Source organism: Coptis chinensis, chromosome 9 (assembly GCF_015680905.1).
Source record: "Coptis chinensis isolate HL-2020 chromosome 9, ASM1568090v1, whole genome shotgun sequence".
NCBI classification, from domain to species: Eukaryota; Viridiplantae; Streptophyta; class Magnoliopsida; order Ranunculales; family Ranunculaceae; genus Coptis; species Coptis chinensis.
Genome location: NC_141464.1, coordinates 70,487,473 through 70,559,561, shown reverse-complemented (window position 1 = coordinate 70,559,561; position 72,089 = coordinate 70,487,473). Strand labels below are relative to the sequence as shown.

Sequence of the window (72,089 nt, the reverse complement as noted above, 5' to 3'; positions counted from 1 at the left end):
CTTTGTCTCTGTCCCCTCTCTTCTGTCTCTTTCTTTGTCAACCACCGCCTCTGGTGTCGGTTCTTGCACCGCTACTCTCTTCGGTCTGCCTACTCGTTTCTTAGGTGCCATCTGTACTTTGCTTTTCTTCGTCGCTTCCCACAGATGGCGCCAAATGTATGAACCTAAATGTGCCAATCGAGAATGAGCAAGGGAAACAATAAGATTGGCTATCTCTCACTATTACACTCTCTTTTTTCTCTACTCACTTTTCTTCCTCTCCTCTGTTTTCTCTCTTTTCTCACTGTGCGGCCCTCCCTTTTTCTTTCCCTATTCTTCTCTTTATACCCCTTGCCTCTCGCTTCCTGGTCGTACACTGGTCGTCCAGCTGTCCTCCCATCCGACTGTTCTTCTTCCTGCCGTACACTTGCCACGCCCGCGATCTAGGGTTTCCCGGCTAGAATCGCCTACTTCCCAGTTTATCTTACTAAGCTGCATTCTATTCGGTGCCCCGCTGACCTGGTCCTTTTCCTGGCTCGGTTCCTATGCACCGGCTCTACTATATTACGCTGCCTCCCATATGATGTCTGCTGACCTGGCATCCTTTTCCTAATTGGGTCCATACAATGGGCGACAAGAAGAGAAGCTGATGGGGTTTGTCTACATGGATTTATTGTTATTTGTCATTGCTTTGACTAATGTAATTTCTTCTAGCTTGTTAGCTGTTTGCTGTAATCTTTGGTACAGATTATGAATACGAATGTGGTTTTTATGAAAAAAATTTTGCTAAATAGAATCAATACAATACAAATAGTATTTCTTATTTTCTTATGACCATAAGATTTGCGCACCCACTCTGCCAAATTCATAGGCCCAACATTCCCTATTGCAGAAGTGGTTCACAAATAAAATTCCTCTAATTTAATTCATTGTAGGCACACGGCTGAAATGGAATGGTCTTTTTCGCCAGTGTATGTTTTGCCAAACTCTAAACTAAAAAGATAAGCAAGCCAAAGAGCCAATAATTTCTCTAGAGGACTTTGGGCTTTTAAATCATTAGCTATCAATGTAGTAGGGCCGGCTGTAGGGGAGCGATATCCTCATAGGGCATCGCTTTTTCGCGAAGCATAAAGCGGCCGAAGATATCGACCTCAGACAAACTGAAAGCGGCCCTAGCGGAGACCTGCGTGTCTTGCGGCATAGATGAATCAAGGCTGACCTCAAGGCCGACTGCGAAGCAGCTCGAGTAGGTGGTGCGATCGAAGATATCTCGGTCTGAACACTTTGCGGATCTGAGCGGCGAATAGAAACACACTCCACTGGGTGTAATGATTGCCAAGATCTTAGTGGTAATCTCAACACCGGAAATAGGGACTACGCATCTACCCCAATCATAGCGGATCGATTCAACACTCATCCAGCGATCTCCACCTACATTTGTACAAAAGAATACCGCGTGTCGGAAGGATCTCCTCTCTCAAAACTCTATAAATACCACCCCTTTGGAACTTCGTCGGACGATTCTTCTCTCCCGGAAAAAGGAAAAAGCGAGAGAAGATCGTGGCGGTTAAAGCTCCGCGGCGACCTCGGTCACATCAAAATCCTAACCCTTCCGTTCTTCCTAGTTGTAATTAGGAGAAGACCAAAGCAGCTCCTTTACATTGGTAGCCCGTCGTGGTTTCGATTCTTGGAGAACCACTTGAGATCATCTCTAATTCTCCGGCCCACGAAGCATGGTTAGCATAGAAGCACAAGTTGAACCTTGCTCACGCGGTTTAGGATGCAGATGAGAGCATTTCCTTTTCGGGGAGGAAAATGCTACCTTCGTGCTGGGTGGATAGTTACCGGCAACGACAAATTCGACGCGGGCGAACCACGGCATCGATGGCGTTAATCGTGACTTAGCGAGTTGTCCCCAAAGGATTGGCGGACCCTGCGAAGAAGGACTTCGACCGCAGTTGTACACAAGATGCTTAAGGCGTATCGGCGCATCTCCGTTCACCGCGAAGGTCCTCGGCAAATCCTCTCCGCGACTTTATCGCCACGCTTTCCCGTATGCGGCGGCAGCACACCGCCACAGTCGGCATGTGGCTCGCTATATTCAAAGTCGGCACTTCTGACTCGCTCACCGAGTTGATTATCTCCCTTTGCAGATTATTTCCGGCCCGACCTCAAGGATGAAGCTCGATTAGTTCTTTTCTTTGGAGTCGATTCTATCAACACCTTGAGCGACTTCTTGATTTGTTCGCCCGGCCGGTGCGTCCGCAACGGTGAGGCGGAAAGGCGGATCTTGATTTCTGTTTCAATTATCTTTCAAAGGAAGGCGAAACCATTCGTGAATTCCTAGGGGCGGTTCAAAGCGGCTGGCATTGCATGGAAAGTGGCTTGAAAGAATCTTTTCGCCACTGCGGCTTTTCTAATGCTTGCCGAGTCATGCGGCGACCTCGCTAGGTCATTGATGAAGGACGCCCGGAGACATTGTCGAGCTCTACGCTCATTAATGTCGACAAATACATCAAGTTGCGAGGAAACCTTAAAACTCCATGGTTTAGCGAGAGAGCCGCGAGGTCGCGAAGTCTCGGATCGTTCCCCGCGGGGCAAGAAGCGCGAATTCGCTTGCACCGGCGGCTTCGTGCCGATCGGATAACGGTGAGAGTTCTTGTCCTCTTTCGCTCCCCGATCACATCTTGGATAAGATCAAAGCGGCGCCTCATTTTTCGCCTGACCGTGAGTGAGCCCTTGGTCGACTGGCAAGCCTTTTTGTGCATTTCATAAAGCGAAGTGCCATGAAAGCCCGATGCATCTTTGGGGGGCTCAAGCATTATCTCAAGACACGGTGGAAATTTGGTTATATCAAACACTACATTAGCATTCGATGGCGACTGCGTCACAAGTTCTTTATTTCGTCGTTAATCAGCGATCGATCTCCACCCCACCGTCACGCCAAAGGGATACGGGCTCGTCCCACGGTCGAGGGCGGCTCCGTGGCGTTCGCCCCTGGCGAAGCAGCACTTTCGTCGATCATTGACAATGCTTTCGCACTATTCATGTGATTACCTTTCGGACGATTAAAGTGACTTCTTCGAGAAAAGGCGTCGGTCGGAAGCTCTTCGGGAAGTCTATCATTTTACTTCCCAGGCGACTCTGCGCCCAGCGTATTCGGATAAATGGCCAGCGGCGATATCACTTTCCGCGGAGGCCGACTTAAGCAAAGTTTGCCTTCCTCATAATAAGCGCGTTAATTCGTTCATGTCAAAATCGGCCCCGGCCGGTCAAAGCGTCTGATCGACCTGGCGGTTCTGTGACATCTTATTTTACCACACCATGCAAGAGATGAACCTCCCAAGTCCGTTTCGTCGACCCGATCGCTCCCCTTTATGGGTTCAATGGCTCGAGGCGACCCCGTTGGTGACATTATCTTACCGATATCGGTGGGATCTCGAGAGGATAAGATTACTGTAATACTTCGGTTCTGCGTTCTCAATGACAAATTCGCCATACAATGCCATCCTCGGACGGCTGGATTCATCGGATGCGGCCATTACCATCTACTTTACATCAAGTTCTCCGTTTCCCGGGACCTCGAGGGCATGATGGAACTTGAAGCAATCAACAGGCGTACCATTGCACCCGAGGTCAATCAGCGGATGCTGCTTTGCGTGAATTGCTTCCCACCATCACAGGGAGCCCTCGGAATTACACACAATAGCCGCGGGACTTAGTCATGAGAAGTCAACCCGAACTGCCAAAGCGGCGGGGGGCTCTTCGGGCAAGAAGTTTCGCCAGCGCCAATACACACTTCAACCCGGAGTCCTCGATGCGCCCGGTATGGACCTCTAGCATCGAACCAGCGTCGGTACCTTTGTCGATTACCTTTGTCGGTTAAAGTTTGAGGAGATCGTCGGCTCATATCAAGCGCCACAATTGTCGCCTCAACGGCTCCATCAATGTGCTTGCAGCCGGGGCCCCAGTCGTGGATACCCCTGGCGGCGTTCTTAGAAGGTGGCTCCACGTTCGGCTGACCGGTCAAGTCGTCCCACCGGTGTTCAGGATCTCCTCCGATGGCGAATTAAGCTAAAGCGATTGCCAGCCATCAATTTGTAAAGCCTCGGTGAGAAAAAGAAAAGTGAATCTACGCGAAGGCGACCCCGAGTTTGTGTATGTAGGGGCTAACCTCGACCCCACACTTTCGGATCCACAACTTGTAAATTTCTTATCTATGAATAAAGATGTTTTGCTTGGTGGTATATCGATGTGCCGAATCGATCCTAACCGCATGCCACAAATTAAATGTGAACCCAATGCTAGACCCGGTCCGACAAGCGACCTCGTCGACTATCCTGCGTTTTCAAAAGCCATCAGCGGCGAGGTCGAAAAACTTCAAGCAAGTCGGTTTCATGAAAGGTCGACTACCCGAAGTGGATTGCCAATATTGTTGCCGTCCCCAAAAAGAATGGCCGCGGTTAAACATGTGTCGATTTCACAAATGTCAATCGGGGGCCACGCCTAAAGAGATAGCTTTCCGCGCCTCGCATTGACCCCAACCGGTCGACCAAACCGTGGTCACGAACTCCTCTCCTTTATGGATCGTCACGGTGGGTACAACCAAATCCCACTCGCCGAAGAAGATCAAAGAAGACTTACCGTTCATTCTGGAACAAAGGGATATATTGTTACAGCGTCCTCGGATTCGGTCGAGCTGGAGCGCTGGAGCCACGCAGCAACGCTTAGTCACGGACATGTTCAAAGACATGTTAGGCGACACCATGGAGGTCTACATTGGCGACATGGTGGTCAAAAACAAAAATTGCCGATCACCTCACCCGGCTTAGAACAAAGCGTTCTCGGACTTCTAAAATGCGGGCATGAAGTTGAACCGAAAAATGCCTCTTTGGGGAAGCGTCCTCTCGCAAGTTTTTAGGGTTATCGGTGTCGCGGCGTGGGATCGAAAGCCAATCGACCGGATCCAGAGCATTCTTGGATATGCGATCCCGCACAAAGAAAGCAGATCTGAAGTTGTCGGGGAATGGTGCGGCGGTAACAACGGGTTCATATCAAGGGCCTCGGATAAGTGTAGACCCGTTCCTCTGACTCTGAAAAAGGCGAGCCGTTCTCATGGAAGCGATCAATGTCATCATGCATTCGCTACTCTCAAAAGTATATCTCCTGCGCCTCCCGTCTTAGCCAAGCCCGATTACATGGAGAACTTTGGGGCTTTATCGGCGATATCCGATTTCGCCCATATTTCGGTTCTCTTTAAAGAGGAGAACAATTCAGAGAAGCCGATCTACTTCCGAGTAAGACACTCCGCCCGCCGAAAGAACTACTCCTTCTGGAGCGAAGGTACTTTCGCTTTGTTGTATTCCGCGGAAATTCAGACCGTACTTCAAAGCACATCAATCAAAGTTCTCACCGACCTTCCATTGAAGAAAGTCCTTCATAAAGAAAACAAAGACTTTCGAATGGCGGTTTTGGGCGAAGAACTTCGGAGAACACCACATAGAGTTCGTCCCCGCGCTTCACCGAAAGGTCGTCGTCGCTGATTTCCTCCCAGATTTCGGTCGAGACCCTATTTAGGAACAACAAAGCGGAGCTCCCAAACATGCAAAGCGAGAGTCAAATGCATACGGTCTCTCTTTGTGGATGGTTCGAGTAATCTCGGTGGAGGCGGCATCGAGTCGTATTAGTTTCCCCGGCGGAAATATGATTGAAAAGTCGGTTCGCATTGACTTTGCCACTTCAACAATGAAGCCGGAGTCTGAAGCACTAATTAGGGGACTAAGGATGGTATTTGCGGCTTCCGATTTGTCGAAGAGCTCAAGTCTTTAGTGATTTCATGAACCGGTGGTTGGTTGCCCGGGTTGCAAAAATACTACCGAAGGTAACCTTTCAAAATATCTTGGTCGTTCATCGGGTTATTGCCTTCTTTTAAGCGGTACACATACATCATTTCTTGCGTGAGGAGAACATGCCTTGAACGGTTTAACTTATTTGGCTACCCGGACCCGATTTGCGCGTTCCCGACAAGTTCTCATTGAGGTAGTCGATCGACACGCATACCAAGTCGACCATACCTTGATGATAAGCGACCTATTTCCTCTCTCCGCCCGGTCGGTTGAGCCAAACATGGATGCAACCCATCATCGATTATATCTGACCGCGGCCGCTCCCGAGGGCGTACCAAAGGCCGGCAGTCTCTTATCAAGCTTCGGCGTTATTGTTTAGTCAAAACAAGCTATTCAGGAAATCGGTGGTCGCGCTACGATGCATTACCCGGAAGCGGGGTCAATTGATTTTGCGAAATTCCACGGCGGAGAATGTGGAAATCACGGCCGTGACGCTTCGTTTAGCCCACAAGGCCATCTCACCGAGGATATTTACGGCCCGGATGCGGTCGATGCTAAAGCATCGTCCTCAAATGTCTCAAATGCCAAGCGTTGGCCCTGATATCATCCGACCTGCTTTCATGGCCCGATTAGCATAAGCGAGCGGTGGCCATTTCATGTGGGGCATGGACATTATGGGACCATTCATCCCGCGAGGAAAGTGCGGCTTCGCTTTGTCTAGCTGCTGCCCGACTACTTCACCAAGTTGGGTCGAGGCCATTCCTGCACCGCGTCAAAAGAGTCCCATGTCCGCAACTTCATACGGACTCACATTATCACCGATTTGGGTTACCACATACAGCGGTAATGGACAATGGGCCTCAATTCAAAGGCGAACGAGTCAAAAGAGTTCCTAGCCAAGTGGAAGATCATTCATGCGTTCTCTACTCCATGATGCGCTCCGAGTAATGGTCAGCGAGGAAGCCGATTAACAAAGCTATCTTGGAAAATTTGAAGAAAAGATTGAGAAGAATAAGAGCCCGATGGCCAAATCGGTTGGAAAACATTCTATGGGCTCGCGCCTGACGGCTTCGCTCGATGCCGTGAATCGCCATTCTCCTTATGTTATGGCGCGAAGCCGTAATTCCTGGCCCGGCCCGTCCACTACAACTTCGCTTCAGAACTGTCAGTCGGGGCATAACGACTCCGTGTTATCGCGGGCGTCGACCTCTTTGGAAGAAAAGCGGGACTTAGCTGCGTCGAGTAAGCCTCTTATCGACAAACTCACGAAGAACTCCTACAACAAGCGCGAGTTCATCCTAGGTCTTTTCAAACTGGCGACCTAGTGCTCAAAAGGCGGGGGCGACTCAAGTTAGCACCCATGGGAAGGCCCTACATCGTGGGGCAGCGTCGTTGGCAATGGAGCATCTTGGATAAGAACCCAAGGGGAAGATGTTGCCTCGACCTTGGAATACTTATCTCGAAAAAATTTATCGATGGCGCCATTCATGTTGTAAATCTTTTGTTTTCATTAATGTAAGACAAGTTTTTTGTCTTTGTTGCTACTATCTACTCCGGTTAGTTGTATTATGTACATACCGGGGAGCTCACGAGGGGCTACTTAGCCTCTCGATTCTTCTAGCGTCGAGGACCTATATTTCTAGGATCGACTACCGCGAGCGGCTACCGTGAAAGGAGACACTCGGGGAGCTCCGCGGGCTATAGCCTCTCAATTCTTATAGCGTCGAGGACTTATATTTCTAGGATCGACTAAAGCGAGAGCTCTCGGCGAGACGAGGCGACTCCGGGGAGCTCACGGGCTATAGCCTCTCCAATTCTTATAGCGTCGAGGACCTATATTTCTAGGATCGACTAAAGCGTGAAGCGCTCTCGGCGGAACTCTCGGGGAGCTCACGGGCTACTTAGCCTCTCCAATTCTTGTAGCGTCGAGGACCTATATTTCTAGGATCGACTAAAGCGAAAACGCCTCGGCGAAAGGCGACTCGGGGAGCTCGCGGGGCTATAGCCTCTCCGATTCTTAGCGTCGAGGGACTATATTTCTAGGATCGACTAAAGCGAGAACGCTAGCGGAGGGATTTCGAGGAGCTCACGGCTACTTAGCCTCTCCGATTCTTGTAGCGTCGAGAACCTATATTTCTAGGATCGACTACCGCGAGGAAAGCTCTCAGCGAAAGCAAAGCGACTCTCGGGGAGCTCGGCTACATAGCCTCTCCAATTCTTGTTACGTCAAGGCTACATTTTTAGGATCGACCACACGAGAGCGGCTCTCATCGGTATGGCGCTCTCCTCCTCGGGCACCGTAACCCCGTCGGTCCATCAATCCGCATGACGACTATATTTCTAGGGTTGGCTACTTAGCGGGGGGCTTATAGTTATAAGATCAAGATGCTAGTTACACACAAATACGCGGTAGCATGCATACATCCAAAACAACGTCACATGGCGATGCGTCATCCAACTTCGATCCACCGTCTGGCTGGGATTACCGGAAATCGGATCGATGCTCATTACACAAAAATTCACCAAGTCTTGAGCGCCACTTGCGTGGAAACCGATCCTCGAACAAAAGGCTGACTGCTTTCGGGGCAAGCCGAAAACCACTGACTATTGTTTGCTCCGGTATAAAGAGGAATGTAGACTATATTCCAACTTACGGCCCGACAGAGTCGGATGATGATCACCTTATCAATTTTCGGTAATGACATGCTTGTCTTCGGCGCTGCGTCTAGTCGGCGGTATGTCGGTGACCTCGGTGTCATACTTTTTCGTCGAGGCGGCATAAGCGTCTGAGGCTTCGATTATCGCCTTCTTAAGCCTTCAGCGCCACCGCCCGACATTTTTAGCTTAAGCCGCCGTCACAACCGCCAGTTCCCTTTCGGCTCGGTCACATCCGACGCGATCTGGCGTTCTCGGTGATTCGTTACGGTACTTGGTGGACATATCATCGATTTCTTCTTGTCCACCCCGCGCATTTCGCATCAACCCCGACTCCCGCGTCGCGGGTTACCACTAATCTCGAGCGGCGCCTGGCATCTTCGACTTATCATACCCTGCGAAGAAACTGCATGAACATAGTTAGAACACGGACTCCACGGAAGTGATTTACAGCAACTTAAGCTATCAAGAACTCACCAAACAAAGCGGCCATATCCGCCGTCCCCGGTGGTGTCCCCATGTCCTCGTCCTCAACTTACGCTTTATCTCCATCTAGCACAATCCCGCCTTGAGGAATTGTATGGGGGCGAGTGAAAGCTTCTGATCCGGCGTTTCACCATCCAGCTTCTTCCCGTCTTTCCGGTGGTAGAATTGGCTCCCCACATCCTTACATGGTGGGGCGAACTCTCACTATGAATCTGGCGACCTCGCCTGACTCGTTAATGCTTTCGACCAAAGCGACCGATGGTTTCACCACTTACATTTGTGGCGACAGAATACAATGCCCGCCGGGCGACTATCTCTCCTCGATCGTTTATGACCCTTCGCTTCTCCACCGGCAACCTTTCTCTTCCCGATAATCGCCATGAACATGAGGCTCAAACTCCATTTCCTCCATTGTTAGAGGGGCGTTTCTCTCACAAGCATACGACATCTAGCCATACTAGCCTACCCGGCAAAGTTACGATAACAAAGTTAACACTTACTCTAGGTATTTCTCAAACTGAATAACACGCGTAGAAGGCGACATACGATGAACAAGCGGCGCAGAAAAGCGGGGGCAAGAAGCGAGCAAAGATGAGGGAAGGAAAGCTTAGGCAAAACAATGACGAGAACCTCTTGATGATATGAGAAGCGGTTTATATTCCTAGGGAAGCGTCTTTTCCTAAATGCCTCATTATCACCTTGAGGGCGTAAGCGCCCATGCCGCCATCATTATGTCCCATGAACCCTCGTCTCTCCCCGTGTCGTGTCATGCAAAGGGAACACTGCAGTTAGCGACGCGAAATCTGAGCAATTCGGCACGCATCTCGAGGCGGACTCGGTGATCGATGCTCGCGTCGGCGTCGCGCCCCATAATCTAAAGCACTCAACGACGGGGCGGCTCCCTTCATTTTACCAATCGTAAGTAAGGAGGTCGCCATCACAATGGGCTACCCGCGTTCCATTCTAAGCCGTGTCATCCTACATAACTATGAGTGAGCAACCGACTTCGGACATACACACCGCAACACAACTATCTATCATCGCATGTAAACAAAGGAAGATGCGGTGTAATAAGCGTTATCATCATTTCGATGTTGGCCGGAGTTCTTTGAGATTACTTTCGGAAATCCAACCCGCCCCCACACGGAGTTAGTCACATTGGCTACCCGAATCGGTGGGACACCACACCAGGGGATTACGATTACACAACATAAAAGCGAACTGCCCGGGTTACCCCAGAAACCGGGTTATTGTATCCGCGGCATATAAGGCGATAAAAGGCAAAGAACAAATTTTACAACTTTCGTCATCTCCGACCACATTAACTTCTCCTCCACGCTCAAACGGCTTCATCGACCTCGGCATCTCTCCGTCCCACAATGATCGATATGCCATCCAACTCTAAGCTCATCGCGCGTCGGGGTGCAGCGGGAACTTATTTCGAGCAGCGCGAACTACGGCTGCATTCCGCGGAAATGATAAGCCCGGCACCCCCGACGAACCTCCTCCGAGGGGCGGGGCCCGCGGCCGGCGTGTTCCTCCTTCAAACCATTGTAGTCGGCCTCGGTTCAGCGAAGTCTGCGTCCGGGTGTCATAGGCACGATTAAGCGTCTGGCAACCTTCTTGCGGTCGCGAGGCATAATCGTTCGACCTCGATTTCCACGGTAGGCGCTTTCGCACATTATCTTGACTCCTTCTAGCTTTTTGCCCGACTCTTCGGCTTCAGGTATCTTTTCGGCATCTTGGCGGATTCAACGCCTTCGAGGCTCTCTTCAAATCTTCGGTTCCTCGCGCTCCATCTGCGGCGTCTGACATTTTTCAGCTCCTCACCCAAACTTCAAACACCATTTCCCTATCGATTCTTGGGTAGGCGATCTCTTTCAACCGGAATCCACTCACCGGTTGGCGAACATACACATGGTTAGCACACCAACAATTTGCATAAGCAAGCAAATTACCTCGGATGAAGCTATAGACATACCAAGCATTCGCGATTTCCATTCGTCTCAAGTTGTCGACTAGCCCGCTTCTCATCTAGCTCTGCGGTTGCCATCGAGCTATTTGTTCTAGCAAACAACCCGCTATCTTATCGGATCACGAAGCGGCCGATCGCCGTTTCCGCGATCCATTTGCGCTCTCTCGTCGGATAGACAAAATGTCCTTCGGATCGTCGCGAGCGCATACCGCTTTTCGGTCGCCTTACGTGGAGCCTTGGCCTTCTTCACGGATGGGATCGCGTCGATCGAGGCGCATGGCTGGATTATCCTCAAAAGTGGCCAAGTCCATGACACGCTTTCAGTCGGCCTTTATTCTGGCCGAGATCGTGGCCCGGCCCGCACCACCATCGAGATCCGCCCCGTGCTAGCACCATCTTCCACGAGCATGTCGAGCTACTTTCGCCCGGCTTCGTCCGGCGATCTGCTTTCGAGACATCAGCGTGGCCTCCTCCGGCACGCCCTATACGCGGCGGTCAAAAACCAGCGGCTCAACTCTACGGGGAGCCTCGATCGAACCCCCCATTCGGCCGATTGCCCGATCCTCCGGCTCCTGCGGTTCCCCCTAACAGCCGCCTTGCGCTCCCCGCACCCATTGCCTCCTCCTCTACCGTGTTATCGGATCACTTATGCGCTTCTCCATCACCCCGCTCGGCCGTTCGACTTAGAGGCAGCTCCTTTTGCACCTTCCTCTTCTCCGGATCGTGACCCTCCCCTTTTCCTCAAAGAAATGAGCAACCTCGGGCAACCGGCTTGTTTTTCAGCCGCAAAGTCGGCCCGGCGAATCTTTCTATCTCCCCACGATCGGTTAAGCGGCTTCACGAAAAACTTCTGCAGCCAAAGCAAAACAAAGACTGTTAGGCGACTATCAAGCGTTCAAAAATACAACGAGAAAAGTGTTCCTACCCCGGATATGTTACAAATCCTAGTTCGCGGTATACACCCGCTCACCACGGTAATTGCCAACTAGCAACAACGGTCTCTTAGTCGGGCCTCATTGCTTACTCCATCGATCCCGGCGAGCGGCGTCGTCATGGTTTGCAAGCTAAAGTTCATGTTCCCCGATCGGCGTATCACATAGTGCTCCACTATATCCGATACCCTATGTCATATTCCCACTCGCGTTATTGGTCGAACACCTTAAATAATCGCCGGGTGTTACCCGCGAATTAACCGGCGGGGAGACTTCAACAAAGCGCAAGAAGTCGCGATACCGGTTTGAAGCGGTATGTGCATCTGGCGCTCTCGGTAACCCTCAGAGTTATAACTCCACCGTTCGGCGGGTTATACTCCTCACTCTGAACATTTTCACTTTCGATCGTGGCTCATTATATCTCCGTCGGGGACATTAATCCCATCGCTGCCATTTCGGGGAAAGAGTTAGCGACCACGACCGGTTCACACTTCTAGGGGCATTATCGGCGATGCCGACCTCTCCCCTCGACTGGCGTCATCGCCCGTCATCTCTCCGAGATCGGGCATTACCCCTCTATCCTATCTTCTTCTTCTAACTCAACCCCCACGCCCGACACTTCGCGATTCTTCATCCTCATTACTCTCCTGACTTCAAAGATATCTCTCCGGACCTCCTCCGGCGAGGCCATCATCGAGAATCGGACATTCTAACAACCCCTTTTCTATCAAATATTGGTTCTAAACCCTATAGCCTTACAATAACCTACTTACTTAAAATAACGAGGCGGCGAGAGAGGAAAGCAAATGGAAATGGGAAAGATAGCGAAGCGGGAGCACTCACGGGGAACCCTAGTTTGGCGTTTTTGCGGAAGAAAAAAACACGAAGTAACTTTTTTTTTATTCCAAATCTGATTTTGTATAAACCGCCCGTTCGGTTACCAAGGAGTAATCATTACGACCCTCTGCTTATAGCCCGCGTTCGTGTTCCAAGGCGCGTCCTTTCGTGATTCAGCATAGCGCGGCGACACGTTCGCTTTGGCTGCTCACGATTAAATCGCGTGCTGCACGTAAGTTAAAACTACCTTTTCCGCCAATTCGAGGCCACAACATTCAAAAGTGGCTCTACCCGATCGGTTCATCCCCTTCTTGTTAAGCTCACGCTCCACCCGCTTCGTCCGACTCTTTCTCGGCCGGCGTTTTTCCACTTACACCAGCGCCCTGCGAGGGGGTGTAGGGAGCGATATCCTCATAGGGCATCGCTTTCGCGAGAGCATAAAGCGAATGAAGATATCGACCTCAAGACAAACGAGAACGGCCCTTCAGCGGACCTGCGTGTCGCGCGGCATAGATGAATCAAAGGCGACCTCAAGACCGACTGCGGCGACTCGAGTAGGTGGTCGCGATCGAAGATATCTCGATCTGAACACTTTGCGGATCTGAGCGGCGAATAGAAAACACACTCCACCAGGTGTAATGATTGCCAAGATCTTAGTGGTAATCTCAACACAGGAAATAGGGACTACCGCATCTACCCCCAATCATAGCGGATCAATTCAACACTCATCGCGATCTCCACCCTACATTTGTACAAAAAAGAATACACGTGTCGGAAGGATCTCCTCTCAAAACTCTATAAATACCACCCTCTTTGGAACTACGTCGGACTGATTCTTCTCTCCCCGAGGAAAAGGAAAAGCGAGAGAAGATCGTGAGGCGGTTAAGCTCCACGGCGACCTCGGTCACATCCAAAATCCTAACCCTTCCCGTTCTTCCTAGTTGTAATTAGGAGAAGACCAAAACGCTCCTTTACACCGGCCATGGTTCAGACTTAAAAGCTAGTATTAAATTGTAGTGGTGCAACTTTTTTTTTGATAATGCAAACTCTAGACGTGCAATGGGATTTCCATATATTTTGATGTTCTTTATGTCCTTTCCACGAAGTTGTTTCTCGAATGTGATTATCCATTTTCGCACTAGAGGAATTCTTGGGAGATTCTACAAACAGTACAAAGTGGAGAGGGACTGGTGTTTAATTTAGGAAAACTGTAAAAAAAAATTAATTTGCAAACCCAGATTCGTCTTAGCCTAGCTAGCTAATTGCCCAAAATTCACTTTAGTAAACCATTGCCTTTACTTGCCATTTATAGTTGACAATTGGACATAGGGGTGTGCATAAAACCGCTTGACCTGACAGAACCGACCGACCCGTACTACACAGTTCAGTTATCCATTTTAAACAGTTCGGATCGATTTGAAATATTGCAAAACCGACAAAGTCGGTTTGGTGCTCGGTTTAAATCTGTAATAACCGAAGTTAACCTACCCAACCCGCTGTAAGATTGGTAAATGTAAAAGCACATCAAATATGATATGAAGTTATTTTGTCTCTCCATATCTATGTTTCTCTCCTTCTCTGTTTCAATTTCTTTCTTCAAATTCGAGTAGTTCCCTTAATCGTCTCTGTATAGATATCAATCTCTTCTCCAACTGATAATAACTTGGTCTTCTCCAACTAAATCTCTATTCCATTCTTTAGATCTATTTCAATCTTGACTTCTTATTCAAAATATCGTCTCAGATTCATATGCATATATTGGTAAGCTTTGTTTTGATACTTGTTTCTTTTTGGTTACCAGATTTCAAATGGAGTTTGTAGATTTAATTCGTTGTTTTTTCAATTGTCAAGAAGGAGGCTTGATCATTTTACTGAATCACTTTCAATTCATTGATTTTACTTCAACTATATTTTCAGATTTAGTTTCTTAATTGGTTAGATTTGCCAATTGTTTTTTTCTTGTTGAGCTCAATCTCTAGTTTTGGTTTTGGTAATTGAAGGAGTGATGATTTTATGGAGACATTATTGGTTTGATTATTCTGGTTATATCTTCAAGTTCAAACAGATCTCCAAATCACTTTCAGTTCGAAAATTTATCGGAAGTGTTTTGATTATTGAAATCAAGTGGGTTCTTTTCTCGTTGACAAATTAACCCAATTAGTATTTTATTTCTTTATGAAATCATGTGGTAGCCCTTTCCCAACTAAATACAAATGAATGCACGTGGGGTGTAAAGTAAACACACTTTGTATTCTGGAAAAAAAAAAGAAGCACACTTTGTCGGGTCAGTTAAACCGTGTTATAGGCGGTTTTGATCGGGTAACGGTTGGGTTGTAAATTGCTTGGGTCAATTTCGGGTCAGTTTAGTTAAGAGTATCAGTTCGGTTCGGTTACTGCAGAATATAAACCAACAAGATCGGTTCGGTAGTCGGTTTTTATCCAAACCCAATCCGAACTGACCCGTGCACACCCCTAATTGGACATTTGGACATTACATACTTTAGACACAGGTAGTCAATCAAGTGATCCTATGTTATGCAATTAATGGAGGTGAAAAAAGTGGTACCGCGGTCGACTTTTGTGGTACCAGTGTAGCTCATAGAAAATGCTGAAGTGAAAAAGAAAGAAAGGTACAGGGTTCTTTGATTCAAATGTTAATAAATAATTCCCATGGAAACCCTCTTTGTAGCTAAAATGTTCTTGAACTACGAGTAAGATTGAGATTCCAATATCCTTTACTCTACTAGAATAATACTAAGCGTACTAACAAGTCCACCAACAAGTTACACCGTGGAACCTATCTCACTCTTATTTACAAATTCTACTTCTGTATTGCCACTTGCTTTTTGCCTTAAATTGTTTATGTAGAAAGAAACTGGTCCTAAGAGATATGAGTACTCAAGATTATTATATTCTCTCCTCACAAGTTTTCTTCTTATTTACTCTTCAATGCATCTACAATATATTCAATTTTTATTCGACACCAACAAAGTTTTATAAAAACTCACAACTATAGCAAGACAAAGGCCGGATTACATAAGGAAGTAATCATACATCAAGAGACGACTTTTTTTAATTGGTTCACGATTCGTATTAGATATGTCACGACATATGCAAATGATCAATTCATAGAACCAATTAATCCATGCATGACAGGATAAAACTATATATTGATAAGCACCCAAAACTGTAATATAAAACCTCGTAGAGACACATCATATTGGATAATTATGTGTTTAACTAGCTAATTAGCCAGGCCATTGCTGGGCATACTACATTAATAGTTGATGACAAATGTTTTAAAAGAAAAATATTGGTTTAAGTGCATTATCAAGTGTGTATTATCAAGTGTATTAGGCTTTAGAATTAGTTTGTTGCCTACTTGCAGAAAGAATAGTATGTCTGAATTCACAGTTATTTTTGTCAAACATACTGTTAATTGTTTTGAATGTGTCGTTACACTTGGTGTTTTAGGGCGGGTTACTTTCAAAACCTTTTTTTATAGCATAACAAATGTTGATGGAAGGCTTCATATAAGAATTTTCAATGTCAAAGTATGCTTTGCAAGCAAAATGCCATGGCACAGAAATTGCGGCAAACCTGATTCAGAGGCTACAGTTAGAACCGTCAGAAGTCATTATGATTGGGAATGATACGGGTTCAACTCAAATCCGACCCATATCCGAATTCATTTTATCCGAATCGACCATATCCAAATCCAATTTATCCTACCCGAATATCCGGAAACCCAAACCATTTTAACAAAATTCATATTTTGAAGCTTAAAAATTAATTTATATATTACATTTATATATGAAAATCATTAAAATAATATATTTTTTGGTGCTTTCTAATTGATATGGATATCCGAATCCGGATATGGTAAAGAGTTTTGAGTGAGAATTCGACCCAAACCCACTCCCTTTCTTTGAGGTTAGTTCAATGCCCAGTTGCACTAAGTTTCCAATTTCTAATTAATTATTCGCATTTGCATCCAGTTGTCGATTTTCCGTTAATTATTCATTGAGGTTAGTTTAATGCATTTGCTTCCAGCTGTCGATTTCCCCTTAATTATTCTTTGAGGTTAGTTCGATGTTGTTGCATCCAGTTTTTGATTTCCCGTTAATTATTCTTATAGATTAGTTTGTTGCATTTGCATCCTGTTTCCAAATCTCGTTAATTATTATTTTATATTAGTTCGATACATTTGCATTCATTTTCCTATTTCTTGTTAATTATTTTTTGAGGTTTGTTCTATGTAGTTGCATTAAGAATTTCTCGTTAATTATTATTTGAGGTTAATTCAATGCATTTGCATCAACTTTCTAATTTCCAGTTAATTATTATTTGAATTTAGTTCAATGTAGTTACATCTAGTTTTTGATTTCCCGTTAATTATTTTTTGAGATTAGTTCATTTGTTGCATTTGCATTTATTTTCTGATTTCCTGTTAATTATTCTTTGAGGTTTGTTCTATGCAGTTGCATTCATAATTTCCCGTTAATTATTATTTGAGGTTAGTTCATTGTAATTACATCCAGTTTTCAATTTCCTGTTAATTATTCTTTGAAGTTAGTGTGATGCATTTTCATCGAGTTTCTAACTTCCCATTAATTCTTCTTTGAGGTTAGTTTGATGTATTTGCATCGAGTATCCAATTTTTCGTTAATTATTCTTTGAGATTAGTTCAATGCAGTTGCATCGAGTTTCTCATTTTCTGTTGATTATTCTTTAAGGTTAGAGTTACCAACCAAACTGGAGAATTGAAGAACCGTCCATGTCAAAAATTTAGTGTAGCTGTATTGCACTAAAACAAAATCTTATTGTTCTCATTTGTATGTATTCAAGAATATAATTTCAAAAAGTTTATTGAAAAAAAAGAATATAATTTCAATGGATAATATCAATACACCATTGACATAATTGAGCCTAGTCTACTTTTCATAATTTTTAATTTAATTAATTAATTTATTTATTTATTTTCCTTTCTGATAAAGACCACTCCAACAACAATAGCAATGCACCTTTGACATAATTGAGCCTAGTCTACTTCACGGTCTGGGTTCATCATTCAATTTCTTGCCTTAAGATTCTTTTGAGTTACCTAGTTCTATGCATGGCTCCATTGAAGGTTCCTTCCCCAGAATGATTTTAAGCTTCATATGATATTTAAGAAAATTCACCATTATTTTCATAACCGGATTGATGAAATTCCGCAAAGAGCCAAATAAGCTTAACTTCTTGGAATGCTTCCTAATTTTGATGTGCATGAGTTGCCACCTCAAGTCCTCGACACCTGTCTAAGATCCCATGGGATTCCATGACTTGTAATAGTACTGCCGAAAATCAAGTTCCATCCATAATCATCTATTATTCCTGCCAACGACAATTTTCATTGCTAACAACAATAGGCTAACAACAATAGACTACCATGAGCCTTATAATTAGTGACAATACCAAAATCATTGTATGTATAGTCCCACCATTTTGGCATTGGTTTCCTTTAGTATGTACAGTCCCACTATATTGGCATTGGGTGCTTTTGTCCTCATACGCTATTTACACATTCCCGTCAATACATTGCGTATTTGACTAATACTCCAGCGCACCTATATTGAGTGAAATACGCACCTATAGTGAGTGAATTACGCAAGTAGTATTGAAAGAAATGTTAATTGGTTAACTCTTCCACATAACATTTGATAGATTAAAAAACATTATAGACCCCAGAGTAGTAGGGCAATAGTAACATTCCTGAATCCTGATCCTTAAAATCTCATATGGTTTGTAGCTTTACAATATCATTTCTACATTTTCTACCAGAACTTGTGCACCTTCCACAAAATAAATAAACCTTCCAAAAGATCAGCAACAGAATAAAATGAGAGGCTGTTGATACCGTAAATGTAGAGCGGGGAAAATACATAAAATGAAAAATACTTTGTTACACTTCTTACAGACCAAATAATTATGCACAACTAACCATCAATCAATTTCAACCTTGAACACCACCAGAATACTAATCATTGTCTAAGACAACTCTTTTTATAAAGTAAATGAATTCATACATATAAACTACGTTGGAATTGAAGAGACCTAAGGAAAAAAAAAGGTTTGACAAGAACACCAAAAGCCACATAACTGGTTTCTTCTCGCAAATGGCAATTCAAATAGATTTTCGGGGGTTGTTCATAGTTGCACATTGACACGCGCTCCTTTTGTGTGTGTGGATGGTATATGAATGATGTAGATAGATGATGGTCGTTGAACAAATAGAAGCGTATCAAAACCTAATTATCCCTCAATGAGTAAAGGATTAGTAGGGTATCGTTCCACTTTTAAGTGTATGTTTATATGAAGGACAGGACTGGAAAGGGGGTTTGAGGGATTAAAAACTATTATTACAAATATTGTAGATTTTAATGCTAAACTAAACTAAACTAACTAACTAAACTTATATTAAAACTAAGAATTGGAAATAGGGAGAGAATATGAGAGAGATAGATTCAAGAGATTCAAATCCACCAATGCTTTTGATTCAATGACCTTTTGCTTCATGTTGTTCTCCAAGTAAACTACAATCGGGCAATCAAGCAAGTGTTGATGCCTTTTTGGGTGAAACATCGTTAAACAATTAACTCTACTTAAGGTTATTGTTCCTATGTTCATGTTACTAGTATCTTCTTTTCTTTTATATGAGCTTGGGCAGCTATGCAATGAATCACCATCTAAGGCAAACACAAGGAATAATTCCCTTACTCTAACACACTACACAACTAGAAGAAAAGTAGAGAATAATAGTATAATATTCAATTACACCCTATTCTAGCATTATATTCAATTGCAATAAATAAAAGCATGTATCTAGCATAATATTCAATTGCAATAAATAAAACCCTAAACTAGCATGATATTTGATTGCAATAAATAAAAACCTTAATCTATACTTCCATCTCCTGGTCTGGGCAATAGAACTAATAACTAAAAACATAAAGAACTAACCTGATTGAAGAACACCATAAACCAGAAGAATCATTAAACCTTAAGCATCGGCTTCATCTCCTCCCTTGAAGGAGAAGATTAGCCTTCCATATAGAAGGAAGAACACAAAGAACGAGAAGAAGAAGAGTCGAAGAACATAAGACTAGAAAGACTAATTTATTAAGACCCAGCTAGTTAAAACCGATCTTTTATTATTAATCTCTCTCTGCCTCAAGTTCTGGAGACAAGATTATAAGTGAATTGGCCAATTACATGAGGCACTTAGGTCCTCTATTTATAGAGGTTACAATGAGCTCTAGAAGCATTCCAAACCGCCATTTGTTTTCTAATACAAATAGACTTCTTTTAGAGTCCAAATTCGTCTCCAAAACTGAGAAGGAATTAGCTACAGTGTCGTTTCATACGTCTGGACTCATGATCCATGCGTCTTACACTCAAGAAATTCGTCTGGACTCACGATCCATGCGTCCCAGACGCGAGCATTGAGTCTAGACTCACGATCCATGAGTCTCAGACTCAAAAGTCTATTTTCTTTCTTTTGCTCCATCCTTCTATCCTCTTTTGCGGGCTTTGGTCCAAGCAACGAATCCTTTGGCCTTGGGTTCCAAATAGGCTTTAAAATAGGTCAAAGTCTCATTTTTAATAGCTTTAATTCCTTGGCCTTCTCCATGATTGTCCACGAGCTTCCCATGTGATCCTTAATGCTCCGAATTGCTCCGTTTTACCCCTTTTTCTCTAATATTCCACAAAACTCACTTTTTCACCTGTAGAATCATAAAACATAACTTACAAATACTATTAGTCCACTAAGATGGCTAAACAAGAGGCATAATCGAGGGCTGAATTGCACTTTTTGAGCACTTCACAACTCCCAACTAGCCTTTTGCTAGTCTCTTAGTAAATAAGATAAAAAATAGATAAGTGATCAAAATCACATCCTAATAACAAAAATAAAATCCTAACTTCACTTTCGGGCAGGCATGATTGCATTTACCATATGCAATAAGGCTTTAAACCTTTAAGTTCCCCAAAGGGCCGAGTTATAGTCTCGTGAGGGTTTTCAGGTGATATACCCACAAAATCAATCAATAGCATGTTCAAGAATGATGGTATTTTTCAGAGAGGGAAATTCCTTACCCACTTAGTGCTTACTCCAATAGATGGTATTTATTGCTAACTACATTGCTGCAAAGACTCATAAATTATGATGGAAGATAGTAAAAATTGACAAAATTCTCAATCAAGGCTTATGTTTGTACTTAGTCAATCTCCTATACTCTCATATCCAAGAAATGGAATCCCTAGTTTACCTTTAGACAGATAATCTCGACTTTCAATCTTCACCGGTTATACTCTCAGCAAAGAATCTCTCAGAAGATGGTCTACTATTTTACCTCATGTATGCGGGGAAAAGAATAATGCATACGAACATCCCACATACTACTTTGAAAAACAGACTTCTGAATGAAAGTAGTCTCATGGAAAGAATGTCAATCACATATGAAGTGTCGGGTCCTTCACTTTAGCAACCTCTCACCTATTCTAGACTTCGTACTATACTGTAGTGATAAGTCATGGGTTGTAACTTGGCTTGGGTATTGGTTTATGAAGGAAAGGTAAAAAGGATTCTAAGGTTGTTTCTGAAAACACTAAGGGTTTTGCTTATTTCTTTGGAAGATTTCTTCAAATTCTGTATTGCAGAGAAAATTCTTCCTTTGTCTTAACTTTTCCATCCATTTTGTTAAACTTTTTTTTTCTTATTTTATTATTATTATTATTATTTTTTTAAAAGCTCAGTGGTATATCCTTGATTAGTACTGGATATGCTTGTTTTCCACTAGCTTCTTTCACTTTGAACAGAATTATGGTCTTCATTGTATCTCTCTGATATTTCTTTGTAATCTTCCTTTTGTGGTCTTTCTTCCTCCTTGTCCCCTCATTATTTCGAAACATATGGGTATGGCTGATAAAGATTTTTGGCTATACTCCTTATGCGGAGTTAGGTCGAGGATAAATGGTTTTGGAAGAAAATGGCTTATTGTAAAGGCTCAAAGGGTTTAACATGATGGTCCTACTAGGTGGGAAAAATTTGAATGGGTTCACTACTTGACTTATCAGTATGATACTCTGTTTCGAATAGACTACAAGACCTAATGGCTATCTCCCCAGTTGATGTCACTTTGTGATTAACCAAATTAACAAATAATGAGACTATATTACAACAACATAAAGAACTGAAAGATGTTGAGTCACTAAGACTCGGATTTTTCGTAAGAACTCTCCAAAGAATGGGTATAAAGCTCAAGTCTTACGGGCTAAGTCTAAAAATTCTACTTCCAGTTTACTAGGGTTTAAATCTCCCTTCTAGCAAAAGTACACAAAACTGACCAAGTACTATGGTGGTGCCTTGATAAAGAATTCTATCAACAAGAACTATGTCCGAGCATAATAAATAGTCTAAGCGGTAATGAAATCAATAATATCAACTATCTATCAAACTGAACACTAAGCAATATATAATATATATATCCCAGACTCATCATTAAAATTTATTTTTCTCATGCTACTGATATAGAAACAAAAATATTTTTGTTTTTGAAAACTAATTTTCGAAATTCATTTCTCAAGTACACCCTCCCCCTACTTATGCATGCATTGACCTCAATGTATAAAGAAGTAAATGAAATGGATGAGAAAAAGGTAGGATATTACCATTGATGTCGAATACCAATATTTTGATCTTTCTCTGTCATATAAAGGTTAAGCTCACAAAATAGAGAAAATCAAATACTATTAGTTTAAATCAATTTTTTTTTGTTAGGTCTTTTTAAGTCAGATCCCTAAGACTATATATCATGCATTATCAATTTGGAGTGAGGAGATCAGATTTTCTTACCCAAATCTGACGAATGTTTGGAAGACGAGGAGGTCTCACCTTGTGGGTTGTCAAAAATACTCCTTGATATGCTAGAAAGATTGCTGGTAAAGTTGCTTCTCTACCTTGAACTATTTCAGGTCTGATGATTGTGTGATAGGCCGTGTGGTTCCTCTGTGTAGAAGATTGATGAAAATCTTTCTTTCTAACAGACAATAGTATCGATGTGCCTTTACCACCACAATAATGATAATGGATGTCCGGCTGATCGATTTCAAGGTGGAAGTAGGTATGCTGGTTCACATACTTCTCTCATTCAGACAATAATGGTGTAGAAGAAGCTTCAGCAGTGCAATTCTTCTTATCAATATGGTTCACTTTCTGCTTCAGAAGACTCATTTCAGTTTCTAGATTCTGTTATTTTTCCAAAACTTCTTTAAGCTGATTCTCTAGCAACTGATTTTTCTTGGTAGAATTCTGTTGTTCATCCATAAATGTAGAGTTCATCTTATCAAGATATGATACTCTCTTTGTCAATTTTCCATTCTGCTCACTTAAATCCTGAATTTTCTGCAGAGATTTCAAGAACATGGCTAGCAATGCCTCTGTGGTTTTGTTATCAGGTTCATCACAGTTTTCTGTAGATTGAGCACTCTCAATTGTATCTTCGAATGGGAAGGATTCTTGTATCATGCTATCAAGGAAGTACACCTCTCCACCTTCGGTGTCATCACAATCCTTATGCCTTGGTGAAAGATATTTATGTCCATGGACATCTTACCAAAGTTGATCTTCATTTCACCGTTGTAACAATTTATCAAAGCTTTTTTGGTGGCGAGGAAAGGTCGGCCTAGAATGATTGGAATTTTATCAAAGGCCTCCTGGGTGTCTATCACAATGAAGTCCAGCTGGATAGTAGAAATCGGCTACTTGAATAAGAACATCCTCAACTATGCCTTTGGGAATCTTGTTAGAGCGGTCACCAACTTCAATTTGACTTTTGTAGGCTTTAGGTTCTCAGCCCAGCTTGATACACATGATATGGCAAAGAGATTAACACTAGCACCAAGGTCTAAAAGAGCATTACTTGTGAATTTTTCTCCTATCTTGCATGATATTGTAGGACTTCACGGATCTTTGAGCTTATTTGGAGCTTGTTGATGGATAATAGATGTTGTTTGTCGTCCAAAGAAAAACATTTCGGCTTTGGAACATGAGTACTTCTCTTTATGTTGCATGCATCCTTCAAGAATTTGGCATATGATGGCAATTGCTTGATCGCTTTGAGAAAGGGGATATTGATGTTATCTTTCTCAAATGCCTCCTTCATCTCTAAAATTGCTTGCCCTTTTTGCTTTGAGCAAAAATATAGGAAAAAGGTGTCTTTGGTACAAACACATCGACGTAATGCGCTCTTCTTTCTCTTTGACATTCTTGCATATCTTGTCTTGGTTAACTTGACAAATGGGAGTTGAAAGGATTTCTCCCACTTCCTTTCGAACTTCATTTGAAATCTTGATCGATTGCTCTGTAGCAATGTCATCATGAGAAGGTAAGTCAACCTTGTTGTCTATCTTCAATCCTGATCTGAGAGTAGTAACTGAGCTGACATAATCATGGAGGTGATTAGTACTAGAAGTTGTCCCAATGTGGCATACATCTTCACTCTTCGATATTGGTTCCAATAAGCTAGGTTGAATAGCTTGGGTCTTTACAGACAAAGCAGTAGTGAGTTGGTCAACCTTAGCCTCTAGAGACTCCATTCTAGAACATTGACTTGCCTGAGATTGCTGGAGATTGAGCTGAGACTGTGCAATAAGCTCTAGAATACTTTCAAACTTCTAATTTTTCTGTGATAGCAAAGTAATAGAATTCTCCAGGTTGGCAGGTGCAGCATAATTTCTCATAAGATCAGGCATTAACTCTCCACTTGTATTGGAATTCTGCTGAGAGTATAATTGTTGTTGAGGAACCAACTGTGAAGCTTGACTTGTCTGTGGAATATAACTTTGATCTTGAGAACTTGGGGTCTAGCGTTCTGTCTCCAATAATTTCCTTGAAAGTTATTACCACCTTGGTTGGGCCTCTGAAATGAGTTTATATTGTACTCTCCAACTGATGCATGTTGATAGTAACCAGGACATTCTAGAGTTGCATGAGAAGTGTCCGAACAGACTTCACAGTATCGGCTAGTTTGTATGACTGGGAGAAATTTATCTTGAGACTTGTTGATCTTGGAGGGATTCATGGAGAACTGATTGAATTTCTTACTCAAAGTTTCAATCTTTGCCAAGCAAGGCCAATGTGACTTTCAGTTCTTGATCGATTGTTCATGTGCTTGGTAACCAAATTGCTTTGGCTCCCCCTCCATGCTAGCGACATCCTCATTGCTAGTAGTCCATTGTTGTGTTTCTTCAGCTAAATTCTCAAGAAAGTTGTAAGCTTCCTCTCTATCCATGGATGTAAACTTGCCTTTGTGCATTGACTGTATCATCTGCTTGTTCATCATCGAGAGTCCTCGATAGAAAAAATGAGCTAGTGTGCTCTTGTCGTATCCATGATGTGGACACATGAGACTAGCAGATTATTGAATTTCTCCCAGCTTTGATGATATTCTTCAGTCACCTTCCCTTTGAAATTGTTGATGGCTTGCTGCATGGCATCTGTCTTCTGGGGTGGGTAGAACTTGTTCATAAACTTTGTTCTCAACTTCTCCCAGTTGTCTATTGAATTGATCGGCTATGCAGTTAACCATTCAGATGCTCTACCTTCGAGTGAGAGTGAAAAAAATTAACTTGATACTCTCATCCCGATATTACGGTTCTTGAAAGTTAGGGTGATAGAAATTTGTTCATGTGAACATAAAGGTGAACATTGTTTGAACCATTGAACTTTGGAAGCATAGAATTCACGATGCTCTAAGTTCGGACTAGTTAGCTTCGTTTACGGAAAAACAAATCTTGTTGGGTGGGTCTCCAATGATTGGCCGAATAGAAATTGCTCAGCTTCTTCCTCTGTTGTGCTTGCATGGGTGGGATAGCTTCAGGATTATTTGGGTTCATGACACCTCCATCATTGCGTGCGGCCATTGTATCAATCTCGTCTAGTATTCTTGTGAGTCGGTTGTTGAACCTTGTCCACTGTTATGTTCTTACCGGACGGTGATATGGACGACGGGGCATACACTAGAAAATGCTATGCGAAGATGATGAAAAACTATCCTACTATGCTTGAATGCAATTAAACTAATATGCAACTATTTTAAATTATACTAATATTGAAACTACTTTCCTTCAACTGGGTCATTTTTGCAGCTAGTATCTGCCCGTTGTCTAAAGTTATCTCTTCTAGGGTTATGGTGAATCACTTGGATTGCTTAAGTACCACCGACCCAGGGCGAGGCGATAGTCCGTTTGTCAAGATTCGGACAAAGAAACACTAGAGTTTGATGTTTTTTGTGTTGGCTTACAACTTCAATTGTTGAAAAGGTCCTAAATGCAATTATACTAGAAAGCAATAAAACTAAACTATGATGCAACTATACTAAGAATGAAATAAAAAGAATGAAGATTCGACTAACTTGGATGGTAGATCTTTTCTTCGAGATGTCCTTCAAGCATCTTTCTTTCTCAAAAGGATGGATGATACGGCTAAAATTATCTCAAAATCCAAACTTCTAATCTTGAAAGAAAACGTTAAACATAAACAACTTAAAACGGCAACAGCGCCATTTGACACGCTCTCCTAGGGCTACAATTAATTCCCCGGCAGCGGCGTCATTTGACACACACTCCTTTTGTTTGTGTGGATGGTATATGAATGATGTAGATAGATGATGGTCGTTGAACAAATAGAAGCGTATCAAAACCTAATTATCCCTTAATGAGTAAAGGATGAGTAGAGTATCGTTCCACTTTTAAGTGTATGTTTATATGAAGGACAGGACTGGAAAGGGGGTTTGAGGGATTAAAAACTATTATTATAAATATTGTAGATTCTAATGCTAAACTAAACTAAACTAACTAACTAAACTTATATTAAAACCAAGAATTGGAAATAGGGAGAGAATATGAGAGAGATAGATTCAAGAGATTCAAATCCACCAATGCTTTTGATTCAATGGCCTTTTGCTTCATGTTGTTCTCCAAGTAGACTACAATCGAGCAATCAAGCAAGTGTTGATGCCTTTTTGGGTGAAACATCGTTAAACAATTAACTCTACTTAAGGTTGTTCCTATGTTCATGTTACTAGTATCTTCTTTCCTTTTATATGAGCTTGGGCAGCTATTCAATGAATCACCATCTAAGGCAAACACAAGAAATACTTCCCTTACTCTAACACACTGACTAGAAGAAAAGTAGAGAATAATAGTTTAATATTCAATTACAATAAATAAAACCCTATTCTAGCATTATATTCAATTGCAATAAATAAAAGCATGTATTTAGCATAATATTCAATTGCAATAAATAAAACCCCTAAACTAGCATGATATTCGATTGCAATAAATAAAAACCTTAATCTATACTTCCATCCCCTGGTCTGGGCAATGGAACTAATAACTAAAAACATAAAGAACTAACCTGATTGAAGAACACCATAAACTAGAAGAATCATTAAACCTTAAGCATCGGCTTCATCTCCTCCCTTGAAGGAGAAGATTAGCCTTCCATATAGAAGGAGGAACACAAAGAACGAGAAGAAGAAGAGTCGAAGAACATAAGACTAGAAAGACTAATTTATTAAGATCCAACTAGTTAAAACCGATCTTTTATTATTAATCTCTCTCTGCCTCAAGTTCTAGAGACAAGATTATAAGTGAATTGGCCAATTACATGAGGCACTTAGGTCCTCTATTTATAGAGGTTACAATGAGCTCTAGAAGCATTCCAAACCGCCATTTGTTTTCTAATACAAATAGACTTCTTTCAGAGTCCAAATTCGTCTCCAAAACTGAGAAGGAATTGGCTACAGTGTCGTTACATGCGTCTGGACTCATGATTCATGCGTCTCAGACTCAAGAAATTCGTCTGGACTCACGATCCATGCATCCTAGATGCAAGCATCGAGTCTAGACTCACGATCCATGAGTCTCAGACTCAGAAGTCTATTCTCCCTCTTTTGCTCCATCCTTCTATCCTCTTTTGCGGGCTATGGTCCAAGTAACGAATCATTTGGCCTTGGGCTTCCAAATAGGCTTTAAAATAGGTCCATGTCGCATTTTTAATAGCTTCAATTCCTTGGCCTTCTCCATGATTGTCCACGGGCTTCCCATGTGATCCTTAATGCTCCGAATTGCTCCGTTTTACCCCTTTTTCTCTAATATTCAACAAAACTCACTTTTTCACCTGTAGAATCATAAAACATAACTTACAAACACTATTAGTCCACTAAGATGGCTAAACAAGAGGCATAATCGAGAGTTGAATTGCACTTTTTGAGCACTTATCACACATGCATTGGAAAGTTCAACTGGAATCCTGAAGAACACAAACAATAACAAATAATATTGCACTAAACAAATAATATTGGTTTAGTTAGGAGTCAATTATGTACTTAATTAAGTTCACATAACCTAGTTATTGTGTCAAGTTCTAGTGAACACCAAAAGCTTACTGATCTATGGTTAAACCACATGCATATATATGATAGATAAGACTAATGATTCTAGATTTTAATAAAGGTGACGTAACTGAAGCCAAAACACATTATTCAAAATGTCTCACCAACTTTGAGTAATGTGATGATTAGATATTGTTGAAAGAGTTTGAAACAAAAATTGTTACACTTCCTTAAGTGAAACCAAAAAAATTTATACTGATAATTTTTGATAATTTGTAATCCTTACCAATTAAGAAAGTGCATGCTTGCAAGCTTTTTTGAATAAAGTGTAAGTGAGGGTGGTGAAAAGGAAATGTAATGGTATCAAGATCTTGTTTACCTGGTCAAATATGGGATACTCGACAGGCGCTTGTTAACCAAATTGATTGCAAGATGATGCCAATTTTTCCAGACCTGCAAATCCGCTCTTTGAGTATTTAACGTCTGGATACTAATAACATCAAACAAAAACAATAACAAAAAGATTTTCTGTTAAATTCTTACATGCAGTGGAACTTATGCATCAAAATTGAATAAAGAAAAGAGCATAAATAAATAAAACACTAATGAAATACACAAACATTGCCTCAATCCCTCATTGAATGAGTGATGTTAAAAGATAGGTTTGAGATAACTAAGAAAGAAAAAAGAGAGCACTAACCTTGAAGGAGTTTCAGAAAATAAGTTGCATCGAAAATCTAAAACCCCAAACCCTTGGGTTTTTTTCCTTTTGCTTTAAGTTGTGATCACAAATATTATGGTCAAACTGTCTTGGGGAATGGGGGAGAGAAAGAGCAGATGCCGAGGCAGTTAGTGCAGATGACGAGGCATTTAATCCAACAGACAAATCAACTCAGCGACTCAACCTCAGTTCGCATAACACTTGCTCTTTAGCAATTTCCATTGAACACTCGTCCCTGAGTCCAGCGCAAAGGTGCTCTTCTCCACTGTTTGATGTCATGATAATCACAGTGTTAGAGAAGTCCACCGAATGTCCATTGCTTACTGTATCTTCATTAAACAATTCCATATAATAAGGTTTTCATCTGCAAAGAGTTCCTTAGGAATACTTTTAGCTAGTTCAGATTTACCATCATTTGAAAGAACTAAGATTAGGATTGATTCAATTGGTCCTCCCGACTTACTTATCAATTGGTACAATAGGTGGAATTGGTGGTAGTGCAGAAAACACACATGCCAGACAATAAATCCTCCATCTCCTAGTCATATAATTTGTTGGCAAGTAAAACTAACAGATGACATATAAAACATATATAATACGTAATGACAATGAACATTCAATAACCTGGACGGCCTGCTTGTCGATTTGGGAGTGGGTATCAAATTGTCGAAGCGTCAGTCCATCAGTCCACTTCTTCCTATGTAGGTTTAGCAGCATCTTACCCTCAAATTCATTCATTCTTCCTGAAATTATATTGATTGAGTAGTAATGCATGTTCAACCCATGAATCAATGATCTTTCCATTCATGCCATCCACCTATTTGAAAAAATATATATTGATAAGACCTCAAACTCGGTGAATAATCATATATGTTCGGTTATGTGTATATTAGGAGTACATAATTCAACAAAATCATAGCACCTGCTCTACCCCAAGAGACTTGACCAACCATCAGAAGAAGCAAATACAACGGGTACACTAATCAATAAGATTGATGAAGTAGCAATTAATGCAAAAACAGCCAATTGGAAAGCAATAGTCATGTTCTAATCCTCCAAGATACCAACAAATAAACTATACACCATTTGATCCCTCTCTCAGCCAAAAAATTGTAATAAAATGCATCATGGGGGGATTTGACCACGAACCCATTGATCCTATAGGACTTAATATCACTTTATTCGGACATGGAGTCGCGGAGCTTTTTTTTACTTCACAAACATGCATGGTGGCCCACGCTCATATATACAGATAGATAAATTCAAAAATAGATATACCCATAACGGGGGTGTTTCTACGGATAGTGATGGTGACAAAAACAAATACTAAAACAGTGCATATCTAATAAGTAGAGGGACTATCTAATGGACCCCAATCCTGTTTTGCGTTCTTGTAAAAAATCGTAAACTTAAATCTCTATGCAAAAACACTATAAATTAGAAACATGTTTTCACTTCTTGACATGTAAAATAATATATAAAAACTTGCAAAGGATTCAACTATACGTAAGCCACTTGCAAGGGTTGTAATTACCCTAGTACAACTCAACAAACTCTTCTTTCTAGATAAGCATAGTGGTAATTTTTTCTTTTTGATAACATAATAGTATAATGGAAACCATTCTTAATTCTTAAACAATATGACCAATGAAAATAGGGCCTAAACTTACCAATCAAGTAAAGTGAAATGGACTAAGTAAGAGCATGGAGGGACTTTTGCTTACACATTTGGAGCATTAACACCACCAGCTAGTGCCAAAGATTGGCACCATATGTATTAACGAAGTTATTTATTTCTCCTTGTCACCCTCATTCTTCTGAGAGTATGTAGTCTCCAACTTTGGAAAGGGTATACTTTGCTCATAGATTGGTTCTGTACCAACAATGAGAAGCAGATAGATTAAACCCAAAAGCATTAGCTCTTAACATAAAAATAGGACAATCTTGTGGCTTATATTAAAACTAAATCCGGTTTGGACTCGAAGTTCCTGGGCCTGTGGTGGAGAAGGGAGATACCCTTATAGAGTATGAAATTCTATGTCCTGATGTGATCAATAGTTTCTATTAGCTATAAAAATTTTCTTTTTTTTTTTATGGTAAAGCTTCACTCCTCTGGTTCAATAAAAACTTGACCTAATAGATTGACTGAACACTCAAAATTGAAATTGATATAAGTGTTCAAAATTGATTGAAGGTAAGAGAAGAAGAAGAAGGAACAAACCGTGAATTTGTAAACTGAAGAACATGATTGGTGACGGTTATTTTCTCTGCTGATTTAGTCCCATTGATTATCATATCACCGTTCAACTAATCCAATACCAAGCCAATCTTGAAATACAAAGACGTTCTTAATCAGTACGACAGTACCAAACACCAATATATATTGTTTCAACCATATCGCAAACATAATTTTCAAGGGAAAAAAAAAAGAAAATCAATTCAACATGATTGTATATGCAAGTCAATATAATTACTAAGAAATTACACAGGAGATTTTGATTTAAATCTCAACTCTGAAATAATCTGAAGAGTTAAGATTTTACCTGATTCCCCAATGTTCATCTATAAAATTACATTACTAACTGACCCATTCCAATTACTGTAGCTTTTTATATGTAGTTCCCCGACTTGGAAATGAATCAGATTGCTTGTAGGCATAACATGATGCATTCAAATTGAAAAGAAACATTGAAAACAATAACTTAACTTAAGAGCTTTCAATACACTTGCTAGTGTGCCCATGGTACAATAATCGAGTTTCAACAGCAGCATTAGTACGCTTCAATTATTAAAAAAAAAATGGAACTCTTAATAATAGTTTGTAAAGGATGGTATTAGTAAAATAAGTTTATGGTTATCACTATTATCTTGAGGGTCCCCAAAATGTTTAACTCCCTACTCCGATCCAATACTCCAATACTCCAATCAATTGTAACGCCCATACCCCATAACAGCAAACCCCTATGTTCAATTCCTTCAAATGAACCTCAAGCCTTTTGTGTCTCCTTTCAAGCACAACAAAACTCAAAAAGGGTAGTTCAAAGCAACAAATGCAAGAGATTGAGCCTACTTCTATTTTATTAAAATAGTCAATAATGGAAAGGGATAGTATGAAAGGGCACAATACCTAGAGAGCCAAAAGGGATTCATTCCCATTCAAAACTTCGATCAAACTCTTTGGCTTCATGAAATTTGTTCAGGTTATTTTATCAAAAATTGAAAGACTTGCTCGACCATCTTAAATGACTAAAGTGGCTTTTTGTTTTAGACTATACCGTTGACGTGTGAAAATAATCCCATAGAGCATCCTCTTTCATCATAATGCGGTGAGTAACATTATAGTATCTGCAATTGCTCCATGCCTAGTGAGACAATATTATCAACTATTAGCACATAAATTTTGATACATAAAGTGATTACAATAAAACTTGTAAAATTAATCGACATATCATATACAATAAAATTTCATTGTTTCAAAGACATAATGGTAACCCATCATGCAGGTGTCACCAAGCATGATAACATAGGAGGCAAGTGATGAATTAATACTAGTCCATTATTCTCCATTCTTAGTTTGTACCTCCAATCCATGTACTTGATTTTGGTTAAGTATTCTAACGAAACTTGCATTAGTATGCATTTCTAAACCAAAGCTCTCAAAGCTCATTCTCCTCAACATTTGCTCCAGCTTAGATACTTGTCTTACGTAGGAACCAAGAAATATATGACCAGATGGAATAAGTAGTAAAAATTGTTATACTACGATCACTTGATCAGAAATAAATTGAAGTTCACGTACTTGAATTGGGATATGTCCAAGTATGTAAATACAATCAGACTTCTGAGCACCAAAAAAAAAAATTACATTTTTAATGCGATCAGTATTCGTGTAGGAAAAAAGAAAAATTTAAGAACTACTTTTAATGTTCTATCTAAGCTACTGGTTGTAACTCTACATTGTAATAACTAATAATAAACAATTGGATATCTACATGGCTGTCATGACATCAATTAAAAAGCGGCATTAATATTTGCAAAGAATTAAAATTGGTTACTTACGTGACACGAAATACCCAAAAAGAATGTCCCACTCCGCAATTTGTTCTCAACTTCTTTGTCGATCAAGAAGAATGACCCATTTTTGTGTTACAAAGACAGAGTTTATTGAGTCAGAGAGTATTCCATTATATCAGAGAGTCACTATACAATTGAGTTTATTGAGTTCGCACATTGTTTTCATGTTTTCAAAACCATGAAATGATTACAACTTAAAGCCTATTCAAATTGGGAAGGAAAGAATATGAATTTATATATAAAAGAAGTGTATGGAGTATGACACTATTAGAGGCATAGAAAAATAAAGAGCTTTTTCTATTCACAGGACGACAAAAACGTCTATTGATCCAAAAAATATAAAAATAGAATAATATAACCCACAAACCTCTTTAAGTTTTAACATTCATTTTTGTCAGTCTTGTATCCTCTCCATCAAATAGAAATCTTTTGTGCAAGTCGTTCATCCTCTCCATCAAGTTCCTATGCATTACCAACCATAAATCAAAAGCTACTATCAACAAACATTATATCTAATGTTAACAGTTGGGTGCTAATGTGGTCATTCTTTCAAATATCATACTTTTGGTAGTAAATATTATCAATATGAAGTAAAACCTAATGATAAGATTCAAGAAAAGAAGGGACATACAGTTCACGGTGATATGGTCCTGGTGGCGAAGCAACATATTCAGAACTGCCTTCTTTATCACATCAAAACCTCCATCCTCTCTACTCTTAGTACTGCAGCCGAATTAACCATTTATATATAAGTCATTAACAAATACAACTCAATTAGTTCGTTAGAGGATTCTATCTATCGATAGGTACGCACATGAGTCTATAAGGTACTTTTTATATCAGAACATACATATCTTGAAATACTGAGATCTCAGGGTTGTAAATAATATGCTTACATGCTAAATACCGGAAGTTTGTGTGACATCTTGCACCATTCCATTCACCCCGTCAAACATGAAGCCAGGATATTTTAGTCTAAGATTGCCCAAATGCATATCTACACAGACAATAAAAAAAAAGGAACTGGGGATGTTAAGTACCTCTATTGGTTTTGGATCAAGAGTCAATAACACACCCAATATTTGTAGTATTAGTACTGAAAGTCCCACATTGTTGATGGCAATTTTTCAATCTCCCTCTACACACATTAACTGTTATTCTATAGTAAAACCAGTCAACAATTAGTTGTGAGTTGTGATTGTGTCACCTCATATTGTTTTTTTAGCACAAATAAGCCTACTATTGACTCACACAATAAGCATTATATTGTTGTTGTTGTTTTTTTGGTCGTTTCACTTCTTTTGTAGAAAACAATCTATTTGTGATATATCTCAACACCTGTTACCATGCTAAACCTACAGAAATAAAATGTATCAGAAAAGTAGACTTAAGTAAAAATAAAAATAGAAAATTGTGGAACATGGACATGTACAAATGGATTGCGTTACTCGGTTGAAGGAAGAGCACAAAATGGAAATGGTTTCAACACAGATGCTTTTCCAATCCAAGTCAAAGTTGTCATTTCTATTTTATTTTCGTAATTTGTTTGTTAATGTGGCTGAAGGTATGCTTTGTTTATTTAATTTGTCTTAATCCGTTTGATACGTTCTTTCGTGCGCAACCTACTTGAGCCTAACAAACAAAGTGGTTATAATTTTTGGGATGTGTTGAATTGGTAAATGACCTTAGTAGCTTAGTGCCTTACTGATTCCATTTGCAAAACATGGTCTTCAATGCACACTGCACTTTCCACACATACATGGGCAGACCTTTTTGGCAAGTGAAGACATCTAATGAAGTACAATCTCTTTGCTCAAGCTACGATATCTTCGCCCTATCTCTCTATGTTTCTATAAATTTGGTTTTCTTTGTGTTCACGCGCGCGTGGTGGGGGAAAGGGGATTTTACACCATGACCATCTATCTTGTTAGTGACATGATTGATATACAACAAAACACTTTCTCAAAAGTCCTATCTCATAATTATGCCAATTAAGAAAAGATAATATGATTTTTTTTCTTCATAGAAGGTCACACAGGTTCAAAACATATGGCTAGAAACCTCATACCTTCTGTTTCTTGAGCCTTGCGTTCTCTTCTTCCAGACATGATACCTTGTTCTCCAGCTCATTTGTGTAAGACTGTCAACAAAATTCAGCACGGTGACAATATTATCAAGCAACAATCGAAAAAAAAAACCAACCTATTTTCTGGCACGCGATCGAGCTGCAGACTCCCTGTTCTTGATCATTCTCTTTTGCCTCCTCTCAACAGTTTTCTCTATCATTTCTCCAAAGGCACCCGTTTCGCTTTGTAAAAGTGTCCGTGTATCGATAAGGTACCCATCAAAGGGATGAAATGGCCAATTGATTTTCAGGAAAATCGGTGTCCAGAAGAGAGTTTGGGACTCTGAGTAGAGGTTGTGGGACTGGGTGACTGGGCATGAAAACCCCCATCATATTTTGTTGTTGAGACTGTTGTTGTTGTTGCTGCTGGACAAAAGGGAGCTGGTATTGCAACCATTGGGCCTGCAGAGCCGAGATCATAAGATCAGGACATGTAACAGGTGTTGCGGCTTTATCGCCGGAAGACCCCTAACAGACAATCCCCGCTTTGACCAGGAAATCTTCGAGAGTCATCTCACCGAGAGTGGGTTGCCTCTCCTGAGCTTTATCCTCTGGATTACTGCTAGTATTGTTGTTGTCCTGTTCCTTGCAACAGTGCATAGAGCAACTTAATTTTGGTCTTACCTAAGTTGTGATTTAATTTATACAATCAGCAATAAAATTTTCCCAACAATTGCTAGGATCTTTAAATAGAGTGTTAAATAAACACCAATAACAATGGATACCTTAAGAGAATTTTAGACTAAGCTACACTAACAATTGCAGACACATTCACAATGAAGGAATATGGAACATGTGAACTGCCAAAATTCATATGTTAACATTAATAAAAGTAAACATGAAGTCAAAAGTGTACTTCCATATAAAGAAAACTCAAACAAAATACAAAAAAAAAAAAAAAAAAAAAATGAGTGGCATAGAAGCATACCTTCAAACACTTGCAGAAGTTGAATATGTTCCTAAGATGCCAAACCCACTGCTAGCTTTGATGAGCTAACTAATTTTGTGATCCTTCAGCCTCCAAAAACCCAGGACCAGAACATAACCAATACAATAATAATATTGAAGCTGTAAAAATGACCATATAATTATTCAGCGGGGTGGTCAGGCAAAGGACGTAGCGAATGGGAGTCCACACGAGATGAATAATGGATCTGCAGTCCCGTCTGTTGCTTCTAACTTATCAGTTGGATCTGGTTCCCAAGAAGTGGAGATGTTAAGTAGGGCACATATTCATTGAACAATCATTATTTTATTTCATAAACAAAAAGATGATACATTGGCACTTATACTACACAGTGAAAAACAGGCCTAGTTGTTTCATAGTCGATAATGGAATTGTTCCTGCTCCATGTATACATATAGAAATCATGCTAAATTGCAAAGTAGTAGACATAAAAGCTTATGAAATACACCATAAGGATGGTCAAGTTTACCTTGTCAAAGATAGGATACTCAGCTTTGAAGCGAGTGCAAGCAAATTCCACAATCTCCTCATTAGTTCCTGGCTCCTGTGAACCAAATTGATTGCAAGGGAATGCCAATATCTTTAACAATCAATTTGGTTAAAATGAACATACAAACAGGAAAAACAAAGAAGATAAAACCCAAACCTTGCTCCTTGTACTTCTCATACACCTTAGCCAGTTCAGTGTAATTCGAGTTGGTCAATCCACTGTAAAAGGAAAAAATATATATGATCAAGGACAAAAACTAAATACTGTATTAGCTAAACATAATCAAACTTAAAGGTCCTAATATTCAATTATTACCATTGGGAAACAACATTAACAATCAACAAAACCTTTCCCTTGTAAATGCTAAGGTCCACATCATTTCCTCTAGCAGCCTGCAGTAGAACTGAGTTATTCTTTACAAAACCTCCAGAAAATAGAACTGAGATTTTCAACAATTTTATCCGAAGTTCTACTCTTTGGAATAGTTACGGTCGTCGGGTCATCCGTCTGAGGAATTGCACAACCTAGTTGCAAAAATATCAGAATATTAACTTAGAATTGCAATTTAAAGAATATAAAAGGCATGTACCTCCAAATACTTACGATGTTGTGGTTTTGGTAACAGCCCCATTGTATCTAACATCACAATTACCTTGCTATCTTTATTACATATTGCTGCACACACCAAAAAGGTTTGGGGAGGAGGTTTTAGATAGAGAATTATTACTTAGGGAAATGCTAAAAATGCTAAAGCACGCATTACTCTTCTGATCATACTCTCAAACCACAATCGAACAATCAACAAAACAACGAAAGTGTAGAACGATACAGTTTTAAACATACCTGAAAAGAAACTAATAGAAGATTGGCAAGACCATACGTGAAACAATAACACGGTGAGAATGAGTAGCATCCATACAATGCCCACGACAAAAAACAAACGTATAAAACCCTTCTTCCAAATAATCTTCATTGGATAATTTGGCGACATTCATCCAGAAGGAGATAAGAAAGCATTTAAAACATTTGTCATTCACCATACAGCTCACTTAAACATTTGAAACCACGCAATACATATTGACCATAAAGCAAGTGTTTTTACCTTTCGTTTGCTGAATATTACAATCTCCTCTACGGTTAAGTCGCAGAGAAACAAACCGTTGAGCTTCCATGTCCATTCTTCAGGGTCTGTTTGTCGAGATCATGTGAAAACAAAATTACCCATTCACTGTTTCACCTTCTTTCTTCAAAACCCTTTTTTTTTACGATGAAACCATATTATATGCTTAAAACAAACATGTAGGTAACAAAATGACAGATTAACAGTTATGTTAAAGTTAAAAAGAGGAAAAAGATCACATGAACCAATGACAATGAAGACAAAGAAGCCAAGCACGATGGGTGTAACTGGATAGTCAGCCCCTTTCTTTGCAGTTGTTTCAGGCACTACTCCTCTCTTAGTAATGTTCTTCTCAAATTTCTCCACCTTCCTATTTGCAAGACGCCTTGAAGTTGTCTACAAAAATTTTGATATCCGACAATCAGATCTTAATTCAACGGCATAAAATAGTATAGAGAATTAAACCAAACCACATTTACACAATAATAAAAAAATAAAATAAATAATAGTCACACTTGATCTGATCTATAAAACAAAACCCATATCTAATATGTAACCCTGACAATCCGTTAAAATTCAGACCAACGAATCTTAAATTGGAAGGAAAAGAGAGATTGAATGATTATTACCATCGTTGGTTTCGAAGCGAGGAGATCTGCTGATAAGCGGTTTTTTTTTACCGAAAGAAAGTAATGACTAATGAGAACGTGTTTGGTTTTCTGTTCCTATTGTTGAGAGTTTATTTTTTTTTTGTTTCTCTGGTAACAACCGAACAATTGAATAGAGCGGAAAAGGGGCGTAGATTTACTTTTTTTACAGCCAAACTTTTGTGAAATCCGACATGTCCAGTTTAGAGTAAAAAAGTGGTTGACATGTTTCACTGGGAGCATTCTCGACTGTTCAATATTAATGGTCTTTGATAATCATGAAATAATTGTATTTTCGCACTCAATATAAAAATAATGATAAAACCAATATTTAAGCACGGAATAGTGTGTATGCATGAAGTATTCTGATTTAGCCCATGTGAAGCTCTATGAAGCCTGACTAAAGCCCGAGGACTCAAACAGGACATTTCCAGGTCCGAACAGGATTAACGTGCCAACAAGCATCAAACTTCCGACACTCACAATTTCTGAACCTGGACTCCAAATTCGGCAAGTGAACCATTAGAACGATCAGTGCGACGAGCTCTATCCAATGCCAGATTTTGCATAAAATCAACTGTCAGACCCGCTACTGGTCAGAATACGTGGGCCCACTATGCGGGACCATAAGAGTTGGTCGATTCTTCATTATTGATCAACTCAAACTCTCATTATGTGCATAAGCCAAGCTCTCAAGTGAAGCTTCATTATTGATCTAATGAAGACTTTTGTGCACATGTATTTAATTATATTTTTTGTCTTGATTTAGAAATGGATAAGAAAATAATAATTAGGGGTGATGGAAATTAAATAAGGTGGATGATTTCACGTGGGTGGAAAGGAAAACAATTATTTGATATGCTTAAGGAGTTAACACTTCACTCATTCATATCTAGTTTTAGAACTTACTCCATAGCTAGTTTTTCATTTAACTCCATTTTTGAGTTCTTCATTTTCTTTCAAGCAAAAACTTCCATGCTTCTAATTTCCTAGTTTTTTTTGTAACTTAAGTGTTGTAACATCTTCAACTATTAAGTTCTAATAAAATCTTTCTTCTAATATAATTTAGGAATTCTTTTTATCTTTTCTCATACTTCTGATTTTATCTCTTTGATTCATAAGTTTAGAATCATGAGAGCTAAAACCTTCCCTAGTGAAGGGTTACTGATGCTCATGTGAAAATCAGGTTCCATTTTAGGAGGCCTAAATTATTGCTTAGGTAATAGGTTGTATTCTACATTCTGTCACAAAATGACAATGATCGACCAAGTTTGGAGTCTGAAACTCTAGTCAAAGTTGCGTGCGTGACCCAGGTGAAACTGGGGCTAGTTGTGCGCGCGACCCTCTGGTAAAATTAGACTTTGAAAATTGAACGACTAGTGTAATATAGAACTAGGAATTGAAATGGTATTTCAGAGATGAAATATCAGTTCAATTTCTCATGCTAGCAGGATGAACTTAGAGATAGGTGCATATTGTTATGGATCGACGCACTAATCCATTTTGAGTTTGTCTATGAACCCAAAACAAGTCAGAGATAGTAGTGATGAAGTCTTCTTAACTATGGAGCTAATATTACATTAGTAGATTTAACTCTCTACCCCTCTTTCTTTCTATCTCTCTCTTGCATTAAGTAAATTGGTCTATTAAGTTTTAGTAACTTGAAGTTCAAGTAACGTAGTAAAGTAGTAAAAATAAATCACAATCAAATCTTTATCACAAGTTCCTTAGAGAGTAGGTTCCAGTGACATACAATCAAGTGTTCTAGTCTTTGGGTTTGGGACGATACCCTTACTTGAAGTATATTTCAACATGCATGTGAGTAAGGTACCTTGAAAAGTTGTATTTGAGTGTGTACGTGTTTGTCAAAATTCTTACACATAAAAGTGCAAACATCATATATCATCACTAAAAAACTACTCCATTAATGCAATTTGTGCTTGTATAATCTATTTATTTTTTGGGGGTAACTTTGGGTGTGTCCAACTGCCTCACAAATCTAAAGAACAAATAACTAATGAAAATTTGTATAATCAAACTTAATAACAGTCACATTTATTCCGGCCAATTAGTTCTTAACATTTCATTTGGGATGCTAAAAAAAAGCAAGAAAACGAAAGACGAAGGTGAAGAATGGAGAAGATGAGACTAATAATTTTGGGGGTCAGAATTTGAATACATATCTAAGGCCATTTTTGTCTTTTGAAACAAAAATAAATGGGAAATTGTAACCAAAAGTGAAATGGATATCCACGCAATGTTTTGAAAACCGAACCGGTGATCAAACCGATTTTTTGTTAAAATGGTTCAACCAGGTTCAACCATGGTTCGATTCGGTCAGACCGATTGATGTTTATTTAACAAATTTTTTAATAATTACAATAATAAAATGAATAAATACATATTTTAATTCAATATTAATTGGTATTATATATCAAAATAAATTTATTATACAAGAAATACATAGTAGTTTGTTGGTTTGGAGTTTGGATTATCTTGTTTAGGTGTTAGGTTCAACTCCCCACATTATCAATTTTTCAAAAAAAAAAAAAAAAATTATATAAGGGTGATCCGGTTTAGAGCTGAACCGGTTCAACCACGGTTTAAGCTTAGACCGAGGGTCCAACCATAAACTCAAGTTTTAACTGAACCGAACCGAAAATTTACCGGTTCCGGTCGGACCCCGGTTCAACCACCGGTCCGGTCCGGTTTTCTAAACACTGTATCCACGTGTCTTTCGTTGTGACTTGTTGGTGCACTTGTTAGTACGTATAGTATTACGTACTCTCCTTTACTAACATCATTTATCTCGGTACTGGCCGGTTTGAGCATGTTGGCAAGTATTGCATTTCCAGATTGAAATATAAAAATAACCAGTGTGATAAGCGCACAATTAGCCCTAGCTTGCAGCCCAAAGATATGGAGAATGCAGCAAAATAAATATTCTGGTTCCAAAAATCAGCACTTTATCGAAGAACACGTGCGTGGGATTTTATTCTTTCATCATAGAAAATAGTGTTGCATATAAATCAGTACAATTTTATTGTAATACTAGACATTTCAAAATTAAACTAAACAAATATGAATATTGGACCAAAGAAAGTAATCCCCACTCTACACAGTATCATGAAATGTAATTGTAGCAGGTACTTCAAAATTCATATACTATCAGACTTCTTCACCCAACAATTTTCCAACAGTTATCATGTGGAATGGCTCCACAAGAGATAGCTTGCAACTTTCTAGTTTACGAGAAACACAATCCATTGTGGGTCGTGATTCAGGACTAAAATTTATGCATGAAAACGCCAGTTTTGCGCTTACTACTAATACTTCCTTGACGAGCTCCGTAGTTGGAAGTTGAAGACGTTTGTCCAATATATCCACCAGCAAAGCATTTGACCCACTTGTTGAAGATGATGTAACAAGAGATGATAGAAATTCACGAGGATGATTTCCCATTATCACTTCAAGTGCTAACACTCCAAAGCTATACACATCACATTTTGCAGTCAACCTCATCGTGAAAGCCAACTCTACATAGAAAAAATAATGTAGACGTGATAAGATGTTTTTAAAGAATTCAAATTGCATCTTAGAAAACCATAAATTTGCCTACGAAAAAAAATGTAATTATTGAACAAGAGATAAAGAAAGATTTACCTGGGGCCAAATAACCATATGTTCCAGCAGGTGCAGTCCAATTGAATGAATCACGCATTAAAACTCGAGCAATCCCAAAATCAGCAACACAAGCATGATATTCTGAATTCAACAAAATATTTTTGCTCGAAATGTCTCGATGAATCAATGGTGGTGTGCAACCATGCATGTAAGACAAAGCATTAGCTACACTTTTGATGATGTCGATCCTTTTCCTCCAATCCAAACCAGTTGCTTCCTCTACATTGCTCAAAAGTTGGGCTAAGCTCCCTCTTTCCAGATACTCATATATCAAAAAAGAGTGTCGAACATGTGAACAAAATCCGTAAAGTTTCACAATGCTTCGATGTCTTAGTTCTGTTAATGTGTGTACCTCATTTTGAAATGATCTTAAATCGATCACTTCACCGTCCTGTGATGGGTGAATTTTCTTTACAGCCACTACTTGTCCTGTTGACAAAACCGCCTTGTAGACACTTCCATATCCTCCCACCCCAATGCAATACTTGTCATCAAACCCCTCCGTTGCTTCAATAACGTCCTCATATACTATTCCCCCGTTGTAATTCCAAATGCAAAATAAATCATTATGTCTCGCTCTTGTCTCTTCCTCTTGAACTCTTTTTTTCTTATAAAACATGGACCAAGTTCCAACGATTACAATCAAAAGAGAAAACAGTCCCACAAGACAAAAAATGATGATCTTGATTGGTTTAACTCCTCCGTTTACGTTGTTTCTTAATTCGGAAGATCTGCAAGGTGGCAAAGCTTTTGCGTGACCACACAAACCTTTGTTGTTAGCAAATGCTTTGGTTGAAGCCTCGCGGAAAGCTTTGCATTCAGGAATTGGACCTTCTAATGCATTGTATGATACATCAACAGAAGTCAAACTTTGCATATTCGCCAATGAAGATGGAATTGAACCAGAGAGAAAATTGTGTGACAAATTCAAGTTCTCTAAGTAACGCATTTGAGCAAAGGAAACTGGAATGGAACCAGAAAACATATTCTGGCTCAAGTCGAGCAACTCTTGAATTTGAGCCAGATTGCTTAATTCAGATGGTATGCTTCCATTTAATTTATTTTTACTCAGATTCAGATGATACAAGTTGGAGAAGTCACCAATTTTGTTTGGTATTGGTCCACTCAAATTGTTGGTGGACAAATCTAGTTTCTCGAGATGACTTAAGCTTCTAGTTTCGGTAGGCAAATTGCCATAAAGATGGTTATCACTCAAGTTGAGATTCACTAACGAAGCCAAGTTCCATATTTCTTTTGGAATCTCTCCTGTGAGATGGTTTGATGAGAGATCAAACATTTGTAGATGAGCCAAGCTTCCAAACTCACGAGGTATGGTGCTAGTGAGTTTGTTGTTAGTGATTTTAAAACTTGTTAGATTTTCGCACTCACTCCAATTACTTGAAAGTTTGCCGTACAAGTTGTTGTTACTCAAATCAATAAAATCAAGACTTGGATGAATGCCAAATGAATCTGATATGTCTCCCGTGAGTTGGTTTCTATCGAGTCGAAGTCGAAACAATCTTGGACAGTTTTTTAAGTTTGGGATGGGACCAATCAAATTATTGGAATTAGCACTAAAATTTTGAAGTCGTCCACCATTACATAGTTGTTGTGGCAAATTACCAGATAAATTATTATAAGATATGACAAGATGAGTTAGATTTGAATTCATTACTTCTTGAGGTATAGAACCAGAAAGGTTATTAGACAAGAGACTAAGAACCGCTAAGTTTCGTAAATTACCTAATGAAGAAGGGATGGGACCACTAAGAAAATTTTCACTAAGATTTATAACCACAAGAGACGACAAATTTCCAAATTCCAAAGGAATCGATCCAGAAAGTTGATTGGCATGGAGGTGCAAGTTGTTTAAATTAGACAAGTTACCTAAAGAAGAAGGGATTGGACCGCTTAGATGATTTGTATGAAGACGTATCTCCACAAGAGACTTTACATTTCCAATTTCTAAAGGAATGGATCCAGAAAGTTGATTGATATCGAGGTACAAAATGTTTAGTTTAGTCAAATTACCTAAAGATGGTGGAATCAATCCACTGAGATTGTTATCACCAAGATCTAGACTCACAAGAGATTTCAAGCTTCCGATTTCTAAAGGAATAGAGCCAGAAAATTTATTAGTATACATGTACAAATCAGTTAAGTTTTGTAAACTACCGAATAAAAGAGGGATTATTGAGCCGCTGAGATAGTTTGTTTGAAGAGATAGATATTCAAGAGATTTCAAGTTTTCAATTTCTGAAGGAATGGATCCAGAAAGTTGGTTCTTAGAGAGGGACAAGATCTTTAGATTAGTCAAGTTACATAATGATGGTGGAATCGAACCATTGAGATTGTTACCACTAAGACTTAGACGCACAAGAGATTTCAAGCTTCCAATTTCCAAAGGAATGGATCCAGAAAATTCATTGCGATCGAGGAACAAATCATTTAGATTGGTCAAATTACTTAAAGAAAGTGGAATTAAACCAGTGAGATTGTTTTCATAAAGAGATAGGATCATAAGAGACCCCAAATTTCCTATTTCTGGCGGAACTGAACCTGAAAATTGATTTGAATAGAGGCCTAGAGCTTTTAGGTTTCTCAAATCACACAAACTAGAAGGAATGAAGCCAGAAAGATGGTTTTGCGCGAGATGAAGTGATTGAAGACTTGTTAATTGACCCATTTCCGATGGTATTTCTCCGGATAAATTATTGGAGTAAAAGTCGATGTAATTGAGTCTAGAAAGGTTAGTAATTTGGACTGGAATGGCTCCATAGAGTGAATTGGAATTGAGGTCCAATTGATTAAGATTTGGAAGGGTTGAGAAGGGGAAGCTCTGTAGCGTACCTACCAAACTTGTGTTTGATAGGTTAATGCCCACAACCTTTCCCGCCTTGCAAGAAATGCCAAACCAGTTGCGGCAGTGACGAGAAGAATTTGCGTGGCCATGATTAAGAGGGAGTACCCATGAAGATAGTGCAGAAGTGGTTTCACCGTGAAGGCTATTTTTCCATTTGAGAAGTGCATGGGCTTCTTCACTAGGACTAGTAGAAGAAGAGTTAACACGGAAAGAAGAAAACAACAGAAAAGCTACTAAGACAAGAAAAGAGACCAGCAAATTTAAGTGATACGAAGCCATGAACGTACTTGTGATGGGGTTATGAATTGCATTGTCTTGGCTACGGGATAGACGTATTTATGGTGCTGGAATAGCACTAATTGTGCATTATTCAGTGTATTAACATGAAAGTATTTTGTTGCTAATCGTAAGACTTGTTGGTCAGTTTTGAGTGGTAGTCGCGAACGACTTTCATTTTGGTGGTTATAGCAGACTAGCGAAGTCTGGTCGTTCGCAGTGTCGTACACTTCAAGAATTGCAATTATTGCAAGATGATATGGCAGAAGACTTCGTTCGAGTGTTTGGCCCATTAAATCAAGAAATGTAAGTTCAGAAAATTAACCCATATTACTAATATTATGCACAACTAGATGGGTTTAAGGTGACCCGATGGTCCGATGTAACAACTAATAAAGGTATTTGTACCTCAATTTGTGTTGGAGACTCTCAAAAATAAAACAATTATTACTGTGTGTGCAATTAGTGCCGAAAAAAATATAAAAAAACAATTATTCTGAAGTATGTCATTTGGAATTAAAAAGTTGAATTTGAAACCCCCAAACTTAAATCAAAGAGAAAAAAATAATTTTTATATTTTTCAAAGTCAAATCCCAAACGCGTTATAGCGAATGCGGGATTTGAGTCCAAAATGATGTGGCCACGTCGTTTGAGATTTGACTTAAAAAATCCCCAACGATATAAGTCCAAAGCGGTATGGCCATATCGATTTGGAGACTTAAATCCAAACGGTGTGGCCATATATCGTTGGGGATTTTTCTAAGTCAAATCCCAAACAATATGGCCACATCATTTTGGACTCGGTCATTCGCATTGCCATGCCGTTTGGGATTTGAACTGAAAAATATAAAAATACGTTAAAATTTGGGCTTTATTTGACAAGGGCACATCGTTTGACTAAGTCCCAAAGCGGTGTAAGCAAGAAATCGTTGGGACTTAGTCAAAACAACCCCAAAAAGTCGTTTAAGTTTGGGGTTTGAATTCAACTTTTTTAACTAATGGATATTTGTAATAATTGTTTTTTTTTTTAGATTTTTTGAAATGGCACACTTATAATAATTTTTTTTTTTTTGGGAGTCTGCCCAACACAAATTGGGGTCCTGCAGTAATATGACTCATAAATCAAGACTTAGAAGTCAGAACAAGGATAGGCGGTGCTTGAGAGTTCTTCATTTCTTTATCTAACGATTACGTCCAACAATCCTATTTATCTCCCCTTAATCTATAATCCATGTCCATGTATTATTGAGTTTAGATTCCAAAGAGAAGAAATTGGGTGAAGGAAGTTGACAATCGCAAGGTTTAGTGGGGGGTTTATGCATAATTTGATTTTAATCGAAAACAATTTGGGATTGGAAGTAGTAGCTTAATTTGATAGCCTAATTCTTGGGGCTCTTGGTAGTAATCCCCTAAGATTCCAACTATTGATAACCTGAAGACCAGCAAGCTAGTCATGGCATCAAATCTGAGTTCAGGCCTATTTGTTTCAATTATGCCTTGTGGAATCAGGAAAAATATAATAATAGATATCATTTCTATTTTTGTGAAGTGTATAACTGTTTAAACTAGCGCCTAGCTTGTCTCGTTCACTGCTATCTCTAAATCACCTTTCACACTTTTCGTCCAAAAAAAATACGGTAAATTAGCCCCTGTAAGAAAATTGGAAGAGCAACAAATTAATAATAGATATGAATGACAACATTAGAAATAGGAATAGCAGAATTGATCGAGAACTGATCGCATCATCTTGTCAAATGTGGATTATATATAGATCACAGCAAAAGCAATAGACAGAAGCGAACACACGGACGTGAGAGTGACATGCACTTCTGTTCGGGTCAGTGGAGAGAAAACGGTTTAAGAAGCATGGCAGTGTCAATAGTCCCGGTTCCTAAGCCACTTCACTAATTTATCCAGGAGTTCCGAAATTTGCAACAACATCAAGTGTGTTTCACGACTCCTTTCACTACAAAATGCTCCAGACATTGAGCAACCATGTCACTGTAGAAAGATGTATATAGCTTTTATTGTGTAGAGCGCGAACTACGCTTCAGGCGTTCGGGATGTCCAGTGATTTGAGCACGACCCGCGCCCCGTGTTTCTCAAGCCACCCAATTTTATTGTTTCCTATTTTGTAAACTCTATATAAACAATTGTAATCTCTTTAGAATTCAATCAAGTAAATATACATTGAATTGAATTGAATCCTCTGGTTCTACATGGTATCAGAGCCAGGTTATTGAAATCCGCTGCGTATTACAACCATTAATCAAACCACCCTTGAATCTTAAACCCAAATTTTTTCCAAACCCTAAACCTAAAACACAAATTTTTCGTTTTTTTTTTCCTCTGCAATGGCTGGATCTGACAACAATTCTTCAAGCATCATTCATCACCACTACACCCCATAAGACAACTTCGTTTCAAAAAATCGTTCCATTAGATGAGTCCAACTATACCATCTGGGCTCCTCTCATGCGGATGCGGATTGGAGCAAGGGGAAAGCTTGGTTATTTGATTGGCGCAAAGGTTGAACCGCTTATGAATTCGTCCGAATATGAAGGTTGGGCAACAAATAATGAAAAGGTAAAAAGCTAGCTTATTGATTCTATGGAGATTTCTCTTATGAACCATTATATTCGTCTTCCTACTGTAAAAGACATTTGGGAGGCTGTGGAGAAGACTTTCTATGATGACTCTGATGAAACTAGAATTTTTGAATTGAATACGAAGTGCTTTGAAGCGAAGCAGAATGGAAGACTTATTTCTTCCTATTACAACGAATTGGTGGCTATGTTCCAGGAGATTGATCAGAGGGTGACCTCCCAGAATAACAGTGTTGAAGTTGTAGTCCATGAAACGTCCACGATGTCCAGAATGCATGTTCATATATTTTTACGTGGATTAGATCAGGAGTATGATCAGGTGCGTGGAGAGATCCTTCAGAAAGAACCTAAATTTTCCTTAGAACAAAGCTATGCTTACATTCGTAAGGTACAATCTGAGAAACAGGCTATGGGGCGCTCTGTATCAAATGAATCCTCTGTCTTGACTGTTCATAGCAAGACAACTCCTCCAGGTTTTTCTGGTCCTCCACGCCATCCTAAAAGTAAATCAAATCCTTGGGTAGATAAAAAGTGCGGTGTTTGCGGAGATTTGAGTCATAGCAAGAAGAGATGTTATGAAGTGATTGGTTATCCTGATTGGTGGGACTTCTCGAAGAGGCCACGAAAGAATTTAAGCAAGGCCTCCATTGCTAATGTTGTGAATGGAGACAATGCTTCGGCTAGTGTCGCGCAATTAGGTATGAATGGTAAGGTTATTTCGAATAATACATGGATAATTGATTCAGGTGCATCTGACCATATGACAAATGACCCTAACCTTGTGAAATGTCTTAGAACTTCACCTCAGACCGCTGTTTCTACTGCTGATGGTACTCCAACTCCGGTTAGCGGAGAAGGGTCTATTGAGTTATCTAAAACCCTCACTCTTGAATCTGTCTTAGTTGTTCCATCCCTTGCCTATAACCTATTGTCTATTTGTCAAATTATTCTCGCACTTGCATGTACTGTGACATTCTATCCATCTTTCTGTGTTTTTCAGGACATTTTGACTCGGCCATGATTCTTGGTTATCTTTGTTAGAAAGGGAAACCATACTACTGGATTTGATGTAAACCGGGGAGAAACAAAAGATTTTTCGGGGCAAGCTAATCAAGTCAATAGGGTCAAGAATGCAAAAAAAGTTGTGTGGTTATGGCATCATAGGTTAGGTCATCTATCTTTTAGTTATTTGAAGAGGTTGCAACCTCAATTGTTTTCAGTTGTTAGTGAGTCTGAGTTTCATTGTGACATTTGTGAACTGGCCAAGAGCCACCATATTTCATATTCACCAAGTATTAATAGATGTCATGTTCCTTTTATGAAAATTCATTCTGATGTTTGGGGTCCTGCCAAAGTTTCTTCATTTTCTGGAGCTAGATATTATGTGACTTTTATTAATGATTGCACTCGCATGACGTGGGTGTCGTTACTAAAAAACAAAAGTGATGTGTACGGGATGTTTACTGATTTTTACAAAATGGTGGAGACACAGTATCAACAATCTATCGGTCTTTCACCGATAATGGTGGAGAATTTGTGAATGGCCTCATGTCCGAATTTTCTGCGGTTAATTGGAATTAGATCATCAAACCTCTAATTCCGGTACCCCCAACAAAATGGTTTAGCCGAACGGAAGGAGACCGGTTGTTAGAGGTTGTTCGTGCTTCCTTGTTTGGCATGAATGTACCCTCGATCCTATTAGGGGTGAAGCGATTGAAATCGCTGACCTATGTTATCAACCATACTCCCTCACGGGTAATTGAGTTCCAGAATCCTTATCAGAAACTCCATACACTGTTATCCATCCCATCTATGCCTAACTTGGAGCCTCGGGTGTTTGGATGTACAACTTATGTTCATATCCCACAACCAGATCTAAGTAAACTTGATCCTCGTGCGAAGAAGTGTATTTTTGTGGGTTATGCAGAGTTTCAGAAAGGGTATAGGTGTTATGATCCGATTACTACCAAGATGTATATATCTCTTGATGTCTCATTCGTGAATCGGACCAGATTACTTTCGAGGGAGTTTCCAGTCTTCCTTCGTGGGGAGAGTGGCGGTGAAGGGAATCCTAATGTCTTTGGAGAATTGGAACACTTGGAGGAACGATTTGAAGTTCCCGGAAGCGAAATTGATCTGTAGCTTGATAGAGAGAGCGAACATGATCGGATGTATCTCAAAACCGTAGTACCGACATTTCCCTTCTACATCAATGGCGAAGATCTCGATCAAAATGCTCGCCTCCGGGTACCTCCTATAACCTTTAATGAGTGCATTTGGGGTAGAAAGTCTTGAACCTAGACAATCACAAAGAGCTAGTAAGGGAGTTCATAAGAAACAATATGAACCAGACATCAAAGCCAATGCTAAATACCCTATAGCTAACTCTATGTCTAACCATAACCTTTCCGAAACCCATGCACTTGTCATAAATCAATTGTCTACTGTATCTATTCCTAGTAATGTGCAGGATGCTTTGAAAGATTCAAAATGAAAAAAAAAAAAAACAATGAATGAAGAATTGGAAGCCCTTCAAAAGAATGTAACATGGGAGGTAGTTAATATGCCTGTTGGAATGAAGACTGTTGGATGTCGTTGGGTGTTTACCGTGAAGCTTAATGCAGATGGAACTATTGATATATATAAGGCGAGATTGGTTGCCAAGGGATACACACAGCGTTATGGAATTGATTATGAGGAGACTTTCGCACCTGTAGTGAAAATCAATACAGTCCGGAGCAAATAGAGATTGGCCCTTGCACCAGCTTGATGTGAAGAATGCATTCCTGAATGGGAACTTGGAGGAGGAAGTATACATGGATATGCATCCAGGTGTGAAGAACCATCCCAAAGATGTTGGGAAGGTGTGTAAACTGAAGAAGGCTTTGTATGGCCTGAAATAGTCTCCAAAAGCTTGGTTTGGAAGACTTACACAGTCAATGAAAGTTTTTGGGTACAAACAAAGCAATTCTGACCATACCTTGTTTATCAAACACAAGGATGATAAGATTATAGCTCTAATTGTGTATGTTGATGACATGATCGTTACAGGAGATGATCTGAAGGAAATAAATGAATTGCAGAAGTATTTGTCGAAGGAATTTGAAATGAAGGATCTAGGACAACTGAAGTATTTTATGGGTATTGAAGTTGCAAGGTCTAAAAAAGGGATCGGATTTCACTCTCACAGAGGAAGTATGTCCTTAATTTGCTTGCTGAAACCGGGATGTTGGATTGCAAACCGATGGAGACACCCATTGAGATAAATCACGGACTCGCCATTCATTCTGACCAAGTTCATACTGATAAAAGCAGGTATCAACGTTTTGTAGGAAGGTTAATCTATCTCTCTCATACTAAACCTGATATTGCTTATGTTGTGAGTGTAGTTAGTCAATTTGTGCATTGTCCTAGTAATGAACATATGGATGCAGTCTTTCGTATTGAAGAAGGCACTTGGCAAAGGTTTACTGTTTGGAAAGTCTGATGTATTGGATATTTGGATCTGTGATCATGCAGATTAATTTGGGTAATAAACGGATAGACGTTCTACATCAAGATATTTCACATTTGTCGGTGGAAATCTTGTAACTTGGCGTAGTAAGAAATAGAAAGTTGTTGCCAGATCGAGTGCAGAAGCTGAATTTTGAGGTTTGGCACAGGGAGTATGTGAATTGTTATGGATCTGTACTATCGTGATGGAATTGGGATTCGCGCTTCAAAAGCCTATGGATTTGCATTGTGATAATCAAGCCGCCATTCAGATTGCACATAACCCAGTTCAGCATGATCGAACAAAGCATGTGGAGGTTGATCGTCATTTTATTAAAGAAAATCTTGACAGGAAGGTTATTCGTTTTCCGTTCGTAACCTCAGAGGAGTAATTAGCTGATGTTCTTACCAAAGGTGTATCTCACAAGGTGTTTGACAGCTCAGTTGTCAAGTTGGGCATGATTGACATCTATGCACCAACGTGAGGGGGAGTGTAGAAAGCTGTATATAGCTTTTATTGTGTAGAAGCGCGGCCTACGCCTTAGGCGAGCGCAACCTACGCCTCAGGCATTCGGGATGTCCAGTGATTTGAGAGCGACCCGCGCCCCGTGTTGCTCAAGCCACCGAATTTTATTGTTTCCTATTTTGTAAACTCTATATAAACAATTGTAATCTCTTTAGAATTCAATCAAGTAAATATACACTAAATTGAATTGAATCCTCTAGTTCTACAGTCACACAGAACTCTGATCAAAGAATCCTCCTTGCAGGGCAATAAACGGGGATAAAAGTCCTACCACCAAAAGACAGAGCAACCACTAGGAATGGTTGGTTTCTTGTGACCAATAACAGTAACTTCTATAATGTATAAAAAGATAAGAGTGGATATCCACTCAGCTATCAAAGCACTGTAAAAGGACCATAGCTGGAGTTCACCTGGTAAGGTTTTGTGTAGTCTTTCCCATGAATGTCCCTCTTCCACAACATCTTTCGTCATCTTTGCTAACAGAGATCAATATTTTCTCAAGTTCTGACTTGAAGCTCTTCTTTTCTTCAGAAATCTTTGATTCTCAAGAGGACCATTGTGGGGTGAGAAAAGTTAGAAACTATTTTCGATTACTACCCCTTTGCATGAAGGCTACATATCACCCGTTATGCAACCAGGAATGGGATGGTGGGAAAGTTAGTCATTTGGGAAAAAAACTTAATCTCTACGGGTCGCAGAATAATTCTCAAGTAAGTCATACATATATTAACATATATAAGACTCTAATATATTAATAGAATTGACTATTCACATAAGTTCAAGATTATGGAGAAATTGACAATTTAACATGGTATCAGAGCCACCAGTTTCTGAGAGGTCTCGGGTTCAACTCTTACCAGGTGAAGATGTCCAGTCCTTCTACCTGTATATTTCCAGCGTGTCCCGCTGAGGGAGAGTGTTGACATATATGTGCCTCTAATATATTAATAGAATTGACCATTCACATAAGTTCGAGCTTATGTAGAAATTGACAATATAACAACATATAGTTAAAATTGATATTTAAAATCTCACCAGCTAGTACATCATCACTGCACACATATCAATTTAAGCCATGTGTAGAATACAGTCAAGCTAAAAATACTCTTTCCAAGCTCTACAACCAAGTAGATAATAGTCTACTTGCTTGAGGTCCTCTTCTCCCTCTAGATAAGAGTCTGATAGTGTCATCCATACTCCTTGATAATGAAATAGGAAGGAAAATATACACTCTTTAGTTGGTTGGTTTTGCATTAGTGTGCCTTTTCTGTTTTTTATGCAGACTGAGCTGTAATTTCCTATGAGCTATAGTATTTCATTTGAATGGTTGGGAACTTTTGCACACGAAGGTGGGTTGGCAGCTAGGGCACTAACGTAGTGGGAGTGTCAGGTTATCTTTCTGATCAAGAGCCCCCTTGTGTTGGAATTCTCATTGGTGCATTTCAAACTACTTGTGTATACAAAGTGGAGAAGTAGAATAAATGAGTGTTCCCTCCTCCTACTTTATGTTTGTGTGATAGTCCCACATTGGTAAGCTACCACTGTATTTGTCGGGTTTAGGCTTGAGCTTGGGCTTCTCATGTGTGATATATATGTTAGTGGGCTTAGCCAAATCCCAAAACTAGTTTTGCTTCTTGAGCAAGTTTTGGATTCCTTATTACACAATAGGTTTCTAATATTGTATTAGAAACAAAAACAAACCTTTAATCTCTATATAAATACTCATGTCCAGATCTAAAGACTCAATGAAGAAACCCAAAAACCTTTTCTTTCTCTTCTTCCTCTAGCCGCCAGAGAGAGTTGTGTTGCTGTTCCAGAGAGTAGCTTATTGAAATGTATCTTAGTCTACTTCAGTCATTGAATCCTGAGAGTAGAGATGCCTGTGAAACCTTTACACCATCTGAGGGAGCAAAATCTCTTCTTAAGGACAGTGTATTCACACGCCTTGACAGTCCATTCTTCTTTTGTCCTTTGATCTATTCGATTATCTAACTCCTTTTACAACAATAGTAAGAAGAGATTTTTGTAGAACAAAGGATAATGCTTTCAGACGACAATAAAAAGGGAAACTATTTAAAGGTTGAATTTTTATCGATATTTCATTGTTTATCAAACCCTAGATGATTGTATATATTTCTCATAGATTTGTGGGAGTCAAATATGGGTTTTTCAATCAAGAAAACGTCAAAGTTCGTCTTTTGGACTGCTCTGTCACTCGTTACGAAAATTGCTATAACTTTCAGCTCAAAGCTCGGTTTTGCAATCTGCTTTTTGGGTTGGATAGCTGATTCAAAGAGTTTTACAGTGGTATATGAATTGATATCTAGTTTGCCCTGAGCTAGTTTAGTTTTACTGTTATTTGAGACTGTTTTTCTGAATTGAGGAAAATGTGGTAATCCGGTTTTTCAATCGGATAGGTATCGTGTTCTTTCACTCTCTTGCAATTCTTTTTATTTTGATTCTATGATGATATTTTTACCTAGAGTTGTATGCTACTTTTTATTCTTATGAGGGAAATCCCTAAGCTTAAATGTTTTACTATTAATAACCTAGTCAGCAAGTTATATGTGAGCTTTGTTTATCATTATGATATTATTTGGTTTGACTATATGTAGTGTGATTTTAATTTTCTTTGTACATATGAAGATGTATGTAGATGGTCTAAGAGAGACCTTAAGATAGTTAATATAAATTTTGTTAGTAATTATAATGTATTCAATACATAATTGCTTACCTTGTCTATTGAGTGTACGTGTTGTTATACAATGATTATAATTGTAATGTTGTAAGAATACATATTAGATGAAGTAACTTGTAGCTTATATCCAATATAGTATATGTTAAGGTTGTATAGCATGCTAGCTTTGGATATTAATAATCGTGGATTTATTTTGAACTTGATGATAGTTTATTGGTAAATTAATTTTTTTTTAGTTGAAGATATTAATGGGTTGAGCCATTAGATGTTGCGGTTGCACTTGAGGTCTTGTTGATATGATATTTTATCTTACTTGAACTCATGTATGAAGAAGAGGTGGAGTCCTCTATTGTTTTGCATATTCAATGGCTAGATTTGTTTAATATCATATACATTTTATTATGAATGGTACAGTTAAAATTTATTTTTTCTAGACCAATGGTATGATATTAAGTATGTTTGGCATAAATGTATTCTTTACCTTTGGCATGAAGCTTAACCATGTCATATAATTTTTAAGTAATGAACATCGTTATGTATAAGAGGAAACAATATGTGGAACAATCAATATCCTCCTAAACCTAATTTAGTCAAGGAGATGCAAGGTTATGTATTGTCTTATTAGACAATATCATTTTGTGATTATTTTAGACAATGAGATGTAACGCTTGTGGGTTGTCTTATTAGGCATTATCCTCATTTGACTATGGTTAAATAGTCAAGGTGATGTACAAGTACGTAGATTGTCTCACTATAAAAATTGGAATGTTGAACGATGAAAAGAAGATTGATAATGGTACTACCTTGGAGAAAACATTTTCATCTAATTCTTCGATTCCTTAAGATTCATTAGAATCATTTGTGGATTATATTTCCTTTCATATAGATAGCATAAACATAATATGACTATGTTTAATATGATCCATAATCATAGACTTGAGTAATGTATATTATTGTCATAAGAGTGCATATTATTGTTGTAGTTTCTTTTAGTGTTTACAGTATAATGTGTTTTGCATATAAGTTTGATTAAGTTGAGTAACCATTGAACTGTGAGGGGTTGTGACCCATATGCATGACACTGTTTTACCATAGTTTACCTCACAAGATAACTTGAAAGACACTGACCTACAAAGTATGGAAAGGTCTTGGGCCTATCCACAAATGCTTCAAAATGTGGGGGGTGCCTTGCCAAGGCTATTGTGAATGAATCTAAAAGAAATATATTTTGAGACCTAGAACTATCTAGTAGATGTTCATTGGTTACACTCATAATAGTGATGCTTGTTTTCAATTGTCATGAGTGATAACAATCTTGTAGATTATTGAATGTCTTATATGCTAATTTAATAGATGTTGTATTTTCTGTGAAATTGGCATTGAGTGATTGAATGTTCATAATGAACTACAAAAAAAGAATCTCGTAATTTCTGAACAAGAAATTTGGAAGACTATCAGTGAGTACATCCACCATTCACGGTGATGACATTTACATGTTTCTTGAGGAATATTCATTAACCTATAAGGAAGTTGTCTGTCTATGAGAAATGTCATTTTTGAATGATACAACTCTTCTAAACTAGACTCTTGATTTACACAATTGATAGAATGAAAATTAGCGTTGTACTCCTACTTAGCTAATTATACTTGGAAGAAGTAAACTATAATTTGCATGTCTTTTTATATCAAAGTTCTACTCTCAATTATCATGTAATAAAACTAGAGTAAGAATTCGTTCCACTTCTAATTACTTAGATAATAACTAATTCCACTAATGATGAACAATTAAACAGCATGAGAGTAATAATTCTAAATATAACTAATATGGTGAAAACTAATATTGAATATATTCTAAATTAAACTAGGGCAATTAAATATTAAGATGTGAATATGAAGAAGGAATTAGGGAGATTTGAAATCCACCTTGATTAATCCCTAACATGCTAGTATAGAGTTTGTTGCAACCCTAATCTTTATGTTTTCACACAAGGTTCAACATAAATGTTATGTCTTTTTATCCCTAATTATTCATGGTATCTCTAGCCAACTAATAATTAGCATGAGAGAAAGTTGAAACCCATTCTCATGGTGAATGAACTACCATTCAGTCTAGGGTTATTTTACTTATTGCTAAATAGATCGAAAACCCTAAACTTGAAGCTCTTCAATACAACTATTCTATACTAACATATCAAGTCTTCATCAAAGCTTTAATCAAACCCCTCTAATGGAGGTTTAGCTATGGCTCATTAGACTATCATAGAATAAATAATGAGAAGAAGAAGAAGACATAATTAAAGGAATACTTGTATTGAAAATAACTTGAATTGTATTAATGGTGGCTTCGGCTAATAAAACATAAACTAGGTTAGACTAAAGAGAAGAGGTAGGAGAGAGTTAGAATTTTGCCTTAGTCCACTTTATATAGGAGAGGGCTAGGTTTACAATTTTGTCCATGGGCTTTGGAGCTATGTTTTGGGCCACTAAATCAAGCCCAAAACCTAACTACTTAAGTCCCAAAAGGGTTTCTCTGTTAGAAATTACTGCATCAACTTTTTCGTCCACTTTTACTCCTTTGATTGGATCACACCTTGGACTATTAGAAATCTCTTTCCGAGCCGGTCAATTTGACATATAATAGGCCGATTCCGAGGTCTGAGTCCAAAGATACGGCATGCGGAAGTTCTGTTGACTTTTATACTCTATTTCTCCCCGCGTTGACTTTGACTTTTCAGCTTTAACTGGGCTTTAAAAAGGTTTTTTCTCCTTGAAACTTGGGCTTTAACCATAGAACTTCTTAGCAACCAATTTTTTGCTCCTTTCTCTTGCAAAAGTGACATATTTCTTCACATAGTTGACTCCAAGACCTGAAATACACAAAAGTACGTAAACAGTACTAATTTTTATTTATTATAAACATAATTGGTCTAAATGTAATATTATTAGGGGGTTAAAACTACAATTTTGAGCTCTTATCAAACCACCCCCAAACAGTATTTTGCTTGTCCTCAAGCAAAGATGAGAAATTAAAATAAGTGACCAAAAATGGAATTCTAACTAATCTCGTTTCGCTGAGTGCGATTGTATTGACCATATGCAATATGGCCTTAAACCACTAGGAATTCCCTAGTGGACAAGTTATAGTCTCGTGAGAGTTTTACAGAGAAAGAACTCACAAACTTCATTTTTACTACAACGACTAAGAAATAAAATTAATATTTCCTTATTTATTCTCAGATATCTATACATCTTACTAGCAATGAATAACGAATAATCAATTCGAAAGCTAAGCTAATATGTACATAATAATCAAATCATCTATGGATAAACATATATATAATGAACTATGCTATAAAATGCAATAACAGATCTGTTTTTGAAAATTTGGAATAGTGTCTTTAAGTAGATCCTCACAAATATGTCAAGGCAAAAATACTCTGATTTTTCCACTCAAGTTTCGCTCATTCCTGTGTGCAGTGGGCACAGTACACTTTTCCTCACAATCTCAATGACGTACAAGGGAGCCGAGGTCGATCAAACACATCTGTCACTTACTATCACACCAACCTATTCCTAATTGAGCTAGAGGTCTTTATTAGGTGTTGCGGGGATTATGTGATGGCTTAAGAAGGAAGGAAATGGATATTCAAAATGACAAGTCTGAGATAATAGGATCTTCAAAATATGTAACTAGAGAAAACCTTGTTCTGACTTTGTTTCTACACTTTGTTTCCATCCTTAGCCATTTTTTTCTTTTTCTTTTGGCTTTTGACTCCTTTGATTCTGTTTTTTTTTTTTTTTTTTTTTTTTTGGATGAAAACTTTCTTTTCTTTTCTTATTTGAAGCAACTAACAAATTCTTGGTTTTCCACAGGTCTTTCTCTTTTCTTTTCTCCATTTCATCCTACTTCTCATACTCATTCAAAAATGGGTAGGCTGATTTTATTTTTATTTTGTTTTTATAAAAGGGTAAAGAATTTGTGGTTTATGAAAAGGCTAAAGAAAGGCTTAGAGGGGGGACTAGCGGAAAATAATTTCATATAGGTTTGAAATTCTGGCTATATCGATCCAAAAAGGCCTAAATTCTCGCTTAGGATATGGTATAGTGATCAAGCAAGTGGACGTGTGATTTCTCTATTCGGAATTTACTTCTCCCTTGTGTCATTACTCAGGTATTTCACTCATATAAGGCTTTTATGCTATATTCTCACAGGATTTGTAAAATAAGTATTCTAGCCTAAATTTCAGAAACTTACTGCCAATACAAGCATAGATGCTCATGCAATATATTTATAGAAAGATGCAATGGCTATTACCTACATATTAACCTAAGTTTCTAAAAACTATTCTAATTTAAGAGCTAAAGTGAAACTTCTAGACTACTATCATCATAAAAAAAGAAACAATACCAATATTTCTAAGTGCATAGTATAAATACTTTTTATTTTTATTTATATTATTTTTTTCTAATTTTTTTACTAGAAAGCAAATTTATATATATATATATATATATATATATATATATATATATATATATATATATATATATATATATATCCTAATATGTGTCTTAATTTAAGCGTGTTTCTATGCCACCCCCAAACAAAAACATGCTTTGTCCTCAAAGTATAGAAAGAAGAAGGATAGAAAATACTATGGAAACGCGTGAAAATTTTAGCATCTACAAAACAAATTTAGAACTTACTAATATAGCTAAAGAAAAACAGATGCAACTCCTATATGAGTTCCACCACCCGCTATGGGAATAACAAAAATTAAATTGCTTGGGACATAAGCAGACACTAACAGAAAGTAAAACTTACTACTAAAAAAACAAGTTTTCGCCGCGGTCAGAACCAGTGGCTAAAAGTCTAAATTTCGTGGCAAGAAGCTTTTTGCCACAGGAAAACATTTAGCCAAGCCCGAGGCAGTACAAGGTATGGAAAGAAGTTTTTGACCACGACATTGTGCCACCGCGGCAAAAGAGTAGACATGTTGCCGCGGTCATGCCGCTGCTAAATGTTTATTAAATTTGAATTAATTATTTCATTTTTAAATAACAAAATACATTTTGCCGCAGTGGTGGCCGCTACAAAAGAATGCCTAATTGCCACGACAGACCGCGGCAAGAAATGTTGCTTCAATTACTCACTAAATTTGTTTTGCAGCAAGCAAGAAGTGTTGCTTCACTTTCTTTCCGCATTTTATTTTGCAGCTTTTTATTTTTTTTAGTTTTTTGAAACAAAATTTAGCATAAACAAACCAGACTATACCAACATAAAATTACGATAGTGAATACAAAGTCAAATTTCATTCCACATTGAAACAAGTAATTATGAAATATACTATATAATATAAACCAACAATTTTTTCCTTATATTCTTAAGAGTAATTAGTCTAGCAAAAAACATAAAAAACCAAAAAATAACTTCACTAAAAATCCACCATGAAGTACAAAAGTCAACCAAGTACAACCCTAGCTACTATATATCCAGCCAATAGTACGTTTGGACCAAAATAAAAAAAATCCCCGTGATGTCGAAACTGATCGTGCATATGCAGCCCTACAATATTTAGCCCAGCCTCCTCGATCATCAATTCTGCAAAAACAAAAAGGATACACATGAAAGAGGGGGAATTAGCCATCTATTAGACAATTAAATGGAAGAAGAAAATTAACTTTCGAAATGTCTATGAAACAAAGTTTTGTAGATTAGTGGTTTGCAAGGCACAAGTAGAAAAGAAACATCCATAGACAAGAAAGCATGTTTACATACCTAACTGATACCGCCTTCGCAAAATTGGCCATTTGTTACCATATATCTTCTGAGCCTACACATGCCAATCAATGATTAGATTGTAGCCATATATGTCCAACATGTATCAAGCCATGAACAGAAAATAATAATAATAAGATATATAAACTAGTGGCTTTAGCTCATATTCCCTTTCTTTGCTCGAAAGCATTTGGTTCCCTATACAAAGCTTACATTAGAACCAACACACATTCTGAATGATAATCAATAGGGTGATATCAGGTGCAAAATGAAGAAATGAATTTCTCAAAATTTAGATATGATGCCCAAAAAAATAATGCCCCAGTTTAACTTCTATATATTCAAATTTCAAAAATCCATCCACTAGCAGGCAAAAGAACATAGGCATCACATATGAAAAAAGAATTTGAATTACCAATAATTAAGTCGAGACATAAGAGGATTATTCTAACGTTTCTAAATAGTCCAAGTTGTCCGACAAAATAAGACCAAAATATAGTGATCATGATATAGTGATCTTGATAAAGAAGGTAGTGATCATGATAAAGAGCTACTTGCCTTAAAGAGTTAAAGGAATGAGATATCAGAAAACAAGCCTCATTTGAGCTAGTGTTGCTTAAGTCCAGTGCCATTCCACCTGAGCTACTTGCCATATATGTGTGTGTGATAAAACTTCAACATCCTCACTACTTAAAAAAATTCTAAAAAGAAAGTAGTTGCTTGGCACAGTGCAAGCCCAAGGTAGACAACTGCTTCCTATGGACCAAGATCCCCATCCATGAGAATCTAACGCCCATGAAAATCCCTTATGTGTAGACCTGGTCTATCTGACTTGACAATAGTTATCAAGTTTTTATCAGCTTGATGTTCATGGTCAGAAAACATAGCCAAATGTCCATCTTCTTGTGCTGCTAGACTATGGTGTTGTGCTCCCTGATATGATGATGGTGTCAAATGACAGCAAATTAACAGGACTGAAGAAGAAATTTCCCAAACTTTAAGGGGCACATTATCAAGTATTCCCGTGAAGCAGACAGACCCAACAATTCGATGCATACTTCTTAACAAAAGGGATAAACATGAAAGAGGGGGAATTGATAAAACTTAAAATAGGATTAGACATATAAACAGGAAACAAGCAAGGGACATATGATAGAGGACAGGACAGATGACAAGTTAAGGATTGGCTTACTTAATTGGAAGAAAGACACAAACGAGTTCTAGTCATCTCCAAGAGTTTTTGCATTAGTCGTGCTTCCATGTCCGCATCTCGTGCATCGAATTGTCTCTTCATCTCATCCATTTCACATTGCCTTTGCTAATCTTTATCCTGTGCTTGCCTCCTCATCTCTTCAATCTCACGTTGTCTTTCATCCTCCTTCTCTTCTACTACTCTTTTCATTTCAACTACCTGGTTTTCCAAGTCATTCACCCGATTGTCCGAAGATAATCAGGAGCCAAAGTAGCTGGTTGGTGTTACACCTCGCCCCCTCAACCTCACACGTCCATGCCGCTCTGGAGGCATCACTTCCCTATAAATCTCATTTGTGAGAGGTAGTTGTGCCCCATGTTCATCTCTACCTGCTAGGTGATTCATTTTCTCCTACATATTCCAGGAAAAAGATACACATACTATATTAAATACAACCGAGTAGGATATTCAAGTTGAAGCAATTACTAAGATCAAACTGATACATACAATGTAATCTCTTGATTGATCATCAAGAGCGTCATCGCTTTTGAACTTGTGTGAGTCCTCACAAAAGATCTCCTAGGGAAGGGGGTGCTCCATGCTCCTCACTCTAACCAAACATAAAAAAATTTACTAATTGTTACTAATCTAATTCAATACCATATTAGGAATATAAAAATAATAAGCATACGTACCATTATCTCTTCAAACTGAGGAAAACTTATTCTTCCAGCAGCGTGCTTCGCTCTTTGCTTAGCACGATTAGCCTTGTTACGTTCAGAAATGGCCTACACATAATACATAATGCATACGAATTGAACTTAGTTAGTATTGTACTATGTAAAAATATATAAGTTAAATGTTACACTTTCTCTTACTTGCTGCTCCGGAGTATCCCAAAACTCCACAAGCTGAACCCACTCTTGTTGTGATAGTTGGTGTGGCCTATGGCTTACACGCTCTTCATATGTAGTGTAGGGGGTATAAAATTTCCTTTTCCATTTACTCTTTTTGTTTCTGAATTCGTCCGAGGAAATTGGACCCAAAGTGGGCTCTTTCCGGGTCACATCAAGTTCCCATGAATCCTAAAATGAGAGACAAAAAGCTTAAGCAATGCTGCATTTATGTCTATACTATGAGGAATCATATTTCTACTAAGAAATGAAACAGACAATGTTTTTCTATTAACAAGTATGTGCATCAACTCCAAAAGTCCATACCTTAATGTTATCCCATAACCACTGTTTGTGGCCTACATCTTGGAGCTCCCAATTTTTTGTCCAGTTAAATCGACGTGACGTTGCCATTAATACTCCAATAGATTCAGAAAACAAGCTTGGATGTTTCCAAGGCCCCACTGGTTGTTTGTCTTTCCATAGCAATTCCAACTTTGAGCCATTTGGTTGGTCAAATACCTTAGGAAGGGTAGACGTGCCTCTAACCCACGTTCCAGCTGTCCACATATGCCCCACATTAATTACACGTCAAACAATAATGAAATTGATCGAAGGTCAACGTAAATTTAAACTTACCGCCACCACTGGGATCTTCTCGTAGTCGTTTTACCATTGCACCTGTCTAAATCGTCACAAAAAGCAATTCGTCAAATTAAATCCATCAAGGAAGACAGTAGAAACTGATATATATGACATTGTTTAGTGATACCATCTTGAATTGTTAGTAAAAAGTTACAAAAAAAGGTCACTACTGAAAAATATTTGTATATATATGACATCATAGGTGACGAGAAACAAAGCAAACTAAAATCACATAATAACCACTCCCAAAACAAAAAACAACATGAAAATGCAAACTACATATAATCTTCACATCAGTAATCAATGATGTCTTCATCACAATCACTATCATTGATGAAATCTTCATCAACGTCAACGACATCTTCATCAATAGTATTCGCAACAACTTCTACTCCATCAATCTCACTCCTAGTACAACCGTTAATGTCATGTGTGTTGTCAACTATGTTATCTACATCTTGCTGCATGCAAGACATATTATCTTGAGTCCGCTCAACTACTGAAACCATATCATACAAGTCCCTTGGAAGAGTCTTCAACACAACTCGCCAATTATCGTCCAAATTATCCTGGAGATAAAAAACCCTATTCAGCTTGAGATGCTAGAATAAATGGTTCATTTGTAGCTAAGGTTCGTGTAAAGTTCAGAGTAGTGAAACCATATTCATCTACTTTTATTCCTGCACGAGTCATAACATCCCACCAATCACATTTGAACATAAGCACTCTATTCTCATTGCAATAACGCAACTTAACTATGTCATTCAGCACACCATAATAACCAACACTACCAGTCACCGGATTCATGTCTTTCGCACTTGCAAAGCTCGATGTTTCTGCCGATACAAAAACTCCACTCTTCTGAGTTTTTCTTCGAGACTCACGAACTTTTGTGCGAAATCTATACCACTTGCAATACAGCCCATGAAACAGGAAGCAAATCGACTGGGACCATATGCTAAACTAAGAAGTTGCTCGTTGATCAACTCCCCATCCTTTTTCATTTGTTGGATGACACGCGCTCCTTTTGTGTGTGTGGATGGTATATGAATGATGTAGATAGATGATGATCGTTAAACAAATAGAAGCGTATCAAAACCTAATTATCCCTCAATGAGTAAAGGATGAGTAGGGTATCGTTCCACTTTTAAGTGTATGTTTATATGAAGGACATGACTGAAAAGGGGGTTTGAGGGATTAAAAACTATTATTATAGATATTGTAGATTCTAATGCTAAACTAAACTAAACTAACTAACTAAACTTATATTAAAACTAAGAATTGGAAATAGGGAGAGAATATGAGAGAGATAGATTCAAGAGATTCAAATCCACCAATGCTTTTGATTCAATGACCTTTTGCTTCATGTTGTTCTCCAAGTAGACTACAATCGGGCAATCAAGCAAGTGTTGATGCCTTTTTAAGTGAAACATCGTTAAACAATTAACTCTACTTAAGGTTGTTCCTATGTTCATGTTACTAGTATCTTCTTTTCTTTTATGTGAGTTTGGGTGGCTATTCAATGAATCACCATCTAAGGCAAACACAAGGAATATTTCCCTTACTCTAACACACTACACAACTAGAAGAAAAGTAGAGAATAATAGTATAATATTCAATTACAATAAATAAAACCCTATTCAAGCATTATATTCAATTGCAATAAATAAAAGCATGTATCTAGCATAATATTCAATTGCAATAAATAAAACCCTAAACTAGCATGATAATCGATTGCAATAAATAAAAACCTTAATCTATACTTCCATCCCCTAGTCTGGGCAATGGAACTAATAACTAAAAACACAAAGAACTAACCTGATTGAAGAACACCATAAACTAGAAGAATCATTAAACCTTAAGCACCGGCTTCATCTCCTCCCTTGAAGGAGAAGATTAGCCTTCCATAAAGAAGGAAGAACACGAAGAACGAGAAGAAGAAGAGTCGAAGAACATAAGACTAGAAAGACTAATTTATTAAGACTCGGCTAGTTAAAACTGATCTTTTATTATTAATCTCTCTTTGCCTCAAGTTCTGGAGACAAGATTATAAGTGAATTGGCAAATTACATGAGGCACTTAGGTCCTCTATTTATAGGGGTTACAATGAGCTCTAGAAGCATTCCAAACCGTCATTTGTTTCCTAATACAAATAGACTTCTTTTCAGAGTCCAACTTCATCTCCAAAACCGAGAAGGAATTGGCTACATAAAGTCGATTCATGCGTGACGGACGCACTATTCATGAGTCCCGGACTTAATCAACGCGTCTAGACGCTCGATCCATCGTCCCTGACGCTGGCGTAAGCCTATTTTGTCTCTTTCGCTTCTATCATTTTATCCCTTTTTATGGGTTTGGTCCAAGCAACGAATCTTTTGGCCTTGGGCTTCCAAATAGGCTTTAAAATAGGTCCAAGTCACATCTTTAATAGCTTCAATTCCTTGGCCTTTTCCATGATTGTCCACGGGCTTCCCATGTGATTCTTAATGTCTCGAATTGTCGCTTTTACCCCTTTTTCTCTAATATTCTACAAAACTCTCTTTTTCACCTGTAGAATCTTAAAACATAACTTATAAACACTATTAGTCCACTAAGATGGCTAAACAAGAGGCATAATCGAGGGTTAAATTGCACTTTTTGAGCACTTATCATTGGACCTATTCAAATAAGAAGAAATAAAGTTAATATACGCATGGATACATCTTATTAGTTTGATACCTATACATATTTGACTTTGAATTAAAAGAATGTGGAACTGCTAGATGGTACATCGATTTGAAAGAATAAAGCAAAATAAGAAGAGGTGCAGTCCAACTAAAAATCCTAACAGGGAGGGAGGGGGGCAGAAAATTTATAACATATGTTTTACTAATAATTTACAGAAATATATAGGATGCCCCATCACTGGTGAGAGGTGGCGCAATGAAGACAGTTGATCACGATGTAGCAGGGTCTATCTGCTCCAGTCTATGACCTACCATTTGCTTTGCTAAGCAGTATGCCTAATAGAAAATAGATAGGTGGTGCCCCTCTTCTCCGCATGTGGTGCACTAGTTGTCATTCAGTTCAGCGAGCTCCTTTAACTGGGCACGCTTGTGCTCGTTCATTCCATCAGCTACTGGAATTAGTAGCTTTGCAACCATCCCCACTGCCGCATCTAGCGATTTCTGGTTATCTGCCTTTGCCAAGACATGCAAGTCATCGTTATCAGACGGGTCAGGCTTCTGATTTGCTTTTCTTTCTTTGATAGAGCCTTTACCCCTTAACTTAATCCTAGCTCTAGTCTCCTTCTCATTTCAGCCACCGAAATGGAGGAAAAGAGAGAAGATACTGCCTCAGACTCGTAATTGATAGTTACTAGCTTCTTTCTATTGGCAATTTCTCCTTAGTGAGAAGGCGTCTTCAATGTCTCCCATGAGCAAGGAATCGTCATGCAATAATATACTCGAATAGGCTGTCTCGAACAGCCCTTCTCCTGATCGTGACCGGAGTAAGCACCGATAATAGTAAGTAGAGCAATTCCCTGCCGGCATAGGTGGATTTTACAAGTAGGGCACACCAGGCTTTTTGAATGCAGGGAGCACTAGAGACAAGGATCTGATTTATTGGCATTACTATAGTAGGATTTCCCATTTTATTGAATGTATATTGACCAATGGGGTTGCGAATCCGTACTGACGATTCTGGTGCGACGACACCCCCTGACCTAGGGCCGATTTAAGTCACTGACTTGAGTGCTCAGTTGCACCTAAAGTCTTATGGTCACTCGTATCCTCCTACCTGTCAGTAAGGCTCCCAAAATCTTGGGGCTTCCTGGCCTGTATAGGTTGTCAATCTATACAGACATAACTGGGGATGATCAAGAAGCAGGAGGATCTCAACTTAAAAACTTAGACTGCTGGTAACAAACCGCGTCTTTCGTATTCATTCCTAACGTCAGGGGCTGCAGTGTACAAATAACTCTGCAAAAGCTACATAGACAAACAAACTACCTAGCAATAGCAGCCCGCTATGCTATACAGCCTAGAGGTTACATAGAGAGACCCCACACAAACGGTTGGCTCCTATCCAACTCCCACTTGTCAGAAGACAAGTGTAATCGTGACCACCGGTATCGAAACCCGACGATCATCTCCCCTTTCTTCCTCCCTATAATGCTTGACGGCGAAAGCATAAGCCGCCTAGCATCAGTGAGCCACGCTAAGCTAACAGTGAGTCCACTAGCCTCCTCACAGTATGTGATCCATTGAGGAACCCACTACTAAATCTAAATTCAATGGTGATGAATCATCTAGTAGTAGAACTGTAAGAAGGTCCAATGGTGACAATATTCCCATTTTTATGGGAACGAGGGAGACAATAAATTGTCCGTTGTCCCGCCTGAACGGCAATTGCCAACAGAACGACCTGAATGCGATGCTCCCTAGGAAAGCAGAAAATCAAGGGCCCTTTCGGGCACTTATGACAGACCGGTTTAGCGTCCTGGTGAGCCACAAGCTCATTCGTTGACGTTAGGTTGTTCGCTGCAAAACCAGAGAGCAGGGAATTCCCCTTGGGAATTTAAAGGACCACAGGGAAAGCTATAAGACGAATAAAGGGCAGATGTGTAGGAGAAGCGACTTCCCGACGGCACTACCTCAAGCTTATCCTTATCAGTCTAACTCTCCTTTCTGTCTGTCACTGATCTTCACTACTTGACTTGCGACTTGAGCTAGCAGACTGAGCTTTAGCTTGAGCGAGGCAGACATTAACAACATCTTGAATTAATGATCGATATTTATTAATAAATAAATAAATAAAAACTACGTTAACAACATCTGTTTTACTAATAATTTATAGAAATATACATAAATTGATATACGTACACAATCTAACTACGTACACTGATCTTCACTACTTGACTTGCGACTTGAGCTAGCAGACTGAGCTTTAGCTTGAGCGAGGCAGACATTAACAACATCTTGAATTAATGATCGATATTTATTAATAAATAAATAAATAAAAACTACGTTAACAACATCTGTTTTACTAATAATTTATAGAAATATACATAAACTGATATACGTACACAATCTAACTACGTACATACAACTAACACTTACTTGATTTTCAAACCATTTACCAAATCGTTCATTATGAATACGGTCCACACTCCTAGCACTTGACTGCCGCCCGAGCTCATCCCTAATCACTTGTTTGTGCTTCCTATACAAAATATTGTTTCATTTATAATGAGTATATATGACAGGTTTATAAATAATATTTCTTTTAACAAATGAACGATTTCAATAAGGTGGACTTACTCAACAAACGGTACCACTTCCTCACAATTGATTAGCACATACAAACGAGCTTGTTCCCACTCATCGTCTGTTAGAGTTCGAAACGTTCCCTTCCCTAAAGCATGACTGTTTCCTGAAAATATAGAAAACTTTCCATCTGGTCCAACAACTTGGATCTCTTCATTCCTCCCTGGCCGGTTGAACTTAGTCTCAATCCCATCATTTAAGTATCTTGAGCAGAAAGTTAAACATTCATCAGCAAGATACCCTTCAGCAATAGATCCCTCTGGTCTGCTTTTATTACGAACATACTTCTTCAAGGTGTATAAGTACTTGAATAAATATAAAATATAAACAAAATTTTAACAAAATACATACAAGTGAGTAACCATTCCTATTATCTTATATACTGACCTTTCGATTGGGTACATCCAACGATAGTACACGGGTCTAGTGAGCTTAGCTTGACCAGCTAAATAAATAGGCAAGTGCACCATAACATCAAAAAATGATGGAGGAAAGATGATTTCCATTTTACATAGTGTGACAGCAATCTGATGCTCAAGACGTTCCAACTCTGCAACCCATAATACTTTCGAACATAATTGCTTGTAGAAATTAGAGAGCTCAACAAGAACTAATGTAACTTCCTTAGGTAAGATTCCACATATTGCAACTGGAAGAAGTTGCTGCATTAGAACATGCCAATCATGGCTTTTTAGGCCAGGTACTTTGTATTCTTTCACCTGAACACGACGCGAGATATTTGATGAAAAATTATCTGGAACTTTAATACCTTTCAAGAATTGACAAAGCTTTCTCTTCTCAGTCAAGGACAAGGTATAGGGTGCATGGGGGATATAGTATTTGTTACCCTCTTTAGCTATTGGATTTCTTCTCTAAGTTTAGCAATGTCCCAAGCCAACTCTCACTGTTGTTCTTTTCAATGTGCATGATATCTAGATTATGAAGTACACGAAGGTGTTTCCAATAAGGGAGATCAAAAAATGCACTGATCTTCTTCCAATTATGTGGCAGATAATTATTATCTCGACTTCTCTTCTGCCCAACCTTATCACACTCCGCCTTACCAAATGTGATTTGGTCGTACCCATCTAATTAAGCAAGAACATCACTTCCAGTAAAGGGACTTGGGGCAACTCCCATTTCAGTATTGTTATCAAAAGAACTTTTATTCTTTCGATATCTATGATCAAGTGGCAAGAATTTATGGCTTCCCATATAACAAAACTTTTTCCCATTTTGCAACCATTTTGAGCAAGTCTGCTCATGGCATGAGGGACATGCAAGTTTTCCTTTAGTGCTCCATCCAGACAAATTAGCAAATGCTGGGAAGTCATTAATAGTCCACAAGACAACTGCATGCATTTTAAAATTTTGTTTTGAAGAGGCATCATACGTCTCAACTCCCTTTTCCCACAACTCCTTTAACTCATCAATTAATGGCTGCAAGTACACGTCAATGTTATTTCCAAGACTGCTAGGGCCAGGAATTAGCAATGCCATGAAAAGAAAAGGTTGCTTCATACACATTCATGGCGGCAGATTATACGGAATGCATACAACAGGCCAAGTGCTATGAATAGAACTAAGACTACCGAAAGGATTGAAACCATCACTAGCGATACCGAGTCTAACATTGCGAGATTCTAAACCAAATGAAGGATATCTTATGTCTAGACTTTTCCATTCCTCGAAATCAGCTGGATGCCTCAAAGCACCATCTTTCGTACGATCATCTGCATGCCATCTCATATCTTTAGAAGTTTTTGAGCACATAAATAATCTTTGAAGTCTTGGCTTTATGGGAAAGTATAGCAAAACCTTAGCAACCTTTTTCTTAGGTTTTGCAGATGAACTAACTCCGTTCTCTGTACACTCCAATGAAGTCATGATCTATCTTGACTCACCACATATATCACAGTTATCCTTGTCCATGACCGGTTTATTATCCTTCCAATACAACATACAATTATTTGGACATGCATCTATCTTAATGCACTCCATCCCAAGATCCCGAAGTTGTTTTTTTCATTCATAATGATTCTTGGGCATAATGATTACTCCAGCCATTAAGATACTTTACATGAAGCAATCGTACTAGGAAAGACAATTTTGAACTCTTAGTACAGCCCGGGTACAAGGGTGTATCTGCTTCCTTCAACAACTTGTAAAACTTTTGTGCTTCTTCATTTGGCTCATCCGTACGAGTGTCGCTGGAACTAGACTCATTTGAATTCAGACCAGGTGGTATGTCATTGTCTATACCAACCATGTTCTGAAATCCTAATGCATCTTGCAGCATTGCATGCATATCATCACCCTCATTGGACTCGGTATTCACCTGCCCACTCTCCCCATGCTTTGTCCAACGCACATAACTCCGTAATATACCCCGATTCTTTATATGATGTTCCACTACATTTTTAGGCCATAGCAAAAGATTAATGCATCTAACACATGGGCAGTAAATCTCACCACTGAGTTCCTCGACTCGATTATTCCAAGCAAACTCAATAAATTTCTCACAACCAAGTATATACCTACAACTACATTTTCCCACAGTCGGATCCATCCAACTTTTATCCATTAAGTAGCAAGTACTGAACAACAACTACATGAAAAAAAAAATAAGACAATAGCTTGTTCACCAAGAATATCATATCCTACATTAAGTAACAACAAAAAAAATACTTAGGCACAGGAAAATGATCAAACACAAGAACTCATAAAGATGGCAAGAACAGGACCACTACCTAATCAGCAAACCAAAACACTAGAAAAGGTTCTTATTATTACTTATTCTAATTCCTTATATCCTCTTCTCTTTAACCAAATCCCAAAACCTATTGAAAAGTTGGTTTCTACTAATAATCGATTTGAATAAAGAATATACTCAAAAATCTATTCAATGAACTGAGGAAGCCTCACAAATTCAATTATGTAAAGGCTTGGTACTTGCTATTTTTCTTTCTCAGGCGCTCGCATTCATGGCGAAGTGAGATCGGGGGTGAACTAATATCTAGGCGTCCTGGTACATACGTCGTTTTCTAACAAACTAACAGACGACATCAGTTAAGCATGTGATAACCATAAACATACCTAAGTACCTAACCAATACTCAACTAAAGTGAGTGAGCACTAGAAATAACGGGAAAGTATATTTAACTATCATAACCCAAGAAGCTAGATTTCACACCACCAAACCAACAACCACAAAATAAATCAGTCCACAATCATTCCATTTAGGACAAAATGTCATTATGCTATTGAAATTTTCTAAATATGCCATCAACACCTAGATGGTATAGTATAAAAATTATGTTAGACAACAAGCTACACAAATAACACAATGATATAAATTAGTTATGTAACTTACTCTAACAAAGAAACTAGCTGGATTCCTCTCTATTGTTCAGGCCCAAACACACAACATTTGGATAATAGAATTTTAGTTGGACTCAAAACCAATTGAGGACCCAAAAAAGGACTGAACGTCTATGAAGTTTGATAATAGGAAGCTTACCAGACAAGCTAGTTTAACATAGATGCTCTACTTAAGGATAATAATCATAATATACCAGAGCCAAAAATACTAAGATATTCTAGAGGTGATAGAAATTCAGAATGCACCATCTCTGCCTAACCGGAACAATTGACGTTAGTACTAATAGTAAAGAAATTAAAGATAAAATCAATTCAACATTTGAGCACTAAGCAAAAGTGATAAAATTGACACAAAGCAAGGATATATGAATAGCTAAGGGTTCTTTCCTAAAAACATGTACCTGAGCGCAAACGAAATCGCAAAGAACAAAGAGCAAAACGATATAGATGTAAT

General features: G+C 38.8%; 2 protein-coding genes and 1 pseudogene across 2 annotated transcripts; all 3 read right to left on the bottom strand.

The window, feature by feature from the left end:
• Positions 1 to 34,872: 34,872 nt before the first annotated feature.
• Positions 34,873 to 36,903, bottom strand: LOC147477737 (ABSCISIC ACID-INSENSITIVE 5-like protein 2; annotated as a pseudogene).
• A 4,356-nt stretch (positions 36,904 to 41,259) lies between these two features.
• LOC147477736 (uncharacterized) lies at positions 41,260 to 45,161 on the bottom strand. The gene is made up of 2 exons (XM_086584745.1): positions 41,958 to 45,161; positions 41,260 to 41,830 (listed from the first exon to the last, which is right to left on the bottom strand). The coding sequence occupies exons 1-2, from the start codon at positions 45,118 to 45,120 to the stop codon at positions 41,463 to 41,465; spliced, it is 3,531 nt and encodes a 1,176-aa protein (XP_086440871.1). The 5' UTR covers positions 45,121 to 45,161; the 3' UTR covers positions 41,260 to 41,462.
• Positions 45,162 to 65,995: 20,834 nt separating this feature from the next.
• LOC147477735 (uncharacterized) lies at positions 65,996 to 68,760 on the bottom strand. Its single transcript, XM_086586065.1, has 6 exons — positions 68,638 to 68,760; positions 68,249 to 68,559; positions 68,035 to 68,150; positions 67,416 to 67,468; positions 66,391 to 66,468; positions 65,996 to 66,232 (listed from the first exon to the last, which is right to left on the bottom strand). The coding sequence occupies exons 1-6, from the start codon at positions 68,758 to 68,760 to the stop codon at positions 65,996 to 65,998; spliced, it is 918 nt and encodes a 305-aa protein (XP_086442191.1).
• Positions 68,761 to 72,089: the final 3,329 nt, after the last annotated feature.

What these genes read in the sequence shown, in the direction of transcription:
- LOC147477735 (XM_086586065.1), bottom strand. Translation starts at nt 68,760, where the DNA reads ATGGAAATCATCTTTCCTCCATCATTTTTTGATGTTATGGTGCACTTG. An exon ending in GAAGTGGTACCGTTTGTTGA is followed by an intron (nt 68,151 to 68,248) that starts GTAAGTCCACCT and finishes TATTTTGTATAG; the next exon opens with GAAGCACAAACAAGTGATTA. An exon ending in CTCACCAGGACGCTAAACCG is followed by an intron (nt 66,469 to 67,415) that starts GTCTGTCATAAG and finishes CTATGCCGGCAG; the next exon opens with GGAATTGCTCTACTTACTAT.
- LOC147477736 (XM_086584745.1), bottom strand. Translation starts at nt 45,120, where the DNA reads ATGGCTTCGTATCACTTAAATTTGCTGGTCTCTTTTCTTGTCTTAGTA. An exon ending in ATATGGTTATTTGGCCCCAG is followed by an intron (nt 41,831 to 41,957) that starts GTAAATCTTTCT and finishes TTTTCTATGTAG; the next exon opens with AGTTGGCTTTCACGATGAGG.